Below are 72,089 nucleotides of genomic sequence, written 5' to 3' on the forward strand. Positions count from 1 at the left end.
TAGGAAGGGTCTCAGGATTGGAATGGGAAGAAGTTGGATATCACATCTCATGCTATAGGAAGGGTCTCAGGTTTGGTATAAGCATTGAGATATCACATCTCATGCTATAGGAAGGGTCTCAGGATTGGAATGGGAAGGAGTTGTATATGACATCTCATGCCATAGGAAGGGTCTCAGGTTTGGTATAAGCATTGAGATATCACATCACATGCTATAGGAAGGGTCTCAGGATTGGAATGGGAAGGACTTTTGATATCACATCTCATGCTATAGGCAGGGTCTCAGGTTTGGAAAGGGAAGGAGATGGATATCACATTTCATGTTAGAGGTAGGATCTCAGGTTTGGTATTAGAGGCATTGAAATATCACATCTCATGCTATCAGAAGGGTCTCAGGATTGGAATGGGAAGGAGTTGGATATCACATCTCATGCTAAAGGGAGTGTCTCAGGTTTGGAAGTGGAAGGATTTGGAAATCACATCTCATGTTATAGGAAGGATCTCAGGTTTGGTACTAGAAGCATTGAGATATCACATCTCATGCTATCAGAAGGATCTCAGGTTTTGTATTAGAAGCATTGAGACATCACATCTCATGCTATAGGAAGGGTCTCAGGATTGGAATGGGAAGGAGTTGGATATCACATCTCATGCTATAGGAAGGGTCTCGGATTTGGTATAAGCATTGAGATATCACATCTCATGCTATAGGAAGGGTCTCAGGATTGGAATGGGAAGGAGTTGTATATGACAAATCAGGCCATAGGAAGGGTCTCAGGTTTGGTATAAGCATTGAGATATCACATCTCTGCTATCGGAAGGGTCTCAGGATTGGAATGGGAAGGATTTGGATATCCCATCTCATGTTATAGGAAGGGTCTCAGGTTTGGTATTAGAAGCATTGAGATATCACATCTCATGCTATAGGAAGAGTCTCAGGATTGGAATGGGGAGGACTTGGATGTCACATCTCATGCTATAGGGAGGGTCTCAAGTTTGATATTAGAAGCATTGAGATAACAAATCTCATGATATCGGAAGGGTCTCAGGATTGGAATGGGAAGGAATTGGATATCACATCTCATGATAAAGGAAGGGTCTAAGGTTTGGAAGGGGAAGGATTTGGATATCACATCTCATGTTATAGGACGGGTCTCAGGTTTTGTATTAGAAGCATTGAGATATCAAGTCTCATGGTATAGGAAGGGTCTCAGAATTGGAATGGGAAGGAGTTGGATATCACATCTCAAGCTATAGGTAGGGTCTCAGGATTGGAATGGGAAGGAGTTTGATATCACATCTCATGCCATAGTATGGGTCTCAGGTTTGGTAGAAGCATTGGGATATCACATCTCATGCAATCGGAAGGGTATCAGTATTGGATTTGGAAGGAATTGGATATCCCATCTCATGCTATAGGAAGGGTCTCAGGTTGGAATGGGAAGGAGTTGGATATCACATTTCATGTTATAGGAAGGGTCTCAGGATTGGATGGGAAGGACTTGGATATCATATCTCATGCTATAGGAAGGCTCTCAGGTTTGGAAGGGGAAGGAGTTGGATATCACATTTCATGTTAGAGGAAGAATCTCAGGTTTGGTATTAGAGGCCTTGAGATATCACATCTCATGCTATAGGAAGGGTCTCAGGATTGGAATGGGAAGGATTTGGATATCACATCTCAAGCTATAGGAAGGGTCTCAGGTTTGGTATAAGCATTGAGATATCACATCTCATGCTATAGGAAGGGTCTCAGGATTGGAATGGGAAGGAGTTGGATATCACATCTCATGTTATAGGAAAGATCTCAGGTTTGGTATTAGAAGCATTGAGACATCACATCTCATGTTATAGGAAGGGTCTCAGGAGTGGAATGGGAAGAAGTTGGATATCACATCTCATGCTATAGGAAGGGTCTCAGGTTTGGAAGGGGAAGGAGTTGGATATCCAATCTCATGTTATAGGACTGGTCTCGGGTTTGGTATTAGAAGCATTGAGATATCACATCGCATGCTATAGGAATGGTCTCAGGATTGGAATGGGAAGGAGTTGGATATTACATTCTTGCTATAGGAAGGGTCTCATGTTTGGAATGGGAAGGAGTTGGATATCACATATGCTATAGGAAGGGTCTCAGGTTTGGACCGGGAAGGAATTGGATATCACATCTCATGTTATAGGAAGGGCCTCAGGTTTGGTATAAGCATTGAGATATCACATCTCTGCTATCGGAAGTGTCTCAGGATTGGAATAGGAAGGAGTTGGATATCCCATCTCATGTTATAGGATGGGTCTCAGGTTTGTTATTAGAATCATTGAGATATCATATTGCATGCTGTAGGAAGGGTCTAAGGATTGGAATGGGAAGGACTTGGATATCACATCTCATGCTATAGGTAGGCTCTCAGGTTTGATATTAGAAGCATTGAGATATCACATCTCATGCTATAGGAAGGGTCTCAGGATTGGAATGGGAAGGAGTTGGATATCACATCTCAAGCTTTAGGAAGGGTCTCAGGTTTGGTATAAGCATTGAGATATCACATCTCATGCTATAGGAAGGGTCTCGGGATTAGAATGGGAAGGAGTTGGATATCACATCTCATGTTATAGGAAGGATCTCAGGTTTGGTATTAGAAGCATTGAGACATCACATCTCATGCTATAGGAATGGTCTCAGGATTGGAATGGGAAGGAGTTGGATATCACATCTCATGCTATAGGAAGGGTCTCAAGTTTGATATTAGAAGCATTGAGATATCACATCTCATGCTATAGGAAGGGTCTCAGGATTGGAATGGGAAGGAGTTGGATATCACATCTCAAGCTTTAGGAAGGGTCTCAGGTTTGGTATAAGCATTGAGATATCACATCTCATGCTATAGGAAGGGTCTCAGGATTGGAATGGGAAGGAGGTGGATATTACATCTCATGTTATAGGAAAGATCTCAGGTTTGGTATTAGAAGCATTGAGACATCACATCTCATGTTATAGGAAGGGTCTCAGGATTGGAATGGGAAGAAGTTGGATATCACATCTCATGCTATAGGAAGGGTCTCAGGTTTGGAAGGGGAAGGAGTTGGATATCCAATCTCATGTTATAGGACTGGTCTCAGGTTTGGTATTAGAAGCATTGAGATATCACATCGCATGCTGTAGGAAGGTTCTCAGGTTTGGTATTAGAAGCATTGAGACATCACATCTCATGCTATAGGAAGGGTCTCAGGATTGGAATGGGAAGGAGTTGGATATCACATCTCATGTTATAGGAAGGATCTCAGGTTTGGTATTAGAAGCATTGAGACATCACATCTCATGCTATAGGAAGGGTCTCAGGATTGGAATGGGAAGGAGTTGGATATCACATCTCATGCTATAGGAAGGGTCTCAGATTTGGTATAAGCATTGAGATATCACATCTCATGCTATAGGAAGGGTCTCAGGATTGGATTGGGAAGGAGTTGTATATGACATCTCAGGCCATAGGAAGGGTCTCAGGATTGGTATAAGCATTGAGATATCACATCTCTGCTATCGGAAGGGTCTCAGGATTGGAATGGGAAGGAGTTGGATATCCCATCTCATGATAAAGGAAGGGTCTAAGATTTGGAAGGGGAAAGATTTGGATATCACATCTCATGTTATAGGCGGGTCTCAATTTTGATATTAGAAGCATTGAGATAACAAATCTCATGATATCGGAAGGGTCTCAGGATTGGAATGGGAAGGAGTTGGATATCACATATCATGATAAAGGAATGGTCTCAGGTTTGGTATTAGAAGCATTGAGATATCAAGTCTCATGGTATAGGAAGGGTCTCAGAATTGGAATGGGAAGGATTTCGGATATCAGATCTCAAGCTATAGGAAGAGTCTCAGGATTGGAATGGGAAGGAGTTTGATATCACATCTCATGTTATAGGACGGGTCTCAGGTTTGGTATTAGAAGAATTGAGATATCAAGTCTCATGGTATAGGAAGGGTCTCAGAATTGGAATGGGAAGGATTTCGGATATCACATCTCAAGCTATAGGAAGAGTCTCAGGATTGGAATGGGAAGGAGTTTGATATCACATCTCATGCCATAGTATGGTTCTCAGGTTTGGTAGAAGCATTGGGATATCACATCTCATGCTATTGGAAGGGTATCAGTATTGGATTTGGAAGGAGTTGGATATCCCATCTCATGCTATGGGAAGGGTCTCAGGTTGGAATGGGAAGTGTTAGGAAAGATTTCGTTATTGTAGGGAACTTTCCTTCCATGTGGCAACCCCTAAACTTTTTGCTATTGTTTTCAACCTGTTTTCTTGACTTTGCCAGAGAAGTGCAGCCTTCTGCTGTACTCCTCTGGGCTTTCGCTCCTTTCTTACGGGGAAACTGACATGCCCTTAAGACAGTCAGTACCGGGGAACGCTGTTTCCCGTAGTTTCTTTTATCGTGTCGCCATTTTAGTGCAACACGACACAAGAGGGCACTGTAAGCTAAGTTACAGCTCTCTTGGGTCTCTAGCCTTCTACAGACCCTAGACACTCTTATAGGATGGTTTTTGGATCGGTGCAAGTCATTCAGGGACTGGGCTGGTGGCAGCGATCATTTGGTTTATTTTGAGCTCCTTTTGCCGCGAACACAAAAGGGTGGCCCGGCTACCCAAAATGGCCGGACCACGAGGCTCCTTTGTCTCGTCCACTGTCCGTCTTGCTCCCTTTACCTTCCCCCGGGTCAGGCGACCCGGGGCCTTCCTTATTTGGGCATGTAGTTTCCCGCGAAACACGGTTGCTTTCGCGGGCTTCTACATGTCGTTTGAGTGCCCCCAGGATGTGGGCTGGGCTGTCTGGTCCCAATACACATCCTGGGTGCCAGAGAGTCTAGGGTGGTGTGAATGCCTGGGACCACTGTGGTCCGTGATTGGTCCACGTATGGTATGTGTGTTGATGAGCGGATCTCCCATTGGCTCCCCTCCGTTTTGGCGCGAAGGGAACCGTGGATAAGAGGGAGCTGGAAACACCACTACCATGTCGATCTCCTGAGTTCTTACGAACCCAGGGATACAGGAGCCAAGTATCCTGCGAACACGAGGCTGGACCGAGGAATCGCTGGTGACCCCCTGAAGAACTTCTGCTCCTCATTGCTGTCGTCCGGTGAAGCCCTTTCCACCTAAGATCGAACAAGAAGGCCTGTACTGGCGCTTCGACCTATTGGAATAGCAGGACCAGCTATTCCCGGCACCTTCATCAACTCCTGCTGTAAGCCTTCGGAAGTGTCTCTGGGCCATCCAGTTGACTGACCAGCTTACTAAGGAGGCCTGCTCTGTAATCGCCGACAGGTTGGGTGGTATTCTGAGTCCGGGGCATGCTCACACGCTTCGTTTGCTTAGCAGTCCTAAGCTAGAGGTGAGCAGTGCTCGTTTGGCTTGAATACACCCGGCCGTTCCGTTGCCCTGCTGTGGCGACAAAACTGTGCTTGTTTCTTCGATCGGGACGTCTTTTTACTCTGCACGACGACGAGACGTTCCCTGCTCTTCAGAACCTGCCAGAAGCTGCATCTATCGAGGAGGAGCTCGGGCCTGCTTGCTTCGGGGACCGGTGAGTAGATTAGCTAGGATCTGGTCGCCCTCCTGCAGTGCCTCTTGCTTTTCCCCGCTGTAAATACAGCACTCCTTGTCCTTACTCGCGCCCTGCTTCTGCCTCACAGTGGAGGCTGCGCTAGAGTCGCGGACCGTGTTCTCCTTCATTAGAGCTCCCTACAGAGCTGTTCAACGTCCTCCGAAGAGCTTCACCTTCTGCCCATTGGCACCGGCGTGTGCAGGTACTTTTGAGCGCTAGGCTCCACTCTTCGTAGGGATTGGACTACCATCTAGTTAGGGGCCTCAGAAGGCGGACATATCACACGCATTGGTTCGCACTGCCTGTTTTCCTTCCCCTGCAGGTGGATAACATATTTCGTGCTGCTAATGCTGTGAAACTGTGTATTCTGTATATATATTGGGTGGATAGTGTATGTGTTGGTTTAATATCGTTGTATATTGCTGCTTTTACTGTGGTTATTAGTTTCAAGGCCTTATAATAAATGTGTATCTATTTTTGATATAAACAACTGTTTGGAGTAGTTTGTAAGCGCTCTTGCTTTGTGTGCTCATTGCGGGCTTTCAGTCACCCTCACCCCTCTTGAGACCTAGTCTTGACCGCCGCGATCGCTACCTTGATTGGTCTGGCTTGTCCAGAGGTTACCCTGTTCCAAGTAATTAGGTTGGCCTTCTGAACCTCTGCGCCACCAGGACAGAGTTCAGAAATCCGTCTTAACAAATTGGTGTACAGCGGTGGGATACGACTGAAGGTATCCAGTGTTGCGCACGAGCTAAGGCGTTTTCAGGTTATTCCAACCAGGACACGCAGTAAAGTATTGAATATAACGTTAAAAAGGCCATAGTCCTATCGACAGTATGGAAACGAATACTTTATTAACCTTAAATGCTTCGAAATCTGAAACATTGAAGAAGATGTGTGCGGAGAGAGGGGTTTCCTCTCAAGGCACTAAATTGGAAATGATCCAGAGAATCGTGGCGTGGCAAGAAGCGCAGCTTGACGCTATAACTTCCGAGGACAGTGCAGAAGGTGGTGGGGCTGCTCTCACTGGCAGAACCGACGGTTCTGCCGCTGCACTGATCCATCACGACCACGAGGACAGGGAGGATGTAATGTCTAACGTTTCCTCTGCCAGTGTTGATGGGGAGGCTATGCTTGAATTCAAGAAGCAAGAGCTGCGGTTTAGGCAGCAGGAGCTTGAATTCAGCATAGCCAAACTGAAAATCGACCAGGCAGAAAAACAAAAAGACAGGGATCACCAGTTGGAACTGGCCAAGCTTCAGTTCGCAAATGGGTCCAAGGGTCCTGGACATGGTTCTGGGGCTTCCTCTCATCCACGGTTTCCAAAAGATCTGCTCAGTGTGTATGAGGAACGAAATGACATTATGGACTGGTTAAATGCGTTTGAGTATGCATGCGAGGTTCAAGAGGTTGATAATGCGGATAAGATTGCATGGTTACTCAGCAGACTGCCCCATTCTGGTTGCAGTGCCATTATGGAAATGTCGAAGGCTGAGCGCGCTGATTTTGCAATGTTGAAGCAGACTCTCATTTTAAAGTTTGGGAAGACTCCGACCCAATATTTGAAAAGGTTTAGAGAGTATAAGAAAAAGGAAGGTGGTACTTGGGTGTCGTATGTAGCTGAGTCCCTGAAAAACTTGACTGGCTGGGTTGAAGGTTATAAGGTTTCTACCTTCGAAGGCATGATCAATCTGGTCATGCTGGAACACATTTTTGCTTCTTCTTCCCCGGAGCTTAAGCAGCATTTGGCCGATTCGAAGGAGATAGATCCTAAGAAGCTGGCCATTGCAGCAGATTTATGGGTGTCACATCGAGTGTCCCATAAGGACAAAACTCATCCTGGTAAGCAGGAGGAAGGGAAAAAGTCCAAAGATGTGGAGGGTGGGGAATCTGCTAAATCTTCTTCCCATAAGGGCCACAAAAAGAAAAATAAGGGTAAGCCATCCGAGAACTCACAGGGTAGTGGAGGTTCGCCTCCGAAACAGAACTCTGGTTATAATAAGCCTCCCTACGTAAACAGACCCAATGGGGCTTGTTTTTCTTGTGGAGCAACTGACCATGTGAAGGGGGATCCCCGTTGTAAGGTTAGACCTTTGGGGGTCCACTCCGCTAATCTGGCCTTCTCCTCCTACGAGGAAGAAGAGATTACAGGAGCATCCTTCTCCTCAGACTCATTTCCCAGCGGAATAGAGGCTGAGGTAGTTTTAGTGTCCCTGGGTTCCTGGGAGCCTAAAGTCGCAGAGGCGTATGCTAGGATTCCGGATAATACCAAGCACTACTTTAAAGACAGTGTGCTGATCAATGGAGTGGATACTCCAGCTCTTAGGGATAGTGGGTGCAGTCGAACTGTAGTGGATTCTACCTTGGTAGACTCAGAGGAAGTTGCCAGAGCTACTCTGATGCCCACTAAGTTGGCTGACGGCCCCCTCCGTATGTTTCCCGTGATCCCTGTTAATCTAACTTTAAATGGTACAGCAGTTAGGATTCCAGTGAGCATTCAGAGAAACGTCCCGGGAAAGGTCTTGTTGGGCAATGATCTCAGAGCTCTAGGGCTCGTAGGAGACACTGCCGAAAGACCCTACACACGGTCTCAAGCACGGGCAGCATTGGCCAAGTCCAATACGCCGCCCCAGCCGAAGGGGAAACCCAAGGCGAAAGGAGTCAACAAGTCCCGACGGGGGAAAGAGAATATTCCCCCGAACTCGCCTACCACTGCGGTGGAGGGAGTTGGTCAATCGCCCGAGCCTGACGAGGAGGTGGCGATGCCTGAAGTGTTCGACCCCAACGACCATCCTGAACTAAAAGACTTGTTAGTTGAAGGAGGTCCTGATAGGGACGACTTCAGTAAGGGCCAACGTGAGTGCCCATCTCTGGAAGGCCTAAGGAGACAGGCCTGCTCCCAGCTTGAGGGTGAACCTCCTGGGAAGCATCGGATTTATTGGGAAGGTGGACTCCTGTACAGTGAGCCCACAGAGTCTACAGAAGGAGACCATAGGAGGTTGGTGGTTCCCCTTTCTGTTAGACCCTTCCTCCTGCAGTTGGCGCATGAAGTTCCCCTTGCTGGTCACCTTGGAATGAAGAGGACCAAGCAAAGGTTATCTATGCACTTCTACTGGCCCAAGATGGGGGTGCAAGTAGAAAGTCACTGCAGGAGTTGTGCCTCCTGCCAGTTGTCTGGTAAGGTTGGCGCGACAATCCAAGCTCCGTTGGTACCGCTCCCAGTTGTGGGGGTACCATTTGAAAGGGTAGGGATCGACATCGTTGGTCCCCTTGACCCGCAAACATCCTCAGGCAATAGGTTTATCCTGGTGCTGGTCGACCATGCAACCAGGTATCCTGAGGCCATCCCATTAAAGACTGTAACTGCCAAGTCAGTTGCAAAAGCGTTACTCGGCATATTTACTAGGGTTGGCTTCCCTAAAGAAGTTGTGTCAGATCGTGGCAGCAACTTTATGTCGAAGTATATGCAGGCTATGTGGAAAGAATGTGGGGTCACCTACAAGTTCTCTTCTGCATACCACCCCCAGACCAATGGTCTGGTGGAGCGTTTCAACAGAACGCTAAAGAGCATGATTGGGGCTCTGGAGGAGCCCCAGAGGAGGAAATGGGACCTTCTTTTACCATGCTTGTTGTTTGCCTACAGAGAGGTACCACAGGAGGGTGTTGGCTTCAGCCCCTTCGAACTTCTGTTCGGTCATCCCGTACGGGGACCCTTAGCCATCGTCAAAGAGGGATGGGAGATGCCCACTCCCCCTGTTACTACCAATGTAGTTGACTATGTGCTAGGGCTCAGAAAACGGATGGTACTCCTGATGGGCTTGGCTAGTGAAAAGTTGAAGGCCGGACAAGCGCTGGTGAAACATTGGTACGACCAGAAAGCTTCCTTAATTCACTTTACCCCTGGTCAGCAAGTCCTGATCATGAACCCTATAAGGCCTCGCGCTTTACAGGACAAATGGTCAGGCCCTTACACAGTGGTGGAGCCCCTGGGTGAGGTGAACTATTTAGTGGACCTTGGAAGGCCTGGACAGGCTCCAAAAGTGTTCCACGTAAATAGGCTGAAGGCTTTCGTCCCAAGAGTCGAAATCGCAGCACTGCTACTGGCGTCAGACGTTGAGGAAGAGGAGTCAGAACCTCTTCCCGACCTGTTCCAAAGCGGTCCTTCAGATAGCTCCGTTGAGGGTGTCCGAGTGGCCCCTCACCTGACTTCTGATCAGCAGGCTGAGGTGAAAAGTTTGCTTAGGCAGTTTTCCCCCCTGTTTTCACAGTCGCCTGGTTTGACACCTTGGTGCAAACATAACATTGACACAGGAGACAGTGTACCTACCAAAAGTAGGGGATACAGGATGTCGGATAAAGTACGGTCTTATATTAAGACCGAGGTCAACAAGATGTTAGACCTTGGGGTGATTGAACCCTCTAGTAGTCCTTGGTCCAGTCCTGTGGTTCTGGTTCCAAAAGCAGGCACTTCTGAATTGAGGTTCTGCGTGGATTACAGGGCTCTGAATGCTGTCACCAAGACAGACGCTCACCCCTTGCCTCGAACTGACGAGCTGGTGGATACCTTGGGTGCCTCCAAGTACCTCAGCACGTTTGACCTGACTGCGGGCTATTGGCAAATAGCTTTAGCAGAACATGCCAAGGAGAAGACAGCATTTTCAACTCCCGACGGGCTTTACCAATTCCGGGTAATGCCGTTCGGATTGAAGAATGCACCTGCCACTTTCCAGAGGCTTGTGAATCATGTGTTGAATGGGTTGGACGAATTCTGTCTTGCATATCTGGACGATATAGCAGTTTTCAGTGCCACCTGGGAAGACCATGTGAAACACCTCGGGATTGTGCTCCAGGCTCTTCAGAAAGCCCACTTGACCATAAAGGCGAGTAAATGCCAGATTGGACAAGGCTCAGTGGTTTACCTTGGGCATGAAGTAGGTGGAGGAAGGATACAGCCTCTCCCCAGTAAAGTACAAGCAGTACAAGACTGGCCTACCCCCACTACACAAACCCAAGTGAGAGCCTTCTTAGGACTCACGGGTTATTACCGCAATTTTATGGCAGACTATGGCACCATAGCTGCTCCTCTGACTGCCCTCACAACTCCGAAGAAACCCAAGAAGGTAACTTGGACTGACGAGTGTGAGAAGGCCTTCAATGGCTTGAAAGACTCCTTGTGCCAGGCCCCTGTGCTCAGGGCCCCTGATTATCAAAGACCTTTTATCGTGCAGACGGATGCCTCTGACACTGGGATAGGAGCTGTACTATCACAAGTAGATGAGAAGGGTAAGGAACACCCTATCGGTTTTATTAGTCGCCAGCTTAAGGACAGAGAGCTCAGATGGTCCACGGTAGAGAAAGAATGTTTCTCTGTTGTGTGGGCCCTAAGGAAGCTGCGGCCCTACCTCTATGGGACCCACTTCACTGTGCAGACTGACCATAAGCCGTTAAAGTGGCTAATGAACATGAAGGGGGAGAATCCAAAGTTGCTTAGGTGGTCCATAAGTCTACAAGGCTTCGACTTCACTATTGAGCATAGGCCAGGTGTCCAACATAGCAATGCTGATGGGTTGTCCAGAATGTTTTACCGACCTGAACAAGAGACTCATCCAGGGGTGGATTAGTTCCCCCTGTCCATAGTCTGGGAGGGGCGAGTGTTAGGAAAGATTTCGTTATTGTAGGGAACTTTCCTTCCATGTGGCAACCCCTAAACTTTTTGCTATTGTTTTCAACCTGTTTTCTTGACTTTGCCAGAGAAGTGCAGCCTTCTGCTGTACTCCTCTGGGCTTTCGCTCCTTTCTTACGGGGAAACTGACATGCCCTTAAGACAGTCAGTACCGGGGAACGCTGTTTCCCGTAGTTTCTTTTATCGTGTCGCCATTTTAGTGCAACACGACACAAGAGGGCACTGTAAGCTAAGTTACAGCTCTCTTGGGTCTCTAGCCTTCTACAGACCCTAGACACTCTTATAGGATGGTTTTTGGATCGGTGCAAGTCATTCAGGGACTGGGCTGGTGGCAGCGATCATTTGGTTTATTTTGAGCTCCTTTTGCCGCGAACACAAAAGGGTGGCCCGGCTACCCAAAATGGCCGGACCACGAGGCTCCTTTGTCTCGTCCACTGTCCGTCTTGCTCCCTTTACCTTCCCCCGGGTCAGGCGACCCGGGGCCTTCCTTATTTGGGCATGTAGTTTCCCGCGAAACACGGTTGCTTTCGCGGGCTTCTACATGTCGTTTGAGTGCCCCCAGGATGTGGGCTGGGCTGTCTGGTCCCAATACACATCCTGGGTGCCAGAGAGTCTAGGGTGGTGTGAATGCCTGGGACCACTGTGGTCCGTGATTGGTCCACGTATGGTATGTGTGTTGATGAGCGGATCTCCCATTGGCTCCCCTCCGTTTTGGCGCGAAGGGAACCGTGGATAAGAGGGAGCTGGAAACACCACTACCATGTCGATCTCCTGAGTTCTTACGAACCCAGGGATACAGGAGCCAAGTATCCTGCGAACACGAGGCTGGACCGAGGAATCGCTGGTGACCCCCTGAAGAACTTCTGCTCCTCATTGCTGTCGTCCGGTGAAGCCCTTTCCACCTAAGATCGAACAAGAAGGCCTGTACTGGCGCTTCGACCTATTGGAATAGCAGGACCAGCTATTCCCGGCACCTTCATCAACTCCTGCTGTAAGCCTTCGGAAGTGTCTCTGGGCCATCCAGTTGACTGACCAGCTTACTAAGGAGGCCTGCTCTGTAATCGCCGACAGGTTGGGTGGTATTCTGAGTCCGGGGCATGCTCACACGCTTCGTTTGCTTAGCAGTCCTAAGCTAGAGGTGAGCAGTGCTCGTTTGGCTTGAATACACCCGGCCGTTCCGTTGCCCTGCTGTGGCGACAAAACTGTGCTTGTTTCTTCGATCGGGACGTCTTTTTACTCTGCACGACGACGAGACGTTCCCTGCTCTTCAGAACCTGCCAGAAGCTGCATCTATCGAGGAGGAGCTCGGGCCTGCTTGCTTCGGGGACCGGTGAGTAGATTAGCTAGGATCTGGTCGCCCTCCTGCAGTGCCTCTTGCTTTTCCCCGCTGTAAATACAGCACTCCTTGTCCTTACTCGCGCCCTGCTTCTGCCTCACAGTGGAGGCTGCGCTAGAGTCGCGGACCGTGTTCTCCTTCATTAGAGCTCCCTACAGAGCTGTTCAACGTCCTCCGAAGAGCTTCACCTTCTGCCCATTGGCACCGGCGTGTGCAGGTACTTTTGAGCGCTAGGCTCCACTCTTCGTAGGGATTGGACTACCATCTAGTTAGGGGCCTCAGAAGGCGGACATATCACACGCATTGGTTCGCACTGCCTGTTTTCCTTCCCCTGCAGGTGGATAACATATTTCGTGCTGCTAATGCTGTGAAACTGTGTATTCTGTATATATATTGGGTGGATAGTGTATGTGTTGGTTTAATATCGTTGTATATTGCTGCTTTTACTGTGGTTATTAGTTTCAAGGCCTTATAATAAATGTGTATCTATTTTTGATATAAACAACTGTTTGGAGTAGTTTGTAAGCGCTCTTGCTTTGTGTGCTCATTGCGGGCTTTCAGTCACCCTCACCCCTCTTGAGACCTAGTCTTGACCGCCGCGATCGCTACCTTGATTGGTCTGGCTTGTCCAGAGGTTACCCTGTTCCAAGTAATTAGGTTGGCCTTCTGAACCTCTGCGCCACCAGGACAGAGTTCAGAAATCCGTCTTAACAGGAAGGAGTTGGATATCACATTTCATGTTATAGGAAGGGTCTCAGGATTGGAATGGGAAGGAGTTGGATATCACATCTCAAGCTTTAGGAGGGGTCTCAGGTTTGGTATAAGCATTGAGATAGCACATCTCATGCTATAGGAAGGGTCTCAGGATTGGAATGGGAAGGAGTTGGATATCACATCTCATGTTATAGGAAAGATCTCAGGTTTGGTATTAGAAGCATTGAGACATCACATCTCATGTTATAGGAAGGGTCTCAGGATTGGAATGGGAAGAAGTTGGATATCACATCTCATGCTATAGGAAGGGTCTCAGGTTTGGAAGGGGAAGGAGTTGGATATCCAATCTCATGTTATAGGACTGGTCTCAGGTTTGGTATTAGAAGCATTGAGATATCACATCGCATGCTGTAGGAAGGTTCTCAGGTTTGGAATGGGGAGGAATTGGATATCACATCTCATGTCATAGGAAGGATCTCAGGTTTGGTATTAGAAGCATTGAGATATCACATCTCATGCTATAGGAATGGTCTCAGGATTGGAATGGGAAGGAGTTGGATATTACATTCTTGCTATAGGAAGGGTCTCATGTTTGGAATGGGAAGGAGTTGGATATCACATATGCTATAGGAAGGGTCTCAGGTTTGAAACGGGAAGGAGTTGGATATCACATCTCATGTTATAGGAAGGGTCTCAGGTTTGAAACGGGAAGGAGTTGGATATCACATCTCATGTTATAGGACGGGTCTCAGGTTTGTTATTAGAATCATTGAGATATCATATTGCATGCTGTAGGAAGGGTCTAAGGATTGGAATGGGAAGGACTTGGATATCACATCTCATGCTATAGGTAGGCTCTCAGGTTTGGAAAGGGAAGGAGTTCGATATCACATTTCATGTTAGAGGAAGGATCTCAGGTTTGATATTAGAGGCATTGAGATATCACATATCATGCTATAGGAAGGGTCTCAGGATTGGAATGGGAAGGAGTTGGATATCACATCTCAAGCTTTAGGAAGGGTCTCAGGTTTGGTATAAGCATTGAGATAGCACATCTCATGCTATAGGAAGGGTCTCAGGATTGGAATGGGAAGGAGTTGGATATTACATCTCATGTTATAGGAAAGATCTCAGGTTTGGTATTAGAAGCATTGAGACATCACATCTCATGTTATAGGAAGGGTCTCAGGATTGGAATGGGAAGAAGTTGGATATCACATCTCATGCTATAGGAAGGGTCTCAGGTTTGGAAGGGGAAGGAGTTGGATATCCAATCTCATGTTATAGGACTGGTCTCAGGTTTGGTATTAGAAGCATTGAGATATCACATCGCATGCTGTAGGAAGGTTCTCAGGTTTGGTATTAGAAGCATTGAGACATCACATCTCATGCTATAGGAAGGGTCTCAGGATTGGAATGGGAAGGAGTTGGATATCACATCTCATGTTATAGGAAGGATCTCAGGTTTGGTATTAGAAGCATTGAGACATCACATCTCATGCTATAGGAAGGGCCTTAGGATTGGAATGGGAAGGAGTTGGATATCACATCTCATGCTATAGGAAGGGTCTCAGATTTGGTATAAGCATCGAGATATCACATCTCATGCTATAGGAAGGGTCTCGGGATTGGAATGGGAAGGAGTTGGATATCACATCTCATGCCATAGGAAGGGTCTTAGGTTTGGTATAAGCATTGAGATATCACATCTCTGCTATTGGAAGGGTCTCAGGATTGGAATGGGAAGGAGTTGGATATCCCATCTCATGTTATAGGAAGAGTCTCAGGTTTGGTATTAGAAGCCTTGAGATATCACATCTCATGCTATAGGAAGTGTCTCAGGATTGGAATGGGAAGGACTTGGGTATCACATCTCATGCTATAGGGAGGGTCTCAAGTTTGATATTAGAAGCATTGAGATATCACATCTCATGCTATAGGAATGGTCTCAGGATTGGAATGGGAAGGAGTTGGATATCACATCTCATTCTATAGGAAGGGTCTCAGGTTTGGTATAAGCAGTGAGATATCACATCTCATGCTATAGGAAGTGTCTCAGGATTGGAATGGGAAGGAGTTGGATATCACATCTCATGTTATAGGAAGGATCTCAGGTTTGGTATAAGCATTGAGATATCACATCTCTGCTATCGGAAGGGTCTCAGGATTGGAATGGGAAGGAGTTGGGTATTCCCATCTCATGTTATAGGAAGGGTCTCAGGTTTGGTATTAGAAGCATTGAGATATCCCATCTCATGATATAGGAAGGGTCCCAGGATGGAATGGGAAGGAGTAGGATATCACATTTCATGTTATAGGAAGGGTCTCAGGATTGGAATGGGAAGGATTTGGATATCATATCTCATGCTATAGGAAGGCTCTCAGGTTTGGAAGGGGAAAGAGTTGGATATCACATTTCATGTTAGAGGAAGGATCTCAGGTTTGGTATTAGAGGCCTTGAGATATCACATCTCATGCTATAGGAAGGGTCTCAGGATTGGAATGGGAAGGAGTTGGATATCACATCTCATGTTATAGGAAAGATCTCAGGTTTGGTATTAGAAGCATTGAGACATCACATCTCATGTTATAGGAAGGGTCTCAGGATTGGAATGGGAAGAAGTTGGATATCACATCTCATGCTATAGGAAGGGTCTCAGGTTTGGTATAAGCATTGAGATATCACATCTCATGCTATAGGAAGGGTCTCAGGATTGGAATGGGAAGGAGTTGTATATGACATCTCATGCCATAGGAAGGGTCTCAGGTTTGGTATTAGCATTGAGATATCACATCACATGCTATAGGAAGGGTCTCAGGATTGGAATGGGAAGGACTTGGATATCACATCTCATGCTATAGGCAGGGTCTCAGGTTTGGAAAGGGAAGGAGATGGATATCACATTTCATGTTAGAGGTAGGATCTCAGGTTTGGAATTAGAGGCATTGAGATATCACATCTCATGCTATCAGAAGGGTCTCAGGATTGGAATGGGAAGGAGTTGGATATCACATCTCATGCTAAAGGGAGGGTCTCAGGTTTGGAAGGGGGAGGATTTGGAAATCACATCTCATGTTATAGGAAGGATCTCAGGTTTGGTATTAGAAGCATTGAGATATCACATCTCATGCTATCGGAAGTATCTCAGGTTTGGTATTAGAGGCATTGAGATATCACATCTCATGCTATCATAAGGGTCTCAGGATTGGAATGGGAAGGAGTTGGATATCACATCTCATGTTATAGGAAGGATCTCAGGTTTGGTATTAGAAGCATTGAGACATCACATCTCATGCTATAGGAAGGGTCTCAGGATTGGAATGGGAAGGAGTTGGATATCACATCTCATGCTATAGGAAGGGTCTCAGATTTGGTATAAGCATTGAGATATCACATCTCATGCTATAGGAAGGGTCTCAGGATTGGAATGGGAAGGAGTTGTATATGACATCTCAGGCCATAGGAAGGGTCTCAGGTTTGGTATAAGCATTGAGATATTACATCTCTGCTATCGGAAGGGTCTCAGGATTGGAATGGGAATGAGTTGGATATCCCATCTCATGTTATAGGAAGAGTCTCAGGTTTGGTATTAGAAGCATTGAGACATCCCATCTCATGCTATAGGAAGGGTCTCAGGTTGGAATGGGAAGGAGTTGGATATCACATTTCATGTTATAGGAAGGGTCTCAGGATTGGAATTGGAAGGACTTGGCTATCATATCTCATGCTATAGGAAGGCTCTCAGGTTTGGAAGGGGAAAGAGTTGGATATCACATTTCATGTTAGAGGAAGGATCTCAGGTTTGGTATTAGAGGCCTTGAGATATCACATCTCATGCTATAGGAAGGGTCTCAGGATTGGAATGGGAAGGAGTTGGATATCACATCTCATGCTATTGGAAGGGTCTCAGATTTGGTATAAGCATTGAGATATCACATCTCATGCTATAGGAAGTGTCTCAGGATTGGAATGGGAAGGAGTTGGATATTCCCATCTCATGTTATAGGAAGGGTCTCAGGTTTGGTATTAGAAGCATTGAGATATCCCATCTCATGATATAGGAAGGGTCCCAGGATGGAATGGGAAGGAGTAGGATATCACATTTCATGTTATAGGAAGGGTCTCAGGATTGGAATGGGAAGGATTTGGATATCATATCTCATGCTATAGGAAGGCTCTCAGGTTTGGAAGGGGAAAGAGTTGGATATCACATTTCATGTTAGAGGAAGGATCTTAGGTTTGGTATTAGAGGCCTTGAGATATCACATCTCATGCTATAGGAAGGGTCTCAGGATTGGAATGGGAAGGAGTTGGATATCACATCTCATGTTATAGGAAAGATCTCAGGTTTGGTATTAGAAGCATTGAGACATCACATCTCATGTTATAGGAAGGGTCTCAGGATTGGAATGGGAAGAAGTTGGATATCACATCTCATGCTATAGGAAGGGTCTCAGGTTTGGTATAAGCATTGAGATATCACATCTCATGCTATAGGAAGGGTCTCAGGATTGGAATGGGAAGGAGTTGTATATGACATCTCATGCCATAGGAAGGGTCTCAGGTTTGGTATAAGCATTGAGATATCACATCACATGCTATAGGAAGGGTCTCAGGATTGGAATGGGAAGGACTTGGATATCACATCTCATGCTATAGGCAGGGTCTCAGGTTTGGAAAGGGAAGGAGATGGATATCACATTTCATGTTAGAGGTAGGATCTCAGGTTTGGAATTAGAGGCATTGAGATATCACATCTCATGCTATCAGAAGGGTCTCAGGATTGGAATGGGAAGGAGTTGGATATCACATCTCATGCTAAAGGTTTTTCTCCAGCTGAGCGTGAAGAGCGGTCGCCGGTGGCCTGAGGGGATCAGCAGGCCTGGAAAGCCCTGCCTGGGCCTCCGTGGGTTTTTGTTTTCTTTGTGCTTTGAAAGGCAAAGGAAAGTGAATTGTTTTCACGCGCTTCCAGCGCGGTGTTTGGCCTGCTCCTGCTCCCCCTCCCACTTCCTGGTCTTCCCCTCCCTCCCCGCCTCCCTGCCCGCCCACCCCCCCCTCTGATTGGCTGTGTGCCTGCCTCCCCTCTGGCCTACTCGACGGCCGTTCCCCACGCTCGCTTCTTTTCTCCAGCTGAGCGTGGAGAGCGGTCGCCGGTGGCCTGAGGGGATCAGCAGGCCTGGAAAGCCCTGCCTGGGCCTCCGTGAGTTTTTGTTTTCTTTGTGCTTTGAAAGGGAAAGGAAAGTGAATTGTTTTCACGCGCTCCCAGCGCAGTGTTTGGCCTGCTCCTGCTCCCCCCTCCCACTTCCTGGTCTTCCCCTCCCTCCCCGCCTCCCTGCCCGCCCACCCCCCCCTCTGATTGGCTGTGTGCCTGCCTCCCCTCTGGCCTACTCGACGGCCGTTCCCCACGCTCGCTTCTTTTCTCCAGCTGAGCGTGGAGAGCGGTCGCCGGTGGCCTGAGGGGATCAGCAGGCCTGGAAAGCCCTGCCTGGGCCTCCGTGAGTTTTTGTTTTCTTTGTGCTTTGAAAGGGAAAGGAAAGTGAATTGTTTTCACGCGCTCCCAGCGCGGTGTTTGGCCTGCTCCTGCTCCCCCCTCCCACTTCCTGGCCTTCCCCTCCCTCCCCGCCTCCCTGCCCGCCCACCCCCCCCTCTGATTGGCTGTGTGCCTGCCTCCCCTCTGGCCTACTCGACGGCCGTTCCCCACGCTCGCTTCTTTTCTCCAGCTGAGCGTGGAGAGCGGTCGCCGGTGGCCTGAGGGGATCAGCAGGCCTGGAAAGCCCTGCCTGGGCCTCCGTGAGTTTTTGTTTTCTTTGTGCTTTGAAAGGGAAAGGAAAGTGAATTGTTTTCACGCGCTCCCAGCGCGGTGTTTGGCCTGCTCCTGCTCCCCCCTCCCACTTCCTGGTCTTCCCCTCCCTCCCCGCCTCCCTGCCCGCCCACACCCCCCCCTTCCTCTCCCTCTGCCTATAACCTCCCCCCTCCTGGGCAGCCCTCTGCCCGGCAGCCCCCGCGGCTAAGGGCCCCAGGCCAAGGGCGACTCCTTCAGTGCGGCTCCCTGTGTGTCTGCAGGTGTCCGCAGGGGACGCCAGGCGCCAGCTCCTCCGCTTTCCGGCCCACCCCTCCTCACCTTGCTCACCTCATCCGCATGATGCCTCGCCCCCCTATTCCAATTCTTTGGTAAACTAGGGTGCTTTTCTCCCCCCGCAGGATTCTCAAACTTAGGTGGCCCTGACCTACTACGCATTACTGTTTGCTCTGCATTGTGTTAAACTAGGGTGCTTTTCTCCCCCCGCAGGATTCTCAAACTTAGGTGGCCCTGACCTACTACGCATTACTGTTTGCTCTGCATTGTGTTAAACTAGGGTGTTTTTCTCCCCCCGCAGGATTCTCAAACTTAGGTGGCCCTGACCTACTACGCATTACTGTTTGCTCTGCATTGTGTTAAACTAGGGTGTTTTTATCCCCTCGCAGGATTCTCAAACTTAGGTGGCCCTGACCTACTACGCATTACTGTTTGCTCTGCATTGTGTTAAACTAGGGTGTTTTTCTCCCCTCGCAGGATTCTCAAACTTAGGTGGCCCTGACCTACTACACATTACTGTTTGCTCTGCATTGTGGTAAACTAGTGCCCTCCACTCACTTCCTGTCTGCATACTCGTGGCGTCCGCCTCCCCTCCTACTCCATGGTGCTCTCTATCTCGCCTATCTACTCTAACTGCTTCTCCATTGACTATCCTGCACTCCTCATTAAATCCGGTAGGAAAAAGTTTAAAAAGGACATCCTGGTCTCCAACCCAGGCCTCCCTATCGCTGACACCTACACGAGCGCCTGCTCCAAGGAAACTCTCACTGACATTCTCTTTTTCGTGCCTTCACCTGACCTATGGACCCCTCACATGGTCGCTGTGCTCTCTCCTTTCTCCACCTCTCCCATTAATGGTGGCACCCGTTGGGATGTCCTCTTGGCCCCTTTCCACTCCTCTAAAGCCATCATTAATGTCTATGCTAACGGGACCGTCTTGGTCCAAGGCCCTCAGGCCAACCTTCACCTCTTTGATAGACGCTTCCCATGCCTCATCAACTTCCTCTCCGCTCCCGCTGTCCCCCCTCCTCTGTCCTCGGCTACCTTGCCTCTCCCCTCCCTCCCTGCCCCTTCTCTTGCTCCCTTTTCAACTCCTTCTCTAACACCTCCGCAGGGCGTACCTCTGATCTGTACCCCTCCCCGGAAGTTTTTCAAGGGTGGCAACCTTCTCCACATTGCCACTCTAAATTCTCGCTCTGCCATCAAGCACTCCTCTGATATCTGTCGCCTTCTTGAGGAACTGGACCTCGACGTCCTCGGTCTCACTGAGACTTGGTTCACTGCCAGCTCTGCCACCAGCTTCGACACACTCCTACCTGACGGCTACAAGATCCTCTCCGTGCCCCGGCCCAACCGCTCAGGGGGTGGTGTTGCCCTTATCTTCCCTGAGTGGATTCCTGCCACTGTCACTCCTACGCAGACCTACTCCTCTTTTGAATATCTTGTCTGCCGACTCTCTCTCTCTCCTAGCCATTCCCTTACCGTGGCTACTATCTATCGGCCACCTGGTCAAATTTCCTCCTTCCTCTCTGAGTGGGCTGACCTCTCCTCCTCACTCCTGTCCTCAACCACCCAACTCCTCTTTCTCGGTGACTTCAACATCCACCTCGATGCCTCCTGTCCCCTCACTGGTCTCTTTCGTGAACTCTGCAACTCTCTCTCACTCTCTATTCTCCCGTCTGGGCCTACTCACTCTGCAGGGCACACTCTTGATGCTCTGATCTCTTCTGACCTTCCCCTCTCCCTCCCTCTCTCCACTCCTCTCTCCTGGAGCGATCACTTTCTCCTATCCTCCCACCTCTCCCTCCCTACCCCACAGGCAAAGCCACCCTCTTCACTGCCACCCACCTTCTCGGTCATCCGGCCCATGAAGCGCGTGTCAGTTGAGGCCTTCGCTGCTACCTTCTCGCCCCCTCCTCCCCCCCGGCTGACTCCCACCCTGACACAGCCCTCTCCATGCTCTATTCCTCTATATCTGATACTCTCGATATCCTTGCCCCCGTCATGAGAATCCGCCTGAAGCCCAAAGCCAAATGTAACTCCTGGTATGACTCGGATCTCGTCACCCTAAAACGCAAGTGCAGGGTGGCAGAAAGGAAATGGCGTGCTTCATGTTCATCCTCTGACAAACTGGCCTGCCGCCTGCTCCAAAGGCAATACCGGCTCTCCGTTCTCACCAAGAAGAGAGCCCTTATCCAAGCCGGCATCTCTGAGGCATCTAACAACTCGGCCGAACTCTTTAAAATCTGCAAGGAGCTGGCCAACCCTGCTGCAGTCTCTACCTCTCCTGTCCCCTCCCAGGCCCTCTGCACTGCACTGACCTCGCACTTCATCTCAAAAACTCAGGACATCCTGTCCTCGCTCTCCTCCGCTCTCCTCCCTCCCTCTCTTCCCGGCTCTTCCTCTTGCTCTCTTGCAGCCGCCCCTCCGCCCTCCTTCTCTGCTTTTCCACCTTTTTCTGCTGATGAGGTTTCCAGACAAGTCCGATCTATGAAAGCCTCGTCTAAACAGGTTCACCCCTGTTCCTCCAAAACCATCAAGGACCACATCGACTCCCTGGCTCCTGCCCTGGCTGACTTTTGCAACCACTCATTCGCCTCTGGAGTCTTCCCATCCCCCCTCAAGCACTCCCTTGTGCACCCCCTCCTCAAGAAACCCTCTTCCGACCCCTCCTGCCCGGCCAACTATCGCCCAATCTCCATTACTCCCTTCCTGGGCAAACTCCTGGAGAAACTGGCCATCTCCCAGCTTAACCTCCATGCTGAATCTGTTGGTAATCTTCATGACCATCAATCCGGCTTCAGAGCGGCCAGAAGCACGTAAACTGCTCTCCTGAACATCCGTGAGGACCTGCTCCTGAACCTCGATTCCAACACTCCCTGCGTTCTCATTCTGCTCGATCTCTCCTCTGCCTTTGACACTGTCAACCATGCCATCCTGCTCAACCGTCTCCGTGATAACCTGGGTATCACTGGTCAGGCTCTGGCATGGCTGACCTCTTTCCTTTCCGGTCGACCCTCCCAGGTCCAAATGGGCTCCTTCCTCTCTGACATCTTTTTCTCCACCTGTGGTGTGCCCCAGGGATCCATCCTCTCTCCCTGGCTTTTCAACCAATATCTGGCACTCCTTGCCCACCGCATCGCCGCTCTCTGCCCCCACTTCCAGTGCTATGCGGACGATACCCAGCTCATTTTCAGGCTACCCTCGGCCTCCTCCTCTCCTTCCCTCATCTCCGACTGTCTGTCTGCTATCCAGGAATGGTGTGCCGCCAATGACCTCTGTCTTAACGCCAGTAAGACTGAGATTCTACTCATCGGCACACCCACTCCCTCCTTCCCTGCAGCTCTCTGGCCGGCCTCCCTTGGCCCCCTTCCCGCCCCTACCTGCAAGGCTAAAAACCTCGGGGTCATCTTCGACTCCACACTCTCCTTCTCTCCTCATATATCTGACGTCTCTAAGAAGTCACACTACCAGCTGCACCTCCTCAGAGGTATTCTTCCCTTCCTCTCCTTCCCCCAGAAGCTCACTGTCTCCCGAGCCCTGGTTCTCTCTAGGCTGGACTACTGTAACAGCCTCTATCTTAATCTGCCTGCCTCCACTCTCCGCCCTCTGCAACTTATCCAGAACAGAACTGCGAGACTTGTCCTTGGCCTCAAGCCCAGGGACCGTATCTCTCCAGGACTGAAATCTCTTCACTGGCTCCCAGTGGCTGCGAGGATTAAGTTCAAAACCCTCTGCATTGTTCACAAGGCCTTCTGGGGCCTGGGGCCTAAATACCTTCAACTCTCTCTTCCTAAATATCTTCCTTCACGAGCCCTTCGCTCATCCGTCTCCAACTCCCTCATGGTCAGCCGCTTCTCGAAGCAACGAGCTGGGGGTAGATCTCTCTCCGCAGCAGGGGCCTCCCTCTGGAACAGCCTTCCTGCCTCCCTGAAACTTGAGGAAAACCATCTCCGGTTCCGGAAGTACCTCAAAACCTTCCTCTTCGCTTCTGCCTTCTCTCTCCCTCTCCCCTGCTAAACCTGCTTATCTCCCCACTGAATTCTGCACTAAACCTGCATCTGGGCCACTCTCAGCGACCTCGGTCCAGGGCCCAGCCACTCTCCACTTGCACTGCCTCCCTGGCTCCCCCTGCACTGTGGGACTGTCACTGTATCCCTACAGCCCCCCTTCCCAGCACTTGCTCTGCACTTACCTCGCACTTGCCACCAGCGGGCCCTTTTTATTTATTATTTATTATTTATTATTTGTTATTTTATTACGCTACTTACCTTGTACTGCACTTCCCCCCCACCTCCTCTCCTTGCACTTTCTCCTTTTCCCCTTACCTCTGCACTTGCGCGATCTGAATGACACCTGGCCTAGTAGGATCGTTTGTCTGTCTTCCCCTTGTTTCCCTCCCTCCCTGCCTCGTCGCGCCTTGAAACACTTGTGTATAGGCGCGTTACAAATACCATATCATATATGACATCTCAGGCCATAGGAAGGGTCTCAGGTTTGGTATAAGCATTGAGATATCACATCTCTGCTATCGGAAGGGTCTCAGGATTGGAATGGGAATGAGTTGGATATCCCATCTCATGTTATAGGAAGAGTCTCAGGTTTGGTATTAGAAGCATTGAGATATCCCATCTCATGCTATAGGAAGGGTCTCAGGTTGGAATGGGAAGGAGTTGGATATCACATTTCATGTTATAGGAAGGGTCTCAGGATTGGAATTGGAAGGACTTGGCTATCATATCTCATGCTATAGGAAGGCTCTCAGGTTTGGAAGGGGAAGGAGTTGGATATCACATTTCATGTTAGAGGAACGATCTCAGGTTTGGTATTAGAGGCCTTGAGATATCACATCTCATGCTATAGGAAGGGTCTCAGGATTGGAATGGGAAGGAGTTGGATATCACATCTCAAGCTAAAGGGACGGTCTCAGGTTTGGTATAAGCATTGTGATATCACATCTCATGCTATAGGAAGGGTCTCAGGATTGGAATGGGAAGGAGTTGGATATCACATCTCATGTTATAGGAAAGATCTCAGGTTTGGTATTAGAAGCATTGCGACATCACATCTCATGTTATAGGAAGGGTCTCAGGATTGGAATGGGAAGAAGTTGGATATCACATCTCATGCTATAAGAAGGGTCTCAGGTTTGGTATAAGCATTGAGATATCACATCTCATGCTATAGGAAGGGTCTCAGGTTTGGAATGGGAAGGAGTTGTATATGACATCTCATGCCATAGGAAGGGTCTCAGGTTTGGTATAAGCATTGAGATATCACATCACATGCTATAGGAAGGGTCTCAGGATTGGAATGGAAAGGACTTGGATATCACATCTCATGCTATAGGCAGGGTCTCAGGTTTGGAAAGGGAAGGAGATGGATATCACATTTCATGTTCGAGGTAGGATCTCAGGTTTGGTATTAGAGGCATTGAAATATCACATCTCATGCTATCAGAAGGGTCTCAGGATTGGAATGGGAAGGAGTTGGATATCACATCTCATGCTAAAGGGAGGGTCTCAGGTTTGGAAGGGGAAGGATTTGGAAATCACATCTCATGTTATAGGAAGGATCTCAGGTTTGGTATTAGAAGCATTGAGATATCACATCTCATGCTATCGTAAGTATCTCAGGTTTGGTATTAGAGGTATTGAGATATCACATCTCATGCTATCATAAGGGTCTCAGGATTGGAATGGGAAGGAGTTGGATATCACATCTCATGTTATAGGAAGGCTCTCTGGTTTGCAAGGGGAAGGAGTTGGATATCACATTTCATGTTAGAGGAACAATCTCAGGTTTGGTATTAGAGGCCTTGAGATATCACATCTCATGCTATAGGAAGGGTCTCAGGATTGGAATGGGAAGGAGTTGGATATCACATCTCAAGCTATAGGAACGGTCTCAGGTTTGGTATAAGCATTGTGATATCACATCTCATGCTATAGGAAGGGTCTCAGGATTGGAATGGGAAGGAGTTGGATATCACATCTCATGTTATAGGAAAGATCTCAGGTTTGGTATTAGAAGCATTGCGACATCACATCTCATGTTATAGGAAGGGTCTCAGGATTGGAATGGGAAGAAGTTGGATATCACATCTCATGCTATAGGAAGGGTCTCAGGTTTGGTATAAGCATTGAGATATCACATCTCATGCTATAGGAAGGGTCTCAGGATTGGAATGGGAAGGAGTTGTATATGACATCTCATGCCATAGGAAGGGTCTCAGGTTTGGTATAAGCATTGAGATATCACATCACATGCTATAGGAAGGGTCTCAGGATTGGAATGGAAAGGACTTGGATATCAAATCTCATGCTATAGGCAGGGTCCCAGGTTTGGAAAGGGAAGGAGATGGATATCACATTTCATGTTAGAGGTAGGATCTCAGGTTTGGTATTAGAGGCATTGAAATATCACATCTCATGCTATCAGATGGGTCTCAGGATTGGAATGGGAAGGAGTTGGATATCACATCTCATGCTAAAGGGAGGGTCTCAGGTTTGGAAGGGGAAGGATTTGGAAATCACATCTCATGTTATAGGAAGGATCTCAGGTTTGGTATTAGAAGCATTGAGATATCACATCTCATGCTATCATAAGGGTCTCAGGATTGGAATGGGAAGGAGTTGGATATCACATCTCATGTTATAGGAAGGATCTCAGGTTTGGTATTAGAAGCATTGAGACATCACATCTCATGCTATAGGAAGGGTCTCAGGATTGGAATGGGAAGGAGTTGGATATCACATCTCATGCTATAGGAAGGGTCTCAGATTTGGTATAAGCATTGAGATATCACATCTCATGCTATAGGAAGGGTCTCAGGATTGGAATGGGAAGGAGTTGTATATGACATCTCAGGCCATAGGAAGGGTCTCAGGTTTGGTAAAAGCATTGAGATATCACATCTCTGCTATCGGAAGGGTCTCAGGATTGGAATGGGAAGGAGTTGGATATCCCATCTCATGTTATAGGAAGGGTCTCAGGTTTGGTATTAGAAGCATTGAGACATCACATCTCATGTTATAGGAAGGGTCTCAGGATTGGAATGGGAAGAAGTTGGATATCACATCTCATGCTATAGGAAGGGTCTCAGGTTTGGTATAAGCATTGAGATATCACATCTCATGCTATAGGAAGGGTCTCAGGATTGGAATGGGAAGGAGTTGTATATGACATCTCATGCCATAGGAAGGGTCTCAGGTTTGGACTAAGCATTGAGATATCACATCACATGCTATAGGAAGGGTCTCAGGATTGGAATGGGAAGGACTTGCATATCACATCTCATGCTATAGGCAGGGTCTCAGGTTTGGAAAGGGAAGGAGATGGATATCACATTTCATGTTAGAGGTAGGATCTCAGGTTTGGTATTAGAGGCATTGAAATATCACATCTCATGCTATCAGAAGGGTCTCAGGATTGGAATGGGAAGGAGTTGGATATCACATCTCATGCTAAAGGTAGGGTCTCAGGTTTGGAAGTGGAAGGATTTGGAAATCACATCTTATGTTATAGGAAGGATCTCAGGTTTGGTATTAGAAGCATTGAGATATCACATCTCATGCTATCAGAAGTATCTCAGGTTTGGTATTAGAGGCATTGAGATATCACATCTCATGCTATCATAAGGGTCTCAGGATTGGAATGGGAAGGAGTTGGATATCACATCTCATGTTATAGGAAGGATCTCAGGTTTGGTATTAGAAGAATTGAGACATCACATCTCATGCTATAGGAAGGGTCTCGGGATTGGAATGGGAAGAAGTTGGATATCACATCTCATGCTATAGGAAGGGTCTCAGATTTGGTATAAGCATTGAGATATCACATCTAATGCTATAGGAAGGGTCTCAGGATTGGAATGGGAAGGAGTTGCATATGACATCTGTTAGGAAAGATTTCGTAATTGTAGGGAATTTTCCTTCCATGTGGCAACCCCTAAACTTTTTGCTATTGTTTTTAACCTTGTTCTTGACTTTGCCAGAGAAGTACAGCCTTCTGCCGCACTTCTCTGGGCTTTCGCTCCTTTCTTACGGGGAAACTGACATGCCCTTAAGACAGTCAGTACCGGGGAACGTGGTTTCCCGTAGTTTCTTTTATCGTGTCGCAGCTTTAGTGCAACACGACACAAGAGGGCACTGTAAGCTAAGTTACAGCTCTCTTGGGTCTCTAGCCTTCTACAGGCCCCAGATACTCTTTTAGGATGGTATTTGATCGGTGCAAGTCATTCAGGGACTGGAATGGTGGCAGCGATCGTTTTGTTTATTTTGAGCTCCTTTTGGCGTTCTGAGCACGTTTTTGCACTGAACCCAAAATGGTGGCCTGGCTCCCAAAATGGCCAGGCCGCGAGGCTCCTTTGTCCTGTCCACTGTCCGTCTTGCTCCCTTCACCTTCCCCAGGTCCGGCGACCCGGGGCCTTCCTTATTTGGGCATGTACTTTCCCGCGAAACGCAGTTGCTTTCGCGGGCTTCTACATGTCGTTTGTGTGCCTCCAGGGTGTGGGCTGGGATGTCTGGTCCCAATACACATCCTGGGTGCCAGAGAGTCTAGGGTGGTGTGAATGCCTGGGACCACCGTGGTCCGTGATTGGTCCACGTATGGTATGTGTTTTGATGAGCGGATCTCCCATTGGCTCCCCTCCGTTTTGGCGCGAAGGGAACCGTGGATAAGAGGGGGCTGGAAACACCACTACCATGTCGATCTCCTGAGTTCTCCCGAACGAAGGAATACAGGAGCCAAGTATCCTGCAACTACGAGGCTGGACCGAGGAATCGCTGGTGACCCGCTGAAGGAATCCTCCTTTGCACTGCTGTCGTCCGGAGAGCCCCTGTCCTCCTTTGATCGAACCAGAAGGCCTGTACTGGTGCTTCGACCTTTGGAATAGCAGGAACAGCTATTCCCGGCATCTTCAACCATCTCTTGCCAAGTAAGCCTTCGGAAGCGTCTCTGGGCCATCCAGTTGACTGACCAGCTTACAAAGGAGTTTGGCTCTGCAACCGCCGCCAGGTTGTGTTGTATTGCGAGTCCTTGTCCCTCTCCCACGCTTCGTACGCTTGGCGTCCCCAGGTCTGAAGGGAGGAGGGTTCATTTGGCTCGAATACACACGGCCGCTCCGTTGTCCTGTGCGGCAACAAAACTGTGCCGGTTTCGTCGATTGGGACGTCTTTTTGCTCTACACGTCTACAAAGCGTTCCCTGCTCTTCTGAACCTGCCAGCTGCTGAAACTATCGTGGAGAAGCCTGGGTCTGCTTGCTTCGGGGACCGGTGAGTAGTATATCTAGGATCTGGTCGCCCTCCTGCAGTATCCCATTGCTTTTCCCTGCTGTGTAAAAACAGCACCCTTTTGCCGCGCTCGCGCTCTGCTCCTGCCTGCTGTGGAGGCTGCGCTTGAGTTGCGGAACCTGTTCTTCTTCTGCTGTGCACTAACGTGAACCGCCTGACTTCCTCCAAAGAGCTTCCCCTTGTGCCCGTCGGCACCGGCGTGGCAGGTACTTTGAGCACAAGGCTCCACTCTTCGCAGGGCTCGGACTTCCATCTAGTTAGGTGCCTATGAAGGCGAACTGAGTCGAAAGCATTATCGCACTGCCTGTTTTCCTTCCCTGGCAGGTGGACTACATATTTCGTGCTTTAAACGCTTGCGACTGTGTATTTGTATATATATTGTGTTGATATGGTATGTGTTGGTTTAATATTGTGATATTGTGATTTTCTCGCTACGGTCATTATTTTAAAGGCCTTAAAATAAATGTGTATCTATTTTTGATATAACAACTGTTTGGAGTAGTTTGTTAGCGCTCTTGCTTTGTGTGCTCATTGCGGGCCTTCAGTCACCCTCACCCCTCTTGAGACCTAGTCTTGACCGCCGCGATTGCTACCTTGATTGGTCTGGCTTGTCCAGAGGTTACCCTGTTCCAAGTAATTAGGTTGGCCTTCTGAACTTCTGCGCCACCAGGACAGAGTTCGGAAATCCGTCTTAACAAATTGGTGTACAGCGGTGGGATACGACTGAAGGTATCCAGTGTTGCGCTCGAACTAAGGCATTTCAGGTTATTCCAAACAGTGCACATAGTGAATTGTTGTAATATAACTTTAAAAGGGCCATAGTCCTATCAAACAGTATGGAAACAAATACGTTGTTAACTTTAAATGCTTCCAAATCAGAAACGCTGAAAAAGATGTGTGCGGAGAGAGGTGTTTCCTCCCAAGGCACTAAATTGGAAATGATCCAGAGAATCGTGGCGTGGCAGGAAGCGCAGCTTGACGCTATAACTTCCGAGGACAGTGCAGAAGGTGGTGGGGCTGCTCTCACTGGCAGAACCGACGGTTCTGCCGCTGCACTGATCCATCGCGACCACGAGGACAGGGAGGATGTAATGTCTAATGTTTCCTCTGCCAGTGCTGATGGGGAGGCTATGCTTGAATTCAAGAAGCAAGAGCTGCGGTTTAGGCAGCAGGAGCTTGAATTCAGCATAGCCAAACTAAAAATCGAACAGGCAGAAAAACAAAAAGACAGGGATCACCAGTTGGAACTGGCCAAGCTTCAGGTTGCAAATGGATCCAAGGGTCCTGGACATGGGTCTGGGGCCTCCTCTCATCCACGGTTTCCAAAAGATCTGCTCAGTGTGTATGAAGAGAGGAATGACATTATGGACTGGCTGAATGCGTTTGAGTATGCATGCGAGGTCCAGGAAGTTGACAATGCTGATAAGATTGAGTGGTTGCTCAGTAGACTGCCCCATTCTGGCTGTAGTGCCATTATGGAAATGTCGAAGGCTGAGCGGGCTGATTTCGCAATGTTAAAGCAGACTCTCATTTTAAAGTTTGGGAAGACTCCGGCCCAATATTTAAAGCGTTTTCGAGAGTATAAGAAAAAGGAAGGTGGTACTTGGGTATCTTATGTCGCTGAATCCTTGAAAAACTTAACTGGCTGGGTCGAAGGCTATAAGGTTTCTACCTTCGACGGCATGATAAATCTTGTCATGCTGGAACACATTTTTGCTTCTTCTTCCCCGGAGCTTAAGCAGCATTTGGCCGATTCGAAGGAGATAGATCCTAAGAAGCTGGCCATTGCAGCAGACTTATGGGTGTCACATCGAGTGTCCCATAAGGACAAAACTCATCCTGGTAAGCAGGAGGAGGGGAAAAAGTCCAAAGATATGGAGGGTGGGGAATCTGCTAAATCTTCTTCCCAAAAGGGCCACAAAAAGAAAAACAAGGGTAAGACACAAGAGAACTCACAGGGTAGTGGAGGTGCGCCTCCGAAACAGAACTCTGGTTACAATAAGCCTCCCTACGTAAACAGACCCACTGGGGCTTGTTTTTCTTGTGGAGCAACTGACCATGTGAAGGGGGATCCCCGTTGTAAGGTTAGACCTTTGGGGGTCCACTCCGCTAATCTGGCCTTCTCCTCCTACGAGGAAGAAGAGATTACAGGAGCATCCTTCTCCTCGGACTCATTTCCCAGCGGAATAGAGGCCGAGGTAGTTTTAGTGTCCCTGGGTTCCTGGGAGCCTAAAGTCGCAGAGGCGTATGCTAGGATTCCGGATAATACCAAGCACTACTTTAAAGACAGTGTGCTGATCAATGGAGTGGATACTCCAGCTCTTAGGGATAGTGGGTGCAGTCGAACTGTAGTGGATTCTACCTTGGTAGACTCAGAGGAAGTTGCCAGAGCTACTCTGATGCCCACTAAGTTGGCTGACGGCCCCCTCCGTATGTTTCCCGTGATCCCTGTTAATCTAACTTTAAATGGTACAGCAGTCAGGATTCCAGTGAGCATTCAGAGAAACGTCCCGGGAAAGGTCTTATTAGGTAATGATCTCAGAGCTTTAGGGCTCGTAGGAGACACTGCCGAACGACCCTACACACGGTCTCAAGCACGGGCAGCATTGGCCAAGTCCAATACGCCGCCCCAGCCGAAGGGGCAACCCAAGGTGAAAGGAGTCTACAAGTCAAGACGGGGGAAAGAGAATATTCCCCCGAGCTCGCCTACCACTGCGGTGGAGGAAGTTGGTCAATCGCCCGGGCCTGACGAGGAGGTGGCGATGCCTGAAGTATTCGACCCCAACGATCATCCTGAACTAAAAGACTTGTTAGTTGAAGGAGGTCCTGATAGGGACGAATTCAGTAAAGGCCAACGTGAGTGCCCATCTCTGGAAGGCCTAAGGAGACAGGCCTGCTCCCAGCTTGAGGGTGAACCTCCTGGGAAGCATAGGATTTATTGGGAAGGTGGACTCCTGTATAGTGAGCCCACAGAGTCTACAGAAGGAGACCATAGGAGGTTGGTGGTTCCCCTTGCTGTTAGACCCTTCCTCCTGCAGTTGGCGCATGAAGTTCCCCTTGCTGGTCACCTTGGTATGAAGAGGACCAAGCAAAGGTTATCCATGCACTTCTACTGGCCCAAGATGGGGGTGCAAGTAGAAAGTCACTGCAGGAGTTGTGCCTCCTGCCAGTTGTCTGGTAAGGTTGGCGCGACAATCCAAGCTCCGTTGGTACCGCTCCCAGTTGTGGGGGTACCATTTGAAAGGGTAGGGATCGACATCGTTGGTCCCCTTGACCCGCAAACATCCTCGGGCAATAGGTTTATCCTGGTGCTGGTCGACCATGCAACCAGGTATCCTGAGGCCATCCCATTGAAGACTGTAACTGCCAAGTCAGTTGCAAAAGCTTTACTCGGCATATTTACTAGGGTTGGCTTCCCTAAAGAAGTTGTGTCAGATCGTGGCAGCAACTTTATGTCGAAGTATATGCAGGCTATGTGGAAAGAATGTGGGGTCACCTACAAGTTCTCTTCTGCATACCACCCCCAGACCAATGGTCTGGTGGAACGTTTCAACAGAACGTTAAAGAGCATGATTGGGGCTCTGGAGGAGCCTCAGAGAAGAAAATGGGATCTTCTTTTACCATGCTTGCTGTTTGCCTACCGAGAGGTACCACAGGAGGGTGTTGGCTTCAGCCCCTTCGAACTTCTGTTCGGTCATCCCGTACGGGGACCCTTAGCCATCGTCAAAGAGGGATGGGAGATGCCCACTCCCCCTGTTACTACCAATGTAGTTGATTATGTGCTAGGGCTCAGAAAACGGATGGTACTTCTGATGGGCTTGGCTAGTGATAAATTGAAGGCAGGGCAAGCGCTGGTGAAACATTGGTACGACCAGAAAGCTTCCCTCATCAACTTTACACCTGGTCAGCAAGTCCTGATCATGAATCCAATAAGGCCTCGCGCTTTACAGGACAAATGGTCAGGCCCTTACACAGTGGTGGAGCCCCTGGGTGAGGTGAACTATTTAGTGGACCTTGGAAGGCCTGGACAGGCTCCAAAAGTGTTTCACGTGAATAGGCTGAAGGCTTTTGTCCCAAGAGTCGAAATCGCAGCACTGCCACTGGCGTCAGACGTTGAGGAAGAGGAGTCTGAACCTCTCCCCGACCTGTTCCAGAGCGGTCCTTCAGATAGCTCCGTTGACGGTGTCCGAGTGGCCCCTCACCTGACTTCTGATCAGCAGGCTGAGGTGAAAAGTTTGCTTAGGCAGTTTTCCCCCCTGTTTTCACAGTCCCCTGGTTTGACACCTTGGTGCAAACATAACATTGACACAGGAGACAGTGTACCTACCAAAAGTAGGGGATACAGGATGTCAGATAAAGTACGGTCTTATATTAAGACCGAGGTCAACAAGATGTTAGACCTTGGGGTGATTGAACCCTCTAGTAGTCCTTGGTCCAGTCCTGTGGTTTTGGTTCCAAAAGCAGGCACTTCTGAATTGAGGTTCTGCGTGGATTACAGGGCTCTGAATGCTGTCACCAAGACAGATGCACACCCCTTGCCTCGAACAGATGAGCTGGTGGATACTTTGGGTGCCTCCAAGTACCTCAGCACGTTTGACCTCACTGCTGGCTATTGGCAAATAGCTTTAGCAGAACATGCTAAGGAGAAGACAGCATTTTCTACTCCAGACGGCCTTTACCAATTCCGGGTAATGCCGTTCGGGTTGAAGAATGCACCTGCCACTTTCCAGAGGCTTGTGAATCATGTGTTGAATGGGTTGGACGAATTCTGTCTTGCATATCTAGACGATATAGCAGTTTTCAGTGCCACCTGGGAAGACCATGTGAAACACCTCAGGATTGTGCTCCATTCTCTTCAGAAAGCCCACTTGACCATAAAGGCTAGTAAATGCCAGATTGGACAAGGCTCAGTGGTTTACCTTGGACATGAAGTAGGTGGAGGGAGGATACAGCCTCTACCCAGTAAAGTACAAGCAGTACAAGACTGGCCTACCCCCACTACGCAAACCCAAGTGAGAGCCTTCTTAGGACTCACGGGGTATTATCGCAATTTTGTGGCAGACTATGGCACCATAGCTGCTCCTCTGACTGCCCTCACAACTCCGAAGAAACCCAAGAAGGTAACTTGGACCGACGAGTGTGAGAAGGCCTTCAATGGCTTGAAAGACTCCTTGTGCCAGGCCCCTGTGCTCAGGGCCCCTGATTATCAAAGACCTTTTATCGTGCAGACGGATGCCTCTGACACTGGGATAGGAGCTGTACTAAAGACTATTTTTTGACTAGATGAGAGGAGCCCAGCGCATGACAGCCTCTACGCTGCAACACTGAATCTTATCCAGGTAATGCAGCTCCCTCTCCTACACACAGCGAGTCAGCCCGCGTCTTTTGCATCACTGACCAGGCATTCTTGCCAACTTTTTTATGCCACTGCAGAAATACCATCTGCATACAGCCCGCAAGACCCGGATACTGCACCTGCAGTTCTGCACTCTACATACCTCACCTGGGGAACGTCACAAGATCCTACAAAGTTTAGGTGAGCTCCTGTACTCTCCCAAGCATGTGCCTATTTTTCTGCTTAGCACATAATTATGTCTTTCACTAAGACTAAGGAGCACTTAGCAACCAGATTTCCTCTCTCTCTTTCTTTTCCGTTCTTTCTCTGCTTTTTAACCTTGGACAGATACGAGCTACATCAAGGCTCCCCTGTGTCCTGGACTCCATACCATTTGCGCATTTATACGTCCAGGCCCCACCTAAGACCCAGACCCCTAAGGTCAGTACTATGCCTTGCCCATGTGTGTGTGTTGGCTAATTTAGCCTATGATGCCCTACAATTAAGGCTGTTTTTAAATGTCATGTTATGTAAATTTCTCATTAAGTTTATTCTAAGCACTAATAGAGTCCCCTGGATTTTTTACCTATATCCGGCCCAAGATGAAGGCTATCAGCCGAAACGTCCAAGGACCAGCTTCCCTTCCATCTCTTGTTAGTCCTTATTAATTGTCTTTAAACAACTTACGATTCAACCCAGGACGTCGACCACGTGTTAGGTCACCCAAAAGCCTGGCTACAGAAAACCAATAGCTTTTCATATGTATTGTTTTCAATATTGGTTGAAATATGTTTATATAAGTTAAACCCTACTATCACTTGTCACTTATAGGTGGTGGTCACTATTTAATTTCAAAGCACCAATATGGAACTATATTTGTTTTTAAAAATTCCTTTGAATTTACAAATTTAAATGCAAAGATAAAAAACTAAATACTTTTGGATACTAATCCTTCTATGTTGAAATGCATAATTAATAAATGCTACTTTACCATATGTGAATATGTGAATCTTTAAGTCTATTTGTGTTTAGATTTCACCTCTATTACACATGATTGAATATGTGTGACATGACTAAATAATTTAATGTGTACTATATAAAAAAAGAGTACCCCTTCTAAATTTAGTTGTCAGAGCGAACCCACTTGTGTATTTTGACAGGTGTCCAACATAGCAATGCTGATGGGTTGTCCAGAATGTTTAACCGACCTGAACAAGAGACTCATCCAGGGGTGGATTAGTTCCCCCTATCCATAGTCTGGGAGGGGCGAGTGTTAGGAAAGATTTCGTAATTGTAGGGAATTTTCCTTCCATGTGGCAACCCCTAAACTTTTTGCTATTGTTTTTAACCTTGTTCTTGACTTTGCCAGAGAAGTACAGCCTTCTGCCGCACTTCTCTGGGCTTTCGCTCCTTTCTTACGGGGAAACTGACATGCCCTTAAGACAGTCAGTACCGGGGAACGTGGTTTCCCGTAGTTTCTTTTATCGTGTCGCAGCTTTAGTGCAACACGACACAAGAGGGCACTGTAAGCTAAGTTACAGCTCTCTTGGGTCTCTAGCCTTCTACAGGCCCTAGATACTCTTTTAGGATGGTATTTGATCGGTGCAAGTCATTCAGGGACTGGAATGGTGGCAGCGATCGTTTTGTTTATTTTGAGCTCCTTTTGGCGTTCTGAGCACGTTTTTGCACTGAACCCAAAATGGTGGCCTGGCTCCCAAAATGGCCAGGCCGCGAGGCTCCTTTGTCCTGTCCACTGTCCGTCTTGCTCCCTTCACCTTCCCCAGGTCCGGCGACCCGGGGCCTTCCTTATTTGGGCATGTACTTTCCCGCGAAACGCAGTTGCTTTCGCGGGCTTCTACATGTCGTTTGTGTGCCTCCAGGGTGTGGGCTGGGATGTCTGGTCCCAATACACATCCTGGGTGCCAGAGAGTCTAGGGTGGTGTGAATGCCTGGGACCACCGTGGTCCGTGATTGGTCCACGTATGGTATGTGTTTTGATGAGCGGATCTCCCATTGGCTCCCCTCCGTTTTGGCGCGAAGGGAACCGTGGATAAGAGGGGGCTGGAAACACCACTACCATGTCGATCTCCTGAGTTCTCCCGAACGAAGGAATACAGGAGCCAAGTATCCTGCAACTACGAGGCTGGACCGAGGAATCGCTGGTGACCCGCTGAAGGAATCCTCCTTTGCACTGCTGTCGTCCGGAGAGCCCCTGTCCTCCTTTGATCGAACCAGAAGGCCTGTACTGGTGCTTCGACCTTTGGAATAGCAGGAACAGCTATTCCCGGCATCTTCAACCATCTCCTGCCAAGTAAGCCTTCGGAAGCGTCTCTGGGCCATCCAGTTGACTGACCAGCTTACAAAGGAGTTTGGCTCTGCAACCGCCGCCAGGTTGTGTTGTATTGCGAGTCCTTGTCCCTCTCCCACGCTTCGTACGCTTGGCGTCCCCAGGTCTGAAGGGAGGAGGGTTCATTTGGCTCGAATACACACGGCCGCTCCGTTGTCCTGTGCGGCAACAAAACTGTGCCGGTTTCGTCGATTGGGACGTCTTTTTGCTCTACACGTCTACAAAGCGTTCCCTGCTCTTCTGAACCTGCCAGCTGCTGAAACTATCGTGGAGAAGCCTGGGTCTGCTTGCTTCGGGGACCGGTGAGTAGTATATCTAGGATCTGGTCGCCCTCCTGCAGTATCCCATTGCTTTTCCCTGCTGTGTAAAAACAGCACCCTTTTGCCGCGCTCGCGCTCTGCTCCTGCCTGCTGTGGAGGCTGCGCTTGAGTTGCGGAACCTGTTCTTCTTCTGCTGTCCACTAACGTGAACCGCCTGACTTCCTCCAAAGAGCTTCCCCTTGTGCCCGTCGGCACCGGCGTGGCAGGTACTTTGAGCACAAGGCTCCACTCTTCGCAGGGCTCGGACTTCCATCTAGTTAGGTGCCTATGAAGGCGAACTGAGTCGAAAGCATTATCGCACTGCCTGTTTTCCTTCCCTGGCAGGTGGACTACATATTTCGTGCTTTAAACGCTTGCGACTGTGTATTTGTATATATATTGTGTTGACATGGTATGTGTTGGTTTAATATTGTGATATTGTGATTTTCTCGCTACGGTCATTATTTTAAAGGCCTTAAAATAAATGTGTATCTATTTTTGATATAACAACTGTTTGGAGTAGTTTGTTAGCGCTCTTGCTTTGTGTGCTCATTGCGGGCCTTCAGTCACCCTCACCCCTCTTGAGACCTAGTCTTGACCGCCGCGATCGCTACCTTGATTGGTCTGGCTTGTCCAGAGGTTACCCTGTTCCAAGTAATTAGGTTGGCCTTCTGAACTTCTGCGCCACCAGGACAGAGTTCGGAAATCCGTCTTAACAAATTGGTGTACAGCGGTGGGATACGACTGAAGGTATCCAGTGTTGCGCTCGAACTAAGGCATTTCAGGTTATTCCAAACAGTGCACGTAGTGAATTGTTGTAATATAACTTTAAAAGGGCCATAGTCCTATCAAACAGTATGGAAACAAATACGTTGTTAACTTTAAATGCTTCCAAATCAGAAACGCTGAAAAAGATGTGTGCGGAGAGAGGTGTTTCCTCCCAAGGCACTAAATTGGAAATGATCCAGAGAATCGTGGCGTGGCAGGAAGCGCAGCTTGACGCTATAACTTCCGAGGACAGTGCAGAAGGTGGTGGGGCTGCTCTCACTGGCAGAACCGACGGTTCTGCCGCTGCACTGATCCATCGCGACCACGAGGACAGGGAGGATGTAATGTCTAATGTTTCCTCTGCCAGTGCTGATGGGGAGGCTATGCTTGAATTCAAGAAGCAAGAGCTGCGGTTTAGGCAGCAGGAGCTTGAATTCAGCATAGCCAAACTAAAAATCGAACAGGCAGAAAAACAAAAAGACAGGGATCACCAGTTGGAACTGGCCAAGCTTCAGGTTGCAAATGGATCCAAGGGTCCTGGACATGGGTCTGGGGCCTCCTCTCATCCACGGTTTCCAAAAGATCTGCTCAGTGTGTATGAAGAGAGGAATGACATTATGGACTGGCTGAATGCGTTTGAGTATGCATGCGAGGTCCAGGAAGTTGACAATGCTGATAAGATTGAGTGGTTGCTCAGTAGACTGCCCCATTCTGGCTGTAGTGCCATTATGGAAATGTCGAAGGCTGAGCGGGCTGATTTCGCAATGTTAAAGCAGACTCTCATTTTAAAGTTTGGGAAGACTCCGGCCCAATATTTAAAGCGTTTTCGAGAGTATAAGAAAAAGGAAGGTGGTACTTGGGTATCTTATGTCGCTGAATCCTTGAAAAACTTAACTGGCTGGGTCGAAGGCTATAAGGTTTCTACCTTCGACGGCATGATAAATCTTGTCATGCTGGAACACATTTTTGCTTCTTCTTCCCCGGAGCTTAAGCAGCATTTGGCCGATTCGAAGGAGATAGATCCTAAGAAGCTGGCCATTGCAGCAGACTTATGGGTGTCACATCGAGTGTCCCATAAGGACAAAACTCATCCTGGTAAGCAGGAGGAGGGGAAAAAGTCCAAAGATATGGAGGGTGGGGAATCTGCTAAATCTTCTTCCCAAAAGGGCCACAAAAAGAAAAACAAGGGTAAGACACAAGAGAACTCACAGGGTAGTGGAGGTGCGCCTCCGAAACAGAACTCTGGTTACAATAAGCCTCCCTACGTAAACAGACCCACTGGGGCTTGTTTTTCTTGTGGAGCAACTGACCATGTGAAGGGGGATCCCCGTTGTAAGGTTAGACCTTTGGGGGTCCACTCCGCTAATCTGGCCTTCTCCTCCTACGAGGAAGAAGAGATTACAGGAGCATCCTTCTCCTCGGACTCATTTCCCAGCGGAATAGAGGCCGAGGTAGTTTTAGTGTCCCTGGGTTCCTGGGAGCCTAAAGTCGCAGAGGCGTATGCTAGGATTCCGGATAATACCAAGCACTACTTTAAAGACAGTGTGCTGATCAATGGAGTGGATACTCCAGCTCTTAGGGATAGTGGGTGCAGTCGAACTGTAGTGGATTCTACCTTGGTAGACTCAGAGGAAGTTGCCAGAGCTACTCTGATGCCCACTAAGTTGGCTGACGGCCCCCTCCGTATGTTTCCCGTGATCCCTGTTAATCTAACTTTAAATGGTACAGCAGTCAGGATTCCAGTGAGCATTCAGAGAAACGTCCCGGGAAAGGTCTTATTAGGTAATGATCTCAGAGCTTTAGGGCTCGTAGGAGACACTGCCGAACGACCCTACACACGGTCTCAAGCACGGGCAGCATTGGCCAAGTCCAATACGCCGCCCCAGCCGAAGGGGCAACCCAAGGCGAAAGGAGTCTACAAGTCAAGACGGGGGAAAGAGAATATTCCCCCGAGCTCGCCTACCACTGCGGTGGAGGAAGTTGGTCAATCGCCCGGGCCTGACGAGGAGGTGGCGATGCCTGAAGTATTCGACCCCAACGATCATCCTGAACTAAAAGACTTGTTAGTTGAAGGAGGTCCTGATAGGGACGAATTCAGTAAAGGCCAACGTGAGTGCCCATCTCTGGAAGGCCTAAGGAGACAGGCCTGCTCCCAGCTTGAGGGTGAACCTCCTGGGAAGCATAGGATTTATTGGGAAGGTGGACTCCTGTATAGTGAGCCCACAGAGTCTACAGAAGGAGACCATAGGAGGTTGGTGGTTCCCCTTGCTGTTAGACCCTTCCTCCTGCAGTTGGCGCATGAAGTTCCCCTTGCTGGTCACCTTGGTATGAAGAGGACCAAGCAAAGGTTATCCATGCACTTCTACTGGCCCAAGATGGGGGTGCAAGTAGAAAGTCACTGCAGGAGTTGTGCCTCCTGCCAGTTGTCTGGTAAGGTTGGCGCGACAATCCAAGCTCCGTTGGTACCGCTCCCAGTTGTGGGGGTACCATTTGAAAGGGTAGGGATCGACATCGTTGGTCCCCTTGACCCGCAAACATCCTCGGGCAATAGGTTTATCCTGGTGCTGGTCGACCATGCAACCAGGTATCCTGAGGCCATCCCATTGAAGACTGTAACTGCCAAGTCAGTTGCAAAAGCTTTACTCGGCATATTTACTAGGGTTGGCTTCCCTAAAGAAGTTGTGTCAGATCGTGGCAGCAACTTTATGTCGAAGTATATGCAGGCTATGTGGAAAGAATGTGGGGTCACCTACAAGTTCTCTTCTGCATACCACCCCCAGACCAATGGTCTGGTGGAACGTTTCAACAGAACGTTAAAGAGCATGATTGGGGCTCTGGAGGAGCCTCAGAGAAGAAAATGGGATCTTCTTTTACCATGCTTGCTGTTTGCCTACCGAGAGGTACCACAGGAGGGTGTTGGCTTCAGCCCCTTCGAACTTCTGTTCGGTCATCCCGTACGGGGACCCTTAGCCATCGTCAAAGAGGGATGGGAGATGCCCACTCCCCCTGTTACTACCAATGTAGTTGATTATGTGCTAGGGCTCAGAAAACGGATGGTACTTCTGATGGGCTTGGCTAGTGATAAATTGAAGGCAGGGCAAGCGCTGGTGAAACATTGGTACGACCAGAAAGCTTCCCTCATCAACTTTACACCTGGTCAGCAAGTCCTGATCATGAATCCAATAAGGCCTCGCGCTTTACAGGACAAATGGTCAGGCCCTTACACAGTGGTGGAGCCCCTGGGTGAGGTGAACTATTTAGTGGACCTTGGAAGGCCTGGACAGGCTCCAAAAGTGTTTCACGTGAATAGGCTGAAGGCTTTCGTCCCAAGAGTCGAAATCGCAGCACTGCCACTGGCGTCAGACGTTGAGGAAGAGGAGTCTGAACCTCTCCCCGACCTGTTCCAGAGCGGTCCTTCAGATAGCTCCGTTGAGGGTGTCCGAGTGGCCCCTCACCTGACTTCTGATCAGCAGGCTGAGGTGAAAAGTTTGCTTAGGCAGTTTTCCCCCCTGTTTTCACAGTCCCCTGGTTTGACACCTTGGTGCAAACATAACATTGACACAGGAGACAGTGTACCTACCAAAAGTAGGGGATACAGGATGTCAGATAAAGTACGGTCTTATATTAAGACCGAGGTCAACAAGATGTTAGACCTTGGGGTGATTGAACCCTCTAGTAGTCCTTGGTCCAGTCCTGTGGTTTTGGTTCCAAAAGCAGGCACTTCTGAATTGAGGTTCTGCGTGGATTACAGGGCTCTGAATGCTGTCACCAAGACAGATGCACACCCCTTGCCTCGAACAGATGAGCTGGTGGATACTTTGGGTGCCTCCAAGTACCTCAGCACGTTTGACCTCACTGCTGGCTATTGGCAAATAGCTTTAGCAGAACATGCTAAGGAGAAGACAGCATTTTCTACTCCAGACGGCCTTTACCAATTCCGGGTAATGCCGTTCGGGTTGAAGAATGCACCTGCCACTTTCCAGAGGCTTGTGAATCATGTGTTGAATGGGTTGGACGAATTCTGTCTTGCATATCTAGACGATATAGCAGTTTTCAGTGCCACCTGGGAAGACCATGTGAAACACCTCAGGATTGTGCTCCATTCTCTTCAGAAAGCCCACTTGACCATAAAGGCTAGTAAATGCCAGATTGGACAAGGCTCAGTGGTTTACCTTGGACATGAAGTAGGTGGAGGGAGGATACAGCCTCTACCCAGTAAAGTACAAGCAGTACAAGACTGGCCTACCCCCACTACGCAAACCCAAGTGAGAGCCTTCTTAGGACTCACGGGGTATTATCGCAATTTTGTGGCAGACTATGGCACCATAGCTGCTCCTCTGACTGCCCTCACAACTCCGAAGAAACCCAAGAAGGTAACTTGGACCGACGAGTGTGAGAAGGCCTTCAATGGCTTGAAAGACTCCTTGTGCCAGGCCCCTGTGCTCAGGGCCCCTGATTATCAAAGACCTTTTATCGTGCAGACGGATGCCTCTGACACTGGGATAGGAGCTGTACTAAAGACTATTTTTTGACTAGATGAGAGGAGCCCAGCGCATGACAGCCTCTACGCTGCAACACTGAATCTTATCCAGGTAATGCAGCTCCCTCTCCTACACACAGCGAGTCAGCCCGCGTCTTTTGCATCACTGACCAGGCATTCTTGCCAACTTTTTTATGCCACTGCAGAAATACCATCTGCATACAGCCCGCAAGACCCGGATACTGCACCTGCAGTTCTGCACTCTACATACCTCACCTGGGGAACGTCACAAGATCCTACAAAGTTTAGGTGAGCTCCTGTACTCTCCCAAGCATGTGCCTATTTTTCTGCTAAGCACATAATTATGTCTTTCACTAAGACTAAGGAGCACTTAGCAACCAGATTTCCTCTCTCTCTTTCTTTTCCGTTCTTTCTCTGCTTTTTAACCTTGGACAGATACGAGCTACATCAAGGCTCCCCTGTGTCCTGGACTCCATACCATTTGCGCATTTATACGTCCAGGCCCCACCTAAGACCCAGACCCCTAAGGTCAGTACTATGCCTTGCCCATGTGTGTGTGTTGGCTAATTTAGCCTATGATGCCCTACAATTAAGGCTGTTTTTAAAAGTCATGTTATGTAAATTTCTCATTAAGTTTATTCTAAGCACTAATAGAGTCCCCTGGATTTTTTACCTATATCCGGCCCAAGATGAAGGCTATCAGCCGAAACGTCCAAGGACCAGCTTCCCTTCCATCTCTTGTTAGTCCTTATTAATTGTCTTTAAACAACTTACGATTCAACCCAGGACGTCGACCACGTGTTAGGTCACCCAAAAGCCTGGCTACAGAAAACCAATAGCTTTTCATATGTATTGTTTTCAATATTGGTTGAAATATGTTTATATAAGTTAAACCCTACTATCACTTGTCACTTATAGGTGGTGGTCACTATTTAATTTCAAAGCACCAATATGGAACTATATTTGTTTTTAAAAATTCCTTTGAATTTACAAATTTAAATGCAAAGATAAAAAACTAAATACTTTTGGATACTAATCCTTCTATGTTGAAATGCATAATTAATAAATGCTACTTTACCATATGTGAATATGTGAATCTTTAAGTCTATTTGTGTTTAGATTTCACCTCTATTACACATGATTGAATATGTGTGACATGACTAAATAATTTAATGTGTACTATATAAAAAAAGAGTACCCCTTCTAAATTTAGTTGTCAGAGCGAACCCACTTGTGTATTTTGACAGGTGTCCAACATAGCAATGCTGATGGGTTGTCCAGAATGTTTAACCGACCTGAACAAGAGACTCATCCAGGGGTGGATTAGTTCCCCCTATCCATAGTCTGGGAGGGGCGAGTGTTAGGAAAGATTTCGTAATTGTAGGGAATTTTCCTTCCATGTGGCAACCCCTAAACTTTTTGCTATTGTTTTTAACCTTGTTCTTGACTTTGCCAGAGAAGTACAGCCTTCTGCCGCACTTCTCTGGGCTTTCGCTCCTTTCTTACGGGGAAACTGACATGCCCTTAAGACAGTCAGTACCGGGGAACGTGGTTTCCCGTAGTTTCTTTTATCGTGTCGCAGCTTTAGTGCAACACGACACAAGAGGGCACTGTAAGCTAAGTTACAGCTCTCTTGGGTCTCTAGCCTTCTACAGGCCCTAGATACTCTTTTAGGATGGTATTTGATCGGTGCAAGTCATTCAGGGACTGGAATGGTGGCAGCGATCGTTTTGTTTATTTTGAGCTCCTTTTGGCGTTCTGAGCACGTTTTTGCACTGAACCCAAAATGGTGGCCTGGCTCCCAAAATGGCCAGGCCGCGAGGCTCCTTTGTCCTGTCCACTGTCCGTCTTGCTCCCTTCACCTTCCCCAGGTCCGGCGACCCGGGGCCTTCCTTATTTGGGCATGTACTTTCCCGCGAAACGCAGTTGCTTTCGCGGGCTTCTACATGTCGTTTGTGTGCCTCCAGGGTGTGGGCTGGGATGTCTGGTCCCAATACACATCCTGGGTGCCAGAGAGTCTAGGGTGGTGTGAATGCCTGGGACCACCGTGGTCCGTGATTGGTCCACGTATGGTATGTGTTTTGATGAGCGGATCTCCCATTGGCTCCCCTCCGTTTTGGCGCGAAGGGAACCGTGGATAAGAGGGGGCTGGAAACACCACTACCATGTCGATCTCCTGAGTTCTCCCGAACGAAGGAATACAGGAGCCAAGTATCCTGCAACTACGAGGCTGGACCGAGGAATCGCTGGTGACCCGCTGAAGGAATCCTCCTTTGCACTGCTGTCGTCCGGAGAGCCCCTGTCCTCCTTTGATCGAACCAGAAGGCCTGTACTGGTGCTTCGACCTTTGGAATAGCAGGAACAGCTATTCCCGGCATCTTCAACCATCTCCTGCCAAGTAAGCCTTCGGAAGCGTCTCTGGGCCATCCAGTTGACTGACCAGCTTACAAAGGAGTTTGGCTCTGCAACCGCCGCCAGGTTGTGTTGTATTGCGAGTCCTTGTCCCTCTCCCACGCTTCGTACGCTTGGCGTCCCCAGGTCTGAAGGGAGGAGGGTTCATTTGGCTCGAATACACACGGCCGCTCCGTTGTCCTGTGCGGCAACAAAACTGTGCCGGTTTCGTCGATTGGGACGTCTTTTTGCTCTACACGTCTACAAAGCGTTCCCTGCTCTTCTGAACCTGCCAGCTGCTGAAACTATCGTGGAGAAGCCTGGGTCTGCTTGCTTCGGGGACCGGTGAGTAGTATATCTAGGATCTGATCGCCCTCCTGCAGTATCCCATTGCTTTTCCCTGCTGTGTAAAAACAGCACCCTTTTGCCGCGCTCGCGCTCTGCTTCTGCCTGCTGTGGAGGCTGCGCTTGAGTTGCGGAACCTGTTCTTCTTCTGCTGTGCACTAACGTGAACCGCCTGACTTCCTCCAAAGAGCTTCCCCTTGTGCCCGTCGGCACCGGCGTGGCAGGTACTTTGAGCACAAGGCTCCACTCTTCGCAGGGCTCGGACTTCCATCTAGTTAGGTGCCTATGAAGGCGAACTGAGTCGAAAGCATTATCGCACTGCCTGTTTTCCTTCCCTGGCAGGTGAACTACATATTTCGTGCTTTAAACGCTTGCGACTGTGTATTTGTATATATATTGTGTTGATATGGTATGTGTTGGTTTAATATTGTGATATTGTGATTTTCTCGCTACGGTCATTATTTTAAAGGCCTTAAAATAAATGTCTATCTATTTTTGATATAACAACTGTTTGGAGTAGTTTGTTAGCGCTCTTGCTTTGTGTGCTCATTGCGGGCCTTCAGTCACCCTCACCCCTCTTGAGACCTAGTCTTGACCGCCGCGATCGCTACCTTGATTGGTCTGGCTTGTCCAGAGGTTACCCTGTTCCAAGTAATTAGGTTGGCCTTCTGAACTTCTGCGCCACCAGGACAGAGTTCGGAAATCCGTCTTAACAACATCTCAGGCCATAGGAAGGGTCTCAGGTTTGGTATAAGCATTGAGATATCACATCTCTGCTATCGGAAGGGTCTCAGGATTGGAATGGGAAGGAGTTGGATATCCCAAATCATGTTATAGGAAGGGTCTCAGGTTTGGTATTAGAAGCATTGAGATATCACATCTCATGCTATAGGAAGGGTCTCAGGATTGGAATGGGGAGGACTTGGATGTCACATCTCATGTTATAGGAAGGCTCTCAGGTTTGGAAGGGGAAGGAGTTGGATATCACATTTCATGTTAGAGGAACGATCTCAGGTTTGGTATTAGAGGCCTTGAGATATCACATCTCATGCTATAGGAAGGGTCTCAGGATTGGAATGGGAAGGAGTTGGATATCACATCTCAAGCTATAGGAACGGTCTCAGGTTTGGTATAAGCATTGTGATATCACATCTCATGCTATAGGAAGGGTCTCAGGATTGGAATGGGAAGGAGTTGGATATCACATCTCATGTTATAGGAAAGATCTCAGGTTTGGTATTAGAAGCATTGCGACATCACATCTCATGTTATAGGAAGGGTCTCAGGATTGGAATGGGAAGAAGTTGGATATCACATCTCATGCTATAGGAAGGGTCTCAGGTTTGGTATAAGCATTGAGATATCACATCTCATGCTATAGGAAGGGTCTCAGGATTGGAATGGGAAGGAGTTGTATATGACATCTCATGCCATAGGAAGGGTCTCAGGTTTGGTATAAGCATTGAGATATCACATCACATGCTATAGGAAGGGTCTCAGGATTGGAATGGAAAGGACTTGGATATCACATCTCATGCTATAGGCAGGGTCTCAGGTTTGGAAAGGGAAGGAGATGGATATCACATTTCATGTTACAGGTAGGATCTCAGGTTTGGTATTAGAGGCATTGAAATATCACATCTCATGCTATCAGATGGGTCTCAGGATTGGAATGGGAAGGAGTTGGATATCACATCTCATGCTAAAGGGAGGGTCTCAGGTTTGGAAGGGGAAGGATTTGGAAATCACATCTCATGTTATAGGAAGGATCTCAGGTTTGGTATTAGAAGCATTGAGATATCACATCTCATACTATCGGAAGGATCTCAGGTTTGGTATTAGAGGCATTGAGATATCACATCTCATGCTATCATAAGGGTCTCAGGATTGGAATGGGAAGGAGTTGGATATCACATCTCATGTTATAGGAAGGATCTCAGGTTTGGTATTAGAAGCATTGAGACATCACATCTCATGCTATAGGAAGGGTCTCAGGATTGGAATGGGAAGGAGTTGGATATCACATCTCATGCTATAGGAAGGGTCTCAGATTTGGTATAAGCATTGAGATATCACATCACATGCTATAGGAAGGGTCTCAGGATTGGAATGGGAAGGACTTGGATATCACATCTCATGCTATAGGCAGGGTCTCAGGTTTGGAAAGGGAAGGAGATGGATATCACATTTCATGTTAGAGGTAGGATCTCAGGTTTGGTATTAGAGGCATTGAAATATCACATCTCATGCTATCAGAAGGGTCTCAGGATTGGAATGGGAAGGAGTTGGATATCACATCTCATGCTAAAGGGACGGTCTCAGGTTTGGAAGTGGAAGGATTTGGAAATCACATCTCATGTTATAGGAAGGATCTCAGGTTTGGTAATAGAAGCATTGAGATATCACATCTCGTGCTATCAGAAGTATCTCAGGTTTGGTATTAGAGGCATTGAGATATCACATCTCATGCTATCATAAGGGTCTCAGGATTGGAATGGGAAGGAGTTGGATATCACATCTCATGTTATAGGAAGGATCTCAGGTTTGGTATTAGAAGAATTGAGACATCACATCTCATGCTATAGGAAGGGTCTCAGGATTGGAATGGGAATAAGTTGGATATCACATCTCATGCTATAGGAAGGGTCTCAGATTTGGTATAAGCATTGAGATATCACATCTAAAGCTATAGGAGGGGTCTCAGGATTGGAATGGGAAGGAGTTGCATATGTCATCTCAGGCCATAGGAAGGGTCTCAGGTTTGGTATAAGCATTGAGATATCACATCTCTGCTATCGGAAGGGTCTCAGGATTGGAATGGGAAAGAGTTGGATATCCCAAATCATGTTATAGGAAGGGTCTCAGGTTTGGTATTAGAAGCATTGAGATATCACATCTCATGCTATAGGAAGGGTCTCAGGATTGGAATGGGGAGGACTTGGATGTCACATCTCATGTTATAGGGAGGGTCTCAAGTTTGATATTAGAAGCATTGAGATAACAAATCTCATGATATCGGTAGGGTCTCAGGATTGGAATGGGAAGGAATTGGATATCACATCTCATGATAAAGGAAGGGTCTAAGGTTTGGAAGGGGAAGGATTTGGATATCACATCTCATGTTATAGGACGGGTCTCAGGTTTGGTATTAGAAGCATTGAGATATCAAGTCTCATGGTATAGGAAGGGTCTCAGAATTGGAATGGGAAGGAGTTGGATATCACATCTCAAGCTATAGGTAGGGTCTCAGGATTGGAATAGTAAGGAGTTTGATATCACATCTCATGCCATAGTATGGGTCTCAGGTTTGGTAGAAGCATTGGGATATCACATCTCATGCTATCGGAAGGGTATCAGTATTGGATTTGGAAGGAGTTGGATATCCCATCTCATGCTATAGGAAGGGTCTCAGGTTGGAATGGGAAGGAATTGGATATCACATTTCATGTTATAGGAAGGCTCTCAGGTTTGGAAGGGGAAGGAGTTGGATATCACATTTCATGTTAGAGGAAGGATCTCAGGTTTGGTATTAGAGGCCTTGAGATATCACATCTCATGCTATAGGAAGGGTCTCAGGATTGGAATGGGAAGGAGTTGGATATCACATCTCAAGCTATAGGAAGGGTCTCAGGTTTGGTATAAGCATTGAGATATCACATCTCATGCTATAGGAAGGGTCTCAGGATTGGAATGGGAAGGAGTTGGATATCACATCTCATGTTATAGGAAAGATCTCAGGTTTGGTATTAGAAGCATTGAGACATCACATCTCATGTTATAGGAAGGGTCTCAGGATTGGAATGGGAAGAAGTTGGATATCACATCTCATGCTATAGGAAGAGTCTCAGGTTTGGAAGGGGAAGGAGTTGGATATCCAATCTCATGTTATAGGACTGGTCTCGGGTTTGGTATTAGAAGCATTGAGATATCACATCGCATGCTGTAGGAAGGTTCTCAGGTTTGGAATGGGGAGGAATTGGATATCACATCTCATGTCATAGGAAGGATCTCAGGTTTGGTATTAGAAGCATTGAGATATCACATCTCATGCTATAGGAATGGTCTCAGGATTGGAATGGGAAGGAGTTGGATATTACACTCTTGCTATAGGAAGGGTCTCATGTTTGGAATGGGAAGGAGTTGGATATCACATATGCTACAGGAAGGGTCTCAGGTTTGGACCGGGAAGGAGTTGGATATCACATCTCATGTTATAGGAAGGGTCTCAGGTTTGGTATAAGCATTGAGATATCACATCTCTGCTATCGGAAGTGTCTCAGGATTGGAATGGGAAGGAGTTGGATATCCCATCTCATGTTATAGGACGGGTCTCAGGTTTGTTATTAGAATCATTGAGATATCATATTGCATGCTGTAGGAAGGGTCTAAGGATTGGAATGGGAAGGACTTGGATATCACATCTCATGCTATAGGTAGGCTCTCAGGTTTGGAAAGGGAAGGAGTTGGATATCACATTTCATGTTAGAGGAAGGATCTCAGGTTTGGTATTAGAGGCATTGAGATATCACATCTCATGCTATAGGAAGAGTCTCAGGATTGGAATGGGAAGGAGTTGGATATCACATCTCATGCTATAGGAAGGGTCTCAGGTTTGGTATAAGCATTGAGATATCACATCTCATGCTATAGGAAGGGTCTCGGGATTGGAATGGGAAGGAGTTGGATATCACATCTCATGTTATAGGAAGGATCTCAGGTTTGGTATTAGAAGCATTGAGACATCACATCTCATGCTATAGGAAGGGTCTCAGGATTGGAATGGGAAGGAGTTGGATATCACATCTCATGCTATAGGAAGGGTCTCAGGTTTGGTATAAGCATTGAGATATCACATCTCATGCTATAGGAAGGGTCTCAGGATTGGAATGGGAAGGAGTTGTATATGACATCTCATGCCATAGGAACGGTCTTAGGTTTGGTATAAGCATTGAGATATCACATCTCTGCTATCGGAAGGGTCTCAGGATTGGAATGGGAAGGAGTTGGATATCCCATCTCATGTTATAGGAAGAGTCTCAGGTTTGGTATTAGAAGCATTGAGACATCACATCGCATGCTGTAGGAAGGGTCTCAGGATTGGAATGGGAAGGACTTGGGTATCACATCTCATGCTATAGGGAGGGTCTCAAGTTTGATATTAGAAGCATTGAGATATCACATCTCATGCTATAGAAAGGGTCTCAGGATTGGAATGGGAAGGAGTTGGATATCACATCTCATGCTATAGGAAGGGTCTCAGGTTTGGTATAAGCAGTGAGATATCACATCTCATGCTATAGGAAGTGTCTCAGGATTGGAATGGGAAGGAGTTGGGTATCACATCTCATTTTATAGGAAGGATCTCAGGTTTGGTATAAGCATTGAGATATCACATCTCTGCTATCGGAAGGGTCTCAGGATTGGAATGGGAAGGAGTTGGATATTCCCATCTCATGTTATAGGAAGGGTCTCAGGTTTGGTATTAGAAGCATTGAGATATCACATCTCATGCTATAGGAAGGGTCTCAGGATTGGAATGGGAAGGACTTGGATATCACATCTCATGCTATAGGGAGGGTCTCAAGTTTGATATTAGAAGCATTGAGATATCACATCTCATGATATCGGAGGAGTCTCAGGATTGGAATGGGAAGGAGTTGGATATCACATCTCATGATAAAGGAAGGGTCTAAGGTTTGGAAGGGGAAGGATTTGGATATCACATCTCATGTTATAGGACGGGTCTCAGGTTTGGTATTAGAAGCATTGAGATATCAAGTCTCGTTGTATAGGAAGGGTCTCAGAATTGGAATGGGAAGGAGTTGGATATCACATGTCAAGCTATAGGAAGGGTCACAGGATTGGAATGGGAAGGAGTTTGATATCACATCTCATGCCATAGTATGGGTCTCAGGTTTGGTAGAAGCATTGGGATATCACATCTCATGCTATCGGAAGGGTATCAGGATTGGATTTGGAAGTACTTGGATATCCCATCTATTGCTATAGGAAGGGTCTCAGGTTGGAATGGGAAGGAGTTGGATATCACATCTCATGTTATAGGAAGGGTCTCAGGATTGGAATGGGAAGGACTTGGATATCACATCTCATGCTATTGGAAGGCTCTCAGGTTTGCAACGGGAAAGAGTTGGATATCACATTTCATGTTAGAGGTAGGATCTCAGGTTTGGTATTAGAGGCATTGATATATCACATCTCATGCTATCAGAAGAGTCTCAGAATTGGAATGGGAAGGAGTTGGATATCACATCTCATGCCATAGTATGGGTCTCAGGTTTGGTAGAAGCATTGGGATATCACATCTCATGCTATCGGAAGGATTTCAGGATTGGATTTGGAAGGAGTTGGATATCCCATCTCATGCTATAGGAAGGGTCTCAGGTTGGAATGGGAAGTAGTTTGATATCACATCTCATGCCATAGTATGGGTCTCAGGTTTGGTAGAAGCATTGGGATATCACATCTCATGCTATCGGAAGGGTATCAGGATTGGATTTGGAAGGAGTTGGATATCCCATCTCATGCTATAGGAAGGGTCTCAGGTTGGAATGGGAAGGAGTTGGATATCACATCTCATGTTATAGGAAGGGTCTCAGGATTGGAATGGAAGGACTTGGATATCATATCTCATGCTATAGGAAGGCTCTCAGGTTTGGAAGGGGAAGGAGTTGGATATCACATTTCATGTTAGAGGAAGGATCTCAGGTTTGGTATTAGAGGCATTGAGATATCACATCTCATGCTATAGGAAGGGTCTCAGGATTGGAATGGGAAGGAGTTGGATATCACATCTCAAGCTATAGGAAGGGTCTCAGGTTGGGTATAAGCATTGAGATATCACATCTCATGCTATAGGAATGGTCTCAGGATTGGAATGGGAAGGAGATGGATATCACATCTCATGTTATAGGAAAGATCTCAGGTTTGGTATTAGAAGCATTGAGATATCACATCTCATGCTATAAGCAGGGTCTCAGGATTGGAATGGGAAGGAGTTGTATATGGCATCTCATGCCATAGGAAGGGTCTCAGGTTTGGTATAAGCATTGAGACATCACATCTCATGCTATAGGAAGGGTCTCAGGATTGGAATGGGAAGGACTTGGATATCACATCTCATGCTATAGGCAGGATCTCAGGTTTGGAAAGGGAAGGAGTTGGATATCATATTTCATGTTAGAGGTAGGATCTCAGGTTTGGTATTAGAGGCATTGAGATATCACATCTCATGCTATCAGAAGGGTCTCAGGATTGGAATGGGAAGGAGTTGGATATCACATCTCATGCTAAAGGGAGGGTCTCAGGTTTGGAAGGGGAAGGATTTGGATATCACATCTCATGTTATAGGAAGGATCTCAGGTTTGGTATTAGAAGCATTGAGATATCACATCTCATGCTATCGGAAGTATCTCAGGTTTGGTATTAGAGGCATTGAGATATCACATCTCATGCTATCATAAGGGTCTCAGGATTGGAATGGGAAGGAGTTGGATATCACATTTCATGCTAAAGGGAGGGTCTCAGGTTTGGAAGGGGAAGGATTTGGATATCACATCACATGTTATAAGAAGGATCTCAGGTTTGGTATTAGAAGCATTGAGATATCACATCTCATGCTATCGGAAGGGTCTCAGGATTGGAATGGGAAGGAGTTGGATATCACATCTTATGCTATAGGAAGGGTCTCAGGTTTGGAACGGGAAGGAGTTGGATATCACATCTCATGTTATAGGAAGAGTCTCAGGTTTGGTATACGCATTGAGATATCACATCTCTGCAATCGGAAGTGTCTCAGGATTGGGATGGGAAGGAGTTGGATATCACATCTCATGCTATAGGAAGGGTCTCAGGTTTGGAACAGGAAGGAGTTGGATATCCCATCTCATGTTATAGGACGGGTCTCAGGTTTGGTATTAGAAGCATTGAGATATCACATCGCATGCTGTAGGAAGGGTCTCAGGATTGGAATGGGAAGGAGTTGGATATCACATCTTATGCTATAGGAAGGGTCTCAGGTTTGGAACGGGAAGGAGTTGGATATCACATCTCATGTTATAGGAAGAGTCTCAGGTTTGGTATACGCATTGAGATATCACATCTCTGCAATCGGAAGTGTCTCAGGATTGGGATGGGAAGGAGTTGGATATCACATCTCATGCTATAGGAAGGGTCTCAGGTTTGGAACAGGAAGGAGTTGGATATCCCATCTCATGTTATAGGACGGGTCTCAGGTTTGGTATTAGAAGCATTGAGATATCACATCGCATGCTGTAGGAAGGGTCTCAGGATTGGAATGGGATGGAGTTGGATATCACATCTCAAGCTATAGGAAGGGTCTCAGGTTTGGTATAAGCATTGAGATATCACATCTCATGCTATAGGAATGGTCTCAGGATTGGAATGGGAAGGAGTTGGATATCACATCTCATGTTATAGGAAAGATCTCAGGTTTGGCATTAGAAGCATTGAGATATCACATCTCATGCTATAAGCAGGGTCTCAGGATTGGAATGGGAAGGAGTTGTATATGGCATCTCATGCCATAGGAAGGGTCTCAGGTTTGGTATAAGCATTGAGATATCACATATCATGCTATAGGAAGGGTCTCAGGATTGGAATGGGAAGGACTTGGATATCACATCTCATGCTATAGGCAGGATCTCAGGTTTGGAAAGGGAAGGAGTTGGATATCATATTTCATGTTAGAGGTAGGATCTCAGGTTTGGTATTAGAGGCATTGAGATATCACATCTCATGCTATCAGAAGGGTCTCAGGATTGGAATGGGAAGGAGTTGGATATCACATCTCATGCTAAAGGGAGGGTCTCAGGTTTGGAAGGGGAAGGATTTGGATATCACATCTCATGTTATAGGAAGGATCTCAGGTTTGGTATTAGAAGCATTGAGATATCACATCTCATGCTATCGGAAGTATCTCAGGTTTGGTATTAGAGGCATTGAGATATCACATCTCATGCTATCATAAGGGTCTCAGGATTGGAATGGGAAGGAGTTGGATATCACATTTCATGCTAAAGGGAGGGTCTCAGGTTTGGAAGGGGAAGGATTTGGATATCACATCACATGTTATAAGAAGGATCTCAGGTTTGGTATTAGAAGCATTGAGATATTACATCTCATGCTATCGGAAGGGTCTCAGGATTGGAATGGGAAGGAGTTGGATATCACATCTTATGCTATAGGAAGGGTCTCAGGTTTGGAACGGGAAGGAGTTGGATATCACATCTCATGTTATAGGAAGAGTCTCAGGTTTGGTATAAGCATTGAGATATCACATCTCTGCAATCGGAAGTGTCTCAGGATTGGGATGGGAAGGAGTTGGATATCACATCTCATGCTATAGGAAGGGTCTCAGGTTTGGAACGGGAAGGAGTTGGATATCCCATCTCATGTTATAGGACGGGTCTCAGGTTTGGTATTAGAAGCATTGAGATATCACATCGCATGCTGTAAGAAGGGTCTCAGGATTGGAATGGGAAGGAGTTGGATATTACATTCTTGTTATAGGAAGGGTCTCATGTTTGGAATGGGAAGGAGTTGGATATCACATATGCTATAGGAAGGGTCTCAGGTTTGGAACGGGAAGGAGTTGGATATCACATCTCATGCTATAGGAAGGGTCTCAGGTTTGGAATAAGCATTGAGATATCACATCTCTGCTATCGGAAGTGTCTCAGGATTGGAATGGGAAGGAGTTGGATATTACATCTCATGTTATAGGACGGGTCTCAGGTTTGTTATTAGAATCATTGAGATATCATATTGTATGCTGTAGGAAGGGTCTAAGGATTGGAATGGGAAGGTCTTGGATATCACATCTCATGCTATAGGTAGGCTCTCAGGTTTGGAAAGGGAAGGAGTTGGATATCACATTTCATGTTAGAGGAAGGATTTCAGGTTTGGTATTAGAGGCATTGAGATATCACATCTCATGCTATAGGAAGGGTCTCAGGATTGGAATGGGAAGGAGTTGGATATCACATCTCATGCTATAGGAAGGGTCTCATGTTTGGAATGGGAAGGAGTTGGATATCACATATGCTATAGGAAGGGTCTCAGGTTTGGAACGGGAAGGAGTTGGATATCACATCTCATGCTATAGGAAGGGTCTCAGGTTTGGAATAAGCATTGAGATATCACATCTCTGCTATCGGAAGTGTCTCAGGATTGGAATGGGAAGGAGTTGGATATCACATCTCATGTTATAGGACGGGTCTCAGGTTTGTTATTAGAATCATTGAGATATCATATTGTATGCTGTAGGAAGGGTCTAAGGATTGGAATGGGAAGGTCTTGGATATCACATCTCATGCTATAGGTAGGCTCTCAGGTTTGGAAAGGGAAGGAGTTAGATATCACATTTCATGTTAGAGGAAGGATCTCAGATTTGGTATTAGAGGCATTGAGATATCACATCTCATGGTATAGGAAGGGTCTCAGGATTGGAATGGGAAGGAGTTGGATATCACATCTCATGCTATAGGAAGGGTCTCAGGTTTGGTATGAACAATGAGATATCACATCTCATGCTATAGGAATGGTCTCAGGATTGGAATGGGAAGGAGTTGGATATCACATCTGATGTTATAGGAAGGATCTCAGGTTTGGTATTAGAAGCATTGAGACATCACATCTCATGCTATAGGAAGGGTCTCAGGATTGAAATGGGAAGGAGTTGGATATCACATCTCATGCTATAGGAAGGGTCTCAGGTTTGGTATAAGCATTGAGATATCACATCTCATGCTATAGGAAGGGTCTCAGGATTGGAATGGGAAGGAGTTGTATATGACATCTCATGCTATAGGAAGGGTCTCAGGTTTGGTATAAGCATTGAGATATCACATCTCTGCTATCGGAAGGGTCTCAGGATTGGAATGGGAAAGAGTTGGATATCCCATCTCATGTTATAGGAAGAGTCTCAGGTTTGGTATTAGAAGCATTGAGATATCACATCTCATGCTATAGGAAGTGTCCCAGGATTGGAATGGGAAGGAGTTTGATATCACATCTCATGCCATGTATGGGTCTCAGGTTTTGTAGAAGCATTGGGATATCACATCTCATGCTATCGGAAGGGTATCAGGATTGGATTTGGAAGGAGTTGGATATCCCATCTCATGCTATAGGAAGGGTCTCAGGTTGGAATGGGAAGTGTTAGGAAAGATTTCGTAATTGTAGGGAATTTTCCTTCCATGTGGCAACCCCTAAACTTTTTGCTATTGTTTTTAACCTTGTTCTTGACTTTGCCAGAGAAGTACAGCCTTCTGCCGCACTTCTCTGGGCTTTCGCTCCTTTCTTACGGGGAAACTGACATGCCCTTAAGACAGTCAGTACCGGGGAACGTGGTTTCCCGTAGTTTCTTTTATCGTGTCGCAGCTTTAGTGCAACACGACACAAGAGGGCACTGTAAGCTAAGTTACAGCTCTCTTGGGTCTCTAGCCTTCTACAGGCCCTAGATACTCTTTTAGGATGGTATTTGATCGGTGCAAGTCATTCAGGGACTGGAATGGTGGCAGCGATCGTTTTGTTTATTTTGAGCTCCTTTTGGCATTCTGAGCACGTTTTTGCACTGAACCCAAAATGGTGGCCTGGCTCCCAAAATGGCCAGGCCGCGAGGCTCCTTTGTCCTGTCCACTGTCCGTCTTGCTCCCTTCACCTTCCCCAGGTCCGGCGACCCGGGGCCTTCCTTATTTGGGCATGTACTTTCCCGCGAAACGTGGTTGCTTTCGCGGGCTTCTACATGTCGTTTGTGTGCCTCCAGGGTGTGGGCTGGGATGTCTGGTCCCAATACACATCCTGGGTGCCAGAGAGTCTAGGGTGGTGTGAATGCCTGGGACCACCGTGGTCCGTGATTGGTCCACGTATGGTATGTGTTTTGATGAGCGGATCTCCCATTGGCTCCCCTCCGTTTTGGCGCGAAGGGAACCGTGGATAAGAGGGGGCTGGAAACACCACTACCATGTCGATCTCCTGAGTTCTCACGAACGAAGGAATACAGGAGCCAAGTATCCTGCAACTACGAGGCTGGACCGAGGAATCGCTGGTGACCCGCTGAAGGAATCCTCCTTTGCACTGCTGTCGTCCGGAGAGCCCCTGTCCTCCTTTGATCGAACCAGAAGGACTGTACTGGTGCTTCGACCTTTGGAATAGCAGGAACAGCTATTCCCGGCATCTTCAACCATCTCCTGCCAAGTAAGCCTTCGGAAGCGTCTCTGGGTCATCCAGTTGACTGACCAGCTTACCAAGGAGTTTGGCTCTGCAACCGCCGCCAGGTTGTGTTGTATTGCGAGTCCTTGTCCCTCTCCCACGCTTCGTACGCTTGGCGTCCCCAGGTCTGAAGGGAGGAGGGTTCATTTGGCTCGAATACACACGGCCGCTCCGTTGTCCTGTGCGGCAACAAAACTGTGCCGGTTTCGTCGATTGGGACGTCTTTTTGCTCTACACGACTACAAAGCGTTCCCTGCTCTTCTGAACCTGCCAGCTGCTGAAACTATCGTGGAGAAGCCTGGGTCTGCTTGCTTCGGGGACCGGTGAGTAGTATATCTAGGATCTGGTCGCCCTCCTGCAGTATCCCATTGCTTTTCCCTGCTGTGTAAAAACAGCACCCTTTTGGCCGTACTCGCGCTCTGCTTCTGCCCGCTGTGGAGGCTGCGCTTGAGTTGCGGAACCTGTTCTTCTTCTGCTGTGCACTAACGTGAACCGCCTGACTTCCTCCGAAGAGCTTCCCCTTGTGCCCGTCGGCACCGGCGTGGCAGGTACTTTGAGCACAAGGCTCCACTCTTCGCAGGGCTCGGACTTCCATCTAGTTAGGTGCCTATGAAGGCGAACTGAGTCAAAAGCGTTATCGCACTGCCTGTTTTCCTTTCCTTTCAGGTGGACTACATATTTCGTGCTTTAAACGCTTGCGACTGTGTATTTGTATATATATTGTGTTGATATGGTATGTGTTGGTTTAATATTGTGATATTGTGATTTTCTCGCTACGGTCATTATTTTAAAGGCCTTAAAATAAATGTGTATCTATTTTTGATATAACAACTGTTTGGAGTAGTTTGTCAGCGCTCTTGCTTTGTGTGCTCATTGCGGGCTTTCAGTCACCCTCACCCCTCTTGAGACCTAGTCTTGACCGCCGCGATCGCTACCTTGATTGGTCTGGCTTGTCCAGAGGTTACCCTGTTCCAAGTAATTAGGTTGGCCTTCTGAACTTCTGCGCCACCAGGACAGAGTTCAGAAATCCGTCTTAACAAATTGGTGTACTGCGGTGGGATACGACTGAAGGTATCCAGTGTTGCGCTCGAACTAAGGCATTTCAGGTTATTCCAAACAGTACACGTAGTGAATTGTTATAGTATAACCTTAAAAAGGCCATAGTCCTATCAAACAGTATGGAAACAAATACGTTGTTAACTTTAAATGCTTCCAAATCAGAAACGCTGAAAAAGATGTGTGCGGAGAGAGGTGTTTCCTCTCAAGGCACTAAATTGGAAATGATCCAGAGAATCGTGGCGTGGCAGGAAGCGCAGCTTGACGCTATAACTTCCGAGGACAGTGCAGAAGGTGGTGGGGCTGCTCTCACTGGCAGAACCGACGCTTCTGCCGCTGCACTGATCCATCGCGACCACGAGGACAGGGAGGATGTAATGTCTAATGTTTCCTCTGCCAGTGCTGATGGGAAGGCTATGCTTGAATTCAAGAAGCAAGAGCTGCGGTTTAGGCAGCAGGAGCTTGAATTCAGCATAGCCAAACTAAAAATCGAACAGGCAGAAAAACAAAAAGACAGGGATCACCAGTTGGAACTGGCCAAGCTTCAGGTTGCAAATGGATCCAAGGGTCCTGGACATGGGTCTGGGGCCTCCTCTCATCCACGGTTTCCAAAAGATCTGCTCAGTGTGTATGAAGAGAGGAATGACATTATGGACTGGCTGAATGCGTTTGAGTATGCATGCGAGGTCCAGGAAGTTGACAATGCTGATAAGATTGCGTGGTTGCTCAGTAGACTGCCCCATTCTGGCTGTAGTGCCATTATGGAAATGTCGAAGGCTGAGCGGGCTGATTTCGCAATGTTAAAGCAGACTCTCATTTTAAAGTTTGGGAAGACTCCGGCCCAATATTTAAAGCGTTTTCGAGAGTATAAGAAAAAGGAAGGTGGTACTTGGGTATCTTATGTCGCTGAATCTTTGAAAAACTTAACTGGCTGGGTCGAAGGCTATAAGGTTTCTACCTTCGACGGCATGATAAATCTTGTCATGCTGGAACACATTTTTGCTTCTTCTTCCCCGGAGCTTAAGCAGCATTTGGCCGATTCGAAGGAGATAGATCCTAAGAAGCTGGCCATTGCAGCAGACTTATGGGTGTCACATCGAGTGTCCCATAAGGACAAAACTCATCCTGGTAAGCAGGAGGAGGGGAAAAAGTCCAAAGATATGGAGGGTGGGGAATCTGCTAAATCTTCTTCCCAAAAGGGCCACAAAAAGAAAAACGAGGGTAAGACACAAGAGAACTCACAGGGTAGTGGAGGTGCGCCTCCGAAACAGAACTCTGGTTACAATAAGCCTCCCTACGTAAACAGACCCACTGGGGCTTGTTTTTCTTGTGGAGCAACTGACCATGTGAAGGGGGATCCCCGTTGTAAGGTTAGACCTTTGGGGGTCCACTCCGCTAATCTGGTCTTCTCCTCCTACGAGGAAGAAGAGATTACAGGAGCATCCTTCTCCTCGGACTCATTTCCCAGCGGAATAGAGGCCGAGGTAGTTTTAGTGTCCCTGGGTTCCTGGGAGCCTAAAGTCGCAGAGGCGTATGCTAGGATTCCGGATAATACCAAGCACTACTTTAAAGACAGTGTGCTGATCAATGGAGTGGATACTCCAGCTCTTAGGGATAGTGGGTGCAGTCGAACTGTAGTGGATTCTACCTTGGTAGACTCAGAGGAAGTTGCCAGAGCTACTCTGATGCCCACTAAGTTGGCTGACGGCCCCCTCCGTATGTTTCCCGTGATCCCTGTTAATCTAACTTTAAATGGTACAGCTGTCAGGATTCCAGTGAGCATTCAGAGAAACGTCCCGGGAAAGGTCTTATTAGGTAATGATCTCAGAGCTTTAGGGCTCGTAGGAGACACTGCCGAACGACCCTACACACGGTCTCAAGCACGGGCAGCATTGGCCAAGTCCAATACGCCGCCCCAGCCGAAGGGGCAACCCAAGGCGAAAGGAGTCTACAAGTCAAGACGGGGGAAAGAGAATATTCCCCCGAGCTCGCCTACCACTGCGGTGGAGGAAGTTGGTCAATCGCCCGAGCCTGACGAGGAGGTGGCGATGCCTGAAGTATTCGACCCCAACGATCATCCTGAACTAAAAGACTTGTTAGTTGAAGGAGGTCCTGATAGGGACGAATTCAGTAAAGGCCAACGTGAGTGCCCATCTCTGGAAGGCCTAAGGAGACAGGCCTGCTCCCAGCTTGAGGGTGAACCTCCTGGGATGCATAGGATTTACCAGGAAGGTGGACTCCTGTATAGTGAGCCCACAGAGTCTACAGAAGGAGACCATAGGAGGTTGGTGGTTCCCCTTGCTGTTAGGCCCTTCCTCCTGCAGTTGGCGCATGTCGTTCCCCTTGCTGGTCACCTTGGTATGAGGAGGACCAAGCAAAGGTTATCCATGCACTTCTACTGGCCCAAGATGGGGGAGCAAGTAGAAAGTCACTGCAGGAGTTGTGCCGCCTGCCAGTTGTCTGGTAAGGTTGGCGCGACAATCCAAGCTCCGTTGGTACCGGTCCCAGTTGTGGGGGTACCATTTGAAAGGGTAGGGATCGACATGGTTGGTCCCCTTGACCCGCAAACATCCTCAGGCAATAGGTTTATCCTGGTGCTGGTCGACCATGCAACCCGGTATCCTGAGGCCGTCCCATTTACAACTGTAACTGCCAAGCCAGTTGCAGAAGCTTTACTCGGCATGTTTACTAGGGTTGGCTTCCCTAAAGAAGTTGTGCCGGATCATGGCAGCAACTTTATGTCGAAGTATAGGCAGGTGTTAGGAAAGATTTCGTAATTGTAGGGAATTTTCCTTCCATGTGGCAACCCCTAAACTTTTTGCTATTGTTTTTAACCTTGTTCTTGACTTTGCCAGAGAAGTACAGCCTTCTGCCGCACTTCTCTGGGCTTTCGCTCCTTTCTTATGGAGAAACTGACATGCCCTTAAGACAGTCAGTACCGGGGAACGTGGTTTCCCGTAGTTTCTTTTATCGTGTCGCAGCTTTAGTGCAACACGACACAAGAGGGCACTGTAAGCTAAGTTACAGCTCTCTTGGGTCTCTAGCCTTCTACAGGCCCTAGATACTCTTTTAGGATGGTATTTGATCAGTGCAAGTCATTCAGGGACTGGAATGGTGGCAGCGATCGTTTTGTTTATTTTGAGCTCCTTTTGGCGTTCTGAGCACGTTTTTGCACTGAACCCAAAATGGTGGCCTGGCTCCCAAAATGGCCAGGCCGCGAGGCTCCTTTGTCCTGTCCACTGTCCGCCTTGCTCCCTTCACCTTCCCCAGGTCCGGCGACCCGGGGCCTTCCTTATTTGGGCATGTACTTTCCCGCGAAACGCAGTTGCTTTCGCGGGCTTCTACATGTCGTTTGTGTGCCTCCAGGGTGTGGGCTGGGATGTCTGGTCCCAATACACATCCTGGGTGCCAGAGAGTCTAGGGTGGTGTGAATGCCTGGGACCACCGTGGTCCGTGATTGGTCCACGTATGGTATGTGTTTTGATGAGCGGATCTCCCATTGGCTCCCCTCCGTTTTGGCGCGAAGGGAACCGTGGATAAGAGGGGGCTGGAAACACCACTACCATGTCGATCTCCTGAGTTCTCCCGAACGAAGGAATACAGGAGCCAAGTATCCTGCAACTACGAGGCTGGACCTAGGAATCGCTGGTGACCCGCTGAAGGAATCCTCCTTTGCACTGCTGTCGTCCGGAGAGCCCCTGTCCTCCTTTGATCGAACCAGAAGGCCTGTACTGGTGCTTCGACCTTTGGAATAGCAGGAACAGCTATTCCCGGCATCTTCAACCATCTCCTGCCAAGTAAGCCTTCGGAAGCGTCTCTGGGCCATCCAGTTGACTGACCAGCTTACCAAGGAGTTTGGCTCTGCAACCGCCGCCAGGTTGTGTTGTATTGCGAGTCCTTGTCCCTCTCCCACGCTTCGTACGCTTGGCGTCCCCAGGTCTGAAGGGAGGAGGGTTCATTTGGCTCGAATACACACGGCCGCTCCGTTGTCCTGTGCGGCAACAAAACTGTGCCGGTTTCGTCGATTGGGACGTCTTTTTGCTCTACACGACTACAAAGCGTTCCCTGCTCTTCTGAACCTGCCAGCTGCTGAAACTATCGTGGAGAAGCCTGGGTCTGCTTGCTTCGGGGACCGGTGAGTAGTATATCTAGGATCTGGTCGCCCTCCTGCAGTATCCCATTGCTTTTCCCTGCTGTGTAAAAACAGCACCCTTTTGCCGCGCTCGCGCTCTGCTTCTGCCCGCTGTGGAGGCTGCGCTTGAGTTGCGGAACCTGTTCTTCTTCTGCTGTGCACTAACGGGAACCGCCTGACTTCCTCCGAAGAGCTTCCCCTTGTGCCCGTCGGCACCGGCGTGGCAGGTACTTTGAGCACAAGGCTCCACTCTTCGTAGGGCTCGGACTTCCATCTAGTTAGGTGCCTCTGAAGGCGAACTGAGTCGAAAGCATTATCGCACTGCCTGTTTTCCTTCCCTGGCAGGTGGACTACATATTTCGTGCTTTAAACGCTTGCGACTGTGTATTTGTATATATATTGTGTTGATATGGTATGTGTTGGTTTAATATTGTGATATTGTGATTTTCTCGCTACGGTCATTATTTTAAAGGCCTTAAAATAAATGTGTATCTATTTTTGATATAACAACTGTTTGGAGTAGTTTGTCAGCGCTCTTGCTTTGTGTGCTCACTGCGGGCTTTCAGTCACCCTCACCCCTCTTGAGACCTAGTCTTGACCGCCGCGATCGCTACCTTGATTGGTCTGGCTTGTCCAGAGGTTACCCTGTTCCAAGTAATTAGGTTGGCCTTCTGAACTTCTGCGCCACCAGGACAGAGTTCAGAAATCCGTCTTAACAAATTGGTGTACAGCGGTGGGATACGACTGAAGGTATCCAGTGTTGCGCTCGAACTAAGGCATTTCAGGTTATTCCAAACAGTACACGTAGTGAATTGTTATAGTATAACTTTAAAAAGGCCATAGTCCTATCAAACAGTATGGAAACAAGTACGTTGTTAACTTTAAATGCTTCCAAATCAGAAACGCTGAAAAAGATGTGTGCGGAGAGAGGTGTTTCCTCTCAAGGCACGAAATTGGAAATGATCCAAAGAATCGTGGCGTGGCAAGAAGCGCAGCTTGACGCTATTACTTCTGAGGACAGTGCGGAAGGTGGTGGGGCTGCTCTCACTGGTAGAACCGACGGTTATGCCGCTGCACTGTTCCACCGCGACCACGAGGACAGGGAGGACAAGCTGTCTAATGTTTCCTCTGCCAGTGCTGATGGGGAGGCTATGCTTGAATTCAAGAAGCAAGAGCTGCGGTTTAGGCAGCAGGAGCTTGAATTCAGCATAGCCAAACTAAAAATCGAACAGGCAGAAAAACAAAAAGACAGGGATCACCAGTTGGAACTGGCCAAGCTTCAGGTTGCAAATGGATCCAAGGGTCCTGGACATGGGTCTGGGGCCTCCTCTCATCCACGGTTTCCAAAAGATCTGCTCAGTGTGTATAAAGAGAGGAATGACATTATGGACTGGCTGAATGCGTTTGAGTATGCATGCGAGGTCCAGGAAGTTGACAATGCTGATAAGATTGCGTGGTTGCTCAGTAGACTGCCCCATTCTGGCTGTAGTGCCATTATGGAAATGTCGAAGGCTGAGCGGGCTGATTTCGCAATGTTAAAGCAGACTCTCATTTTAAAGTTTGGGAAGACTCCGGCCCAATATTTAAAGCGTTTTCGAGAGTATAAGAAAAAGGAAGGTGGTACTTGGGTATCTTATGTCGCCGAATCTTTGAAAAACTTAACTGGCTGGGTCGAAGGCTATAAGGTTTCTACCTTCGACGGCATGATAAATCTTGTCATGCTGGAACACATTTTTGCTTCTTCTTCCCCGGAGCTTAAGCAGCATTTGGCCGATTCGAAGGAGATAGATCCTAAGAAGCTGGCCATTGCAGCAGACTTATGGGTGTCACATCGAGTGTCCCATAAGGACAAAACTCATCCTGGTAAGCAGGAGGAGGGGAAAAAGTCCAAAGATATGGAGGGTGGGGAATCTGCTAAATCTTCTTCCCAAAAGGGCCACAAAAAGAAAAACAAGGGTAAGACACAAGAGAACTCACAGGGTAGTGGAGGTGCGCCTCCGAAACAGAACTCTGGTTACAATAAGCCTCCCTACGTAAACAGACCCACTGGGGCTTGTTTTTCTTGTGGAGCAACTGACCATGTGAAGGGGGATCCCCGTTGTAAGGTTAGACCTTTGGGGGTCCACTCCGCTAATCTGGCCTTCTCCTCCTACGAGGAAGAAGAGATTACAGGAGCATCCTTCTCCTCGGACTCATTTCCCAGCGGAATAGAGGCTGAGGTAGTTTTAGTGTCCCTGGGTTCCTGGGAGCCTAAAGTCGCAGAGGCGTATGCTAGGATTCCGGATAATACCAAGCACTACTTTAAAGACAGTGTGCTGATCAATGGAGTGGATACTCCAGCTCTTAGGGCTAGTGGGTGCAGTCGAACTGTAGTGGATTCTACCTTGGTAGACTCAGAGGAAGTTGCCAGAGCTACTCTGATGCCCACTAAGTTGGCTGACGGCCCCCTCCGTATGTTTCCCGTGATCCCTGTTAATCTAACTTTAAATGGTACAGCTGTCAGGATTCCAGTGAGCATTCAGAGAAACGTCCCGGGAAAGGTCTTATTAGGTAATGATCTCAGAGCTTTAGGGCTCGTAGGAGACACTGCCGAACGACCCTACACACGGTCTCAAGCACGGGCAGCATTGGCCAAGTCCAATACGCCGCCCCAGCCGAAGGGGCAACCCAAGGCGAAAGGAGTCTACAAGTCAAGACGGGGGAAAGAGAATATTCCCCCGAGCTCGCCTACCACTGCGGTGGAGGAAGTTGGTCAATCGCCCGAGCCTGACGAGGAGGTGGCGATGCCTGAAGTATTCGACCCCAACGATCATCCTGAACTAAAAGACTTGTTAGTTGAAGGAGGTCCTGATAGGGACGAATTCAGTAAAGGCCAACGTGAGTGCCCATCTCTGGAAGGCCTAAGGAGACAGGCCTGCTCCCAGCTTGAGGGTGAACCTCCTGGGAAGCATAGGATTTATTGGGAAGGTGGACTCCTGTATAGTGAGCCCACAGAGTCTACAGAAGGAGACCATAGGAGGTTGGTGGTTCCCCTTGCTGTTAGGCCCTTCCTCCTGCAGTTGGCGCATGAAGTTCCCCTTGCTGGTCACCTTGGTATGAAGAGGACCAAGCAAAGGTTATCCATGCACTTCTACTGGCCCAAGATGGGGGTGCAAGTAGAAAGTCACTGCAGGAGTGTTGCCTCCTGCCAGTTGTCTGGGAAGGTTGGCGCGACAATCCAAGCTCCGTTGGTACCGCTCCCAGTTGTGGGGGTACCATTTGAAAGGGTAGGGATCGACATCGTCGGTCCCCTTGACCCGCAAACATCCTCGGGCAATAGGTTTATCCTGGTGCTGGTCGACCATGCAAACAGGTATCCTGAGGCCATCCCATTGAAAACTGTAACTGCCAAGTCAGTTGCAAAAGCTTTACTCGGCATATTTACTAGGGTTGGCTTCCCTAAAGAAGTTGTGTCAGATCGTGGCAGCAACTTTATGTCGAAGTATATGCAGGCTATGTGGAAAGAATGTGGGGTCACCTACAAGTTCTCTTCTGCATACCACCCCCAGACCAATGGTCTGGTGGAACGTTTCAACAGAACGTTAAAGAGCATGATTGGGGCTCTGGAGGAGCCTCAGAGAAGAAAATGGGATCTTCTGTTACCATGCTTGCTGTTTGCCTACCGAGAGGTACCACAGGAGGGTGTTGGCTTCAGCCCCTTCGAACTTCTGTTCGGTCATCCCGTACGGGGACCCTTAGCCATTGTCAAGGAGGGATGGGAGATGCCCACTCCCCCTGTTACTACCAATGTAGTTGACTATGTGCTAGGGCTCAGAAAACGGATGGTACTTCTGATGGGCTTGGCTAGTGATAAATTGAAGGCAGGGCAAGCGCTGGTGAAACATTGGTACGACCAGAAAGCTTCCCTCATCAACTTTACACCTGGTCAGCAAGTCCTGATCATGAATCCAATAAGGCCTCGTGCTTTACAGGACAAATGGTCAGGCCCTTACACAGTGGTGGAGCTCCTGGGTGAGGTGAACTATTTAGTGGACCTTGGAAGGCCTGGACAGGCTCCAAAAGTGTTCCACGTAAATAGGCTGAAGGCTTTCGTCCCAAGAGTCGAAATCGCAGCACTGCTACTGGCATCAGACGTTGAGGAAGAGGAGTCAGAACCTCTCCCCGACCTGTTCCAGAGCGGTCCTTCAGATAGCTCCGTTGAGGGTGTCCGAGTGGCCCCTCACCTGACTTCTGATCAGCAGGCTGAGGTGAAAAGTTTGCTTAGGCAGTTTTCCCCCCTGTTTTCACAGTCCCCTGGTTTGACACCTTGGTGCAAACATAACATTGACACAGGAGACAGTGTACCTACCAAAAGTAGGGGATACAGGATGTCGGATAAAGTACGGTCTTATATTAAGACCGAGGTCAACAAAATGTTAGACCTTGGGGTGATTGAACCCTCTAGTAGTCCTTGGTCCAGTCCTGTGGTGTTGGTTCCAAAGGCAGGTACTTCTGAATTGAGGTTCTGCGTGGATTACAGGGCTCTGAATGCTGTCACCAAGACAGATGCCCACCCCTTGCCTCGAACAGATGAGCTGGTGGATACTTTGGGTGCCTCCAAGTACCTCAGCACGTTTGACCTCACTGCTGGCTATTGGCAAATAGCGTTAGCAGAACATGCCAGGGAGAAGACGGCATTTTCGACACCAGACGGCCTTTACCAATTCCGGGTAATGCCGTTCGGGTTGAAGAATGCACCTGCCAGTTTCCAGAGGCTTGTGAATCATGTGTTGAATGGGTTGGACGAATTCTGTCTTGCATATCTGGACGATATAGCAGTTTTCAGTGCCACCTGGGAAGACCATGTGAAACACCTCGGGATTGTGCTCCAGGCTCTTCAGAAAGCCCACTTGACCATAAAGGCGAGTAAATGCCAGATTGGACAAGGCTCAGTGGTTTACCTTGGACATGAAGTAGGTGGAGGGAGGATACAGCCTCTACCCAGTAAAGTACAAGCAGTACAAGACTGGCCTACCCCCACTACGCAAACCCAAGTGAGAGCCTTTTTAGGACTCACGGGTATTATCGCAATTTTGTGGCAGACTATGGCACCATAGCTGCTCCTCTGACTGCCCTCACAACTCCGAAGAAACCCAAGAAGGTAACTTGGACCGACGAGTGTGAGAAGGCCTTCAATGGCTTAAAAGACTCCTTGTGCCAGGCCCCTGTCCTAAGGGCCCCTGATTATCAAAGACCTTTTATCGTGCAGACGGATGCCTCTGACACTGGGATAGGAGCTGTACTATCACAAGTAGATGAGAAGGGTAAGGAAAACCCTATCGGTTTTATTAGTCGCCAGCTTAAGGACAGAGAGCTCAGGTGGTCCACGGTAGAGAAAGAATGTTTCTCTGTTGTGTGGGCCCTAAGGAAGCTGAGGCCCTACCTCTATGGGACCCACTTCACTGTGCAGACTGACCATAAGCCGTTAAAGTGGCTAATGAACATGAAGGGGGAGAATCCAAAGTTGCTTAGGTGGTCCATAAGTCTTCAAGGCTTCGACTTCACTATTGAGCATAGACCAGGTGTCCAACATAGCAATGCTGATGGGTTGTCCAGAATGTTTAACCGACCTGAACAAGAGACTCATCCAGGGGTGGATTAGTTCCCCCTGTCCATAGTCTGGGAGGGGCGAGTGTTAGGAAAGATTTCGTAATTGTAGGGAATTTTCCTTCCATGTGGCAACCCCTAAACTTTTTGCTATTGTTTTTAACCTTGTTCTTGACTTTGCCAGAGAAGTACAGCCTTCTGCCGCACTTCTCTGGGCTTTCGCTCCTTTCTTACGGGGAAACTGACATGCCCTTAAGACAGTCAGTACCGGGGAACGTGGTTTCCCGTAGTTTCTTTTATCGTGTCGCAGCTTTAGTGCAACACGACACAAGAGGGCACTGTAAGCTAAGTTACAGCTCTCTTGGGTCTCTAGCCTTCTACAGGCCCTAGATACTCTTTTAGGATGGTATTTGATCGGTGCAAGTCATTCAGGGACTGGAATGGTGGCAGCGATCGTTTTGTTTATTTTGAGCTCCTTTTGGCGTTCTGAGCACGTTTTTGCACTGAACCCAAAATGGTGGCCTGGCTCCCAAAATGGCCAGGCCGCGAGGCTCCTTTGTCCTGTCCACTGTCCGCCTTGCTCCCTTCACCTTCCCCAGGTCCGGCGACCCGGGGCCTTCCTTATTTGGGCATGTACTTTCCCGCGAAACGCAGTTGCTTTCGCGGGCTTCTACATGTCGTTTGTGTGCCTCCAGGGTGTGGGCTGGGATGTCTGGTCCCAATACACATCCTGGGTGCCAGAGAGTCTAGGGTGGTGTGAATGCCTGGGACCACCGTGGTCCGTGATTGGTCCACGTATGGTATGTGTTTTGATGAGCGGATCTCCCATTGGCTCCCCTCCGTTTTGGCGCGAAGGGAACCGTGGATAAGAGGGGGCTGGAAACACCACTACCATGTCGATCTCCTGAGTTCTCCCGAACGAAGGAATACAGGAGCCAAGTATCCTGCAACTACGAGGCTGGACCGAGGAATCGCTGGTGACCCGCTGAAGGAATCCTCCTTTGCACTGCTGTCGTCCGGAGAGCCCCTGTCCTCCTTTGATCGAACCAGAAGGCCTGTACTGGTGCTTCGACCTTTGGAATAGCAGGAACAGCTATTCCCGGCATCTTCAACCATCTCCTGCCAAGTAAGCCTTCGGAAGCGTCTCTGGGCCATCCAGTTGACTGACCAGCTTACCAAGGAGTTTGGCTCTGCAACCGCCGCCAGGTTGTGTTGTATTGCGAGTCCTTGTCCCTCTCCCACGCTTCGTACGCTTGGCGTCCCCAGGTCTGAAGGGAGGAGGGTTCATTTGGCTCGAATACACACGGCCGCTCCGTTGTCCTGTGCGGCAACAAAACTGTGCCGGTTTCGTCGATTGGGATGTCTTTTTGCTCTACACGACTACAAAGCGTTCCCTGCTCTTCTGAACCTGCCAGCTGCTGAAACTATCGTGGAGAAGCCTGGGTCTGCTTGCTTCGGGGACCGGTGAGTAGTATATCTAGGATCTGGTCGCCCTCCTGCAGTATCCCATTGCTTTTCCCTGCTGTGTAAAAACAGCACCCTTTTGCCGCGCTCGCGCTCTGCTTCTGCCCGCTGTGGAGGCTGCGCTTGAGTTGCGGAACCTGTTCTTCTTCTGCTGTGCACTAACGGGAACCGCCTGACTTCCTCCGAAGAGCTTCCCCTTGTGCCCGTCGGCACCGGCGTGGCAGGTACTTTGAGCACAAGGCTCCACTCTTCGTAGGGCTCGGACTTCCATCTAGTTAGGTGCCTCTGAAGGCGAACTGAGTCGAAAGCATTATCGCACTGCCTGTTTTCCTTCCCTGGCAGGTGGACTACATATTTCGTGCTTTAAACGCTTGCGACTGTGTATTTGTATATATATTGTGTTGATATGGTATGTGTTGGTTTAATATTGTGATATTGTGATTTTCTCGCTACGGTCATTATTTTAAAGGCCTTAAAATAAATGTGTATCTATTTTTGATATAACAACTGTTTGGAGTAGTTTGTCAGCGCTCTTGCTTTGTGTGCTCACTGCGGGCTTTCAGTCACCCTCACCCCTCTTGAGACCTAGTCTTGACCGCCGCGATCGCTACCTTGATTGGTCTGGCTTGTCCAGAGGTTACCCTGTTCCAAGTAATTAGGTTGGCCTTCTGAACTTCTGCGCCACCAGGACAGAGTTCAGAAATCCGTCTTAACAAATTGGTGTACAGCGGTGGGATACGACTGAAGGTATCCAGTGTTGCGCTCGAACTAAGGCATTTCAGGTTATTCCAAACAGTGCACGTAGTGAATTGTTGTAATATAACTTAAAAAAGGCCATAGTCCTATCAAACAGTATGGAAACAAGTACGTTGTTAACTTTAAATGCTTCCAAATCAGAAACGCTGAAAAAGATGTGTGCGGAGAGAGGTGTTTCCTCTCAAGGCACGAAATTGGAAATGATCCAAAGAATCGTGGCGTGGCAAGAAGCGCAGCTTGACGCTATTACTTCTGAGGACAGTGCGGAAGGTGGTGCGGCTGCTCTCACTGGTAGAACCGACGGTTCTGCCGCCGCACTGTTCCACCGCGACCACGAGGACAGGGAGGACGAGCTGTCTAATGTTTCCTCTGCCAGTGCTGATGGGGAGGCTATGCTTGAATTCGAGAAGCAAGAGCTGCGGTTTAGGCAGCAGGAGCTTGAATTCAGCATAGCCAAACTAAAAATCGAGCAGGCAGAAAAACAAAAAGACAGGGATCACCAGTTGGAACTGGCCAAGCTTCAGGTTGCAAATGGATCCAAGGGTCCTGGACATGGGTCTGGGGCCTCCTCTCATCCACGGTTTCCAAAAGATCTGCTCAGTGTGTATGAAGAGAGGAATGACATTATGGACTGGCTGAATGCGTTTGAGTATGCATGCGAGGTCCAGGAAGTTGACAATGCTGATAAGATTGCGTGGTTGCTCAGTAGACTGCCCCATTCTGGCTGTAGTGCCATTATGGAAATGTCGAAGGCTGAGCGGGCTGATTTCGCAATGTTAAAGCAGACTCTCATTTTAAAGTTTGGGAAGACTCCGGCCCAATATTTAAAGCGTTTTCGAGAGTATAAGAAAAAGGAAGGTGGTACTTGGGTATCTTATGTCGCTGAATCTTTGAAAAACTTAACTGGCTGGGTCGAAGGCTATAAGGTTTCTACCTTCGACGGCATGATAAATCTTGTCATGCTGGAACACATTTTTGCTTCTTCTTCCCCGGAGCTTAAGCAGCATTTGGCCGATTCGAAGGAGATAGATCCTAAGAAGCTGGCCATTGCAGCAGACTTATGGGTGTCACATCGAGTGTCCCATAAGGACAAAACTCATCCTGGTAAGCAGGAGGAGGGGAAAAAGTCCAAAGATATGGAGGGTGGGGAATCTGCTATATCTCCTTCCCATAAGGGCCACAAAAAGAAAAACAAGGGTACGACACAAGAGAACTCACAGGGTAGTGGAGGTTCGCCTCCGAAACAGAACTCTGGTTACAATAAGCCTCCCTACGTAAACAGACCCACTGGGGCTTGTTTTTCTTGTGGAGCAACTGACCATGTGAAGGGGGATCCCCGTTGTAAGGTTAAACCTTTGGGGGTCCACTCCGCTAATCTGGCCTTCTCCTCCTACGAGGAAGAAGAGATTACAGGAGCATCCTTCTCCTCGGACTCATTTCCCAGCGGAATAGAGGCCGAGGTAGTTTTAGTGTCCCTGGGTTCCTGGGAGCCTAAAGTCGCAGAGGCGTATGCTAGGATTCCGGATAATACCAAGCACTACTTTAAAGACAGTGTGCTGATCAATGGAGTGGATACTCCAGCTCTTAGGGATAGTGGGTGCAGTCGAACTGTAGTGGATTCTACCTTGGTAGACTCAGAGGAAGTTGCCAGAGCTACTCTGATGCCCACTAAGTTGGCTGACGGCCCCCTCCGTATGTTTCCCGTGATCCCTGTAAATCTTACTTTAAATGGTACAGCAGTCAGGATTCCAGTGAGCATTCAGAGAAACGTCCCGGGAAAGGTCTTGTTAGGTAATGATCTCAGAGCTTTAGGGCTCGTAGGAGACACTGCCGAAAGACCCTACACACGGTCTCAAGCACGGGCAGCATTGGCCAAGTCCAATACGCCGCCCCAGCCAAAGGGGAAACCCAAGGCGAAAGGAGTCTACGAGTCAAAACGAGGGAAAGAGAATATTCCCCCGAGCTCGCCTACCACTGCGGTGGAGGAAGTTGGTCAATCGCCCGGGCCTGACGAGGAGGTGGCGATGCCTGAAGTATTCGACCCCAACGATCATCCTGAACTAAACGACTTGTTAGTTGAAGGAGGTCCTGATAGGGACGAATTCAGTAAAGGCCAACGTGAGTGCCCATCTCTGGAAGGCCTAAGGAGA

The sequence above is a fragment of the Ambystoma mexicanum genome, chromosome 13, assembly GCF_040938575.1.
Source record: "Ambystoma mexicanum isolate Mex_15411 chromosome 13, UKY_AmexF1_1, whole genome shotgun sequence".
Lineage (NCBI taxonomy): Eukaryota > Metazoa > Chordata > Amphibia > Caudata > Ambystomatidae > Ambystoma > Ambystoma mexicanum.